The following is a 72089-nucleotide window of genomic DNA, read 5'->3' as shown; positions in this document are numbered from 1 at the left end:
AAATGTAAAGTACAAGTCTTCAAGAAACATATCTGAACTATTGGAATAACCAGAAATCTAGAAGGGTTGAATAAATTATTTTCGAAACTTTTACCTAATCATTATTTAGATTCAATTAAGACATACTCCTTCATGTAATCAAGGTTTTTTCAAAAACTTTATTGAGAGAGATTATCAAACAATGAATACAAGAACATATGAAAAACAGAGTTTTATGGACCTTTCACATCAACTCTAATACCAAGATAGATTCACAAAACTAAGGTTTAGAGAAAGTGAGAATCACGCACATAATTTATACTGGTTCGGTGCTCAAGAGAACCTATGTTCAGTTGTTCTAAGACCCCTTAGAACTTCCACTAATAGATAACCAAGTACAAATACTATGCACATGTAATTCCTTAAAATTCTACTCTTCCCTTGAACCCTGCAAGAGAAGGATCAGAAGTTGAAACCCTATCAACTCACATAAACCCTTGGTAACCTTAACCAAGATCAAAATCTAGAAATTAAGAAATCAAAATTAGATTGAATACACCTTAATGTATAGATCACAACATCTTCAAGCTCTTCCTTTGATGATCAACTCATGATGAAGAATGAATGAATCTTGATCAACTTGAATCTCTTGAAGAAATGTAGAGTAATTCCCTTAGACGACTCTTAGAATATGTTATATAAAAGATAAAATCGTATCAAGAGTCACTAATGAGAAAAACAAGTGAAGGTATTTATAATTTTAACAGTTAAAACACATTTAATTGATTATCAAATATGGTAATCAGTTAATTTTTTCAAATCCTTCTTTGTTCTACATTTCCATAAATGTGGTAATCGATTACAAAATGCAGTAATTGATTATCTCATTTCATAGAAACCTTCCATGGTTTTGCAATAATCAATTATCAAATGTGATAATCAATTATTTCGACACACAGAGAGCTCCTCGAGTATCCACATGCAATCTAATCAATTACTTAATGTGGTAAGCGATTATCTCAACCCACAAAGTCTTCCTTTTGCTGAAACTGGCTTATGTAATCGATTATTGAAAATGGTAATCGTTTAATTGGATGATTCTTGTCAAATTTCAAGTAAAAGTGAGTTATGTTACTTGTTCTAACACTTGCAATTGATTGCTAAACTTGGTAATCAATTACATTATGTTGAACTCATTGCTTCTAAGAAACTTTGAGACCAATTCATTAATCTACCATGAATGATTTCTACTAAGCATGGATAACAAACTAAGACTAATTCACCTATCATGCCTAGTCTAAAAACATCCCACACAAATGTCACATCTTTAAAAACTTGTTTGACTCAACATGAATAAAAAAAAACCTAAGAATAATTTTCAAGTCTTCAATCTTTGATTCAACATGAATAAAAAAAAAAAAAACTTCAACCACCATTGAATCCACCGTGAACATGGTTGGAGCCATTTATCTTCCAACCACTGCAATGTGGTTGAACCACTGTGAAATCCACAACGCAAATCTATCATTCTGAACCATGGCAATTCATCTTCTAATTCCATGGGCACCTTCAACTAGGAGTGTTAAAAAAAACCTGGTTCAGATTAAACCAGATTGTAACTGAACCTAAACCGAATTGGTTTTTTTTTTTTTGGAATTAGTTCAAGAAAAAATGAGTGCACTATTTTATAAAACCAATTCGGTTAATCAAATTGTTTCTACAAAATTAGTTTAGTTGGTTTTTATTTAAATATTTTTTTTATTTGAAAAAAATAGTTAAAAACTAGTTCGAAAATCAGTTTAAAATTGGTTCAACTCTTAGAACTAGTTTAAAATTGATTAAAAACTAGTTCAGTTCACAACAAATTTTTTAAAACCAATTGATTTTGAACCATTTTCTAAATCAGTTTGACTATTTGAATATAAAATCGAACTAGTTAAAACAGTTCAAAATCAATTGAGTTCGATTTTTTTTATTGAAGGTTAAATTACTCATTTGGTTCCTATAATTTCATGGTTCTTACATTTTTAGTCCTTATAGTTTGAAAGTGATCTTTTTAGTCCCTATAGTTTACATTTTAATTCACTTTTAGTCCATCTAGTTCAAAAGTGTTCTTTTTAATCCCTAGTTTACATTTTAATTCTCGTTTAGTCCCTGTAATTTGAAAAGTATAAGAACTAAAAAAGTAAGAATCATGAAACTATAGGGATTAAAAAGATTATTTTCAAAACTAGATGGACTAAAAGATAATTAAAATGTAAATTATAAGGACTAAAAAAATCAGTTTCAAACTATAGAAACTAAAAAAGTAAGAATTATGAAACTATAGGAATCAAATGAGTAATTTAACCTTTATTGAACTATTTTTTGCACACTCCTACCTTCAACAACGTTGACGAAGCCGTCATGACAATGATGTTGGCACAACTCGAGCACCTCCTCAACTACCTTCACGAGCTGTCAACATTCGTCATCTGCAACGCGTTTCTCTTCAAGGTCGTCACCGTTGGAAAACTGAGGGGTATTCCGGTGGCTGTGTTCTAGATTTAGACAACAATCACATCAGAACTTGAAAGAGGTTAGGTGAGAGAGAAGATGAGGGTGGGGTTGGGGTTGGAAAGAGTTTGAGCAGTGAGAGAGAAGATGAGGGTGGGGTTGAGCAGTGAGAGAGAAAAGAGAACCAATGACAAATTGCTGGGTAAATTGAAAAATAAATACATAAAAAGAAAAATAAAATAAAATAAAATAAATCTCAACCATTAATATAAAATTATAGAAATCTAACCGTTCAAGAATACTTTGGCACGGTGCCTAATTGTTTCACTTATACACTCTAGTCTTCCAAGAATAATTTGCAAATTTCAGTTTTACATTCTTCTTTACTCTCTCTGTTAGGGCTGGTTTTACCTTGATTGTTCCTGACAACCCAACACCATGCAAAATGTTACTTGCCCATCACGTGCTTGATCAAAATGCATATGTTATTGAAACAAAAATGCGAATCACAACACCAATAAATTCAGACGCCCAATTTTAGAAAAAACAACACAATCAATAGATTTACTATTTAGTTATTTGAAGTAGGAATTATTATTTTTCTTAAAATATGTTTTTATTAAAAGTAAAATTTCATATTAAGCTATGTTGAGAATTTTATATTAAGTTTCACTGTAAACTTTTGAAATAACAGTTTCGAAACATTTCATTTCTAAGTTAATTTTAATTAAGGAAAATGCTTATCTATACAAATTTTTACTTGCACGCTGTCTAATCAAAATCAACTTTGTAAAATTAAAATAATTCAAAATCAAATTTGAAAACTCTAATCCAAACATATTAAGGGTGTGTTTGGTTTGGTTGTTTTCTTGTTTTCTGTTTTCATTTTCACTGAAAATAGAAAATGGTGATGAAAATGAGTTTACTTTGATTTCTGAAAATATTTTCAGTAAAAATAAAAACAGAAACAACCAGAAAAATGAAAATAATAAATTCTCATTTTTAGTGTTTTCAGTTGAACAGAAACCTCATTTCGGATAAAATGAAATTGTGGTGACAATGAATATAATTTTAAGCAAATATAAAAATATAAAAAGATAAGAAGTTAATATATCATAAATTTTCAGTATTTTTATTTCATGAAGACAGAAAACAAAAAACTCAAACCAAACATATTTTCAGAATTCTAATCTTTTGAAAATGAAAACAGTTTTCAGAAAATAAAAGCAGGAAATGAAAATGCAAACCAAACACACCCTAATTTTTTACGTATTTCCTTAGGGTATAATTAGGGACATGACAGAACTAAACAAATACCAATTCAATGATAATATAATTAAGCTTTTAATTTGTAGCCAATGTGGTCACAAACAAAAAGAACACTGATACCACTAGGCTAATTAGAACGATGAAAATACTTTTCTCGACCTTTTAATTTGTCAGAGAAAAAAATAGTGAACATATTTCTTAAACCACATAGTAATTTACTTATATAGATTAAGGAGAACAAATTTTACAATAGAAGGAACAGATTTTCTTCAAGAATCCTTATAGGTTTACAGATAACATAATCCACTTTCTGAGGAAGATTAATTAAACCTAAAGGCAATAGCCCAAATATAGCCTAAGATTCTAGTCAAACCATAATACACTGCTATTGCGATGGCCAAGTCACACACATATATATAGTCTCGGCCAAAACAAAGAAAAGATCCACGAAATACTAAATGATATTTGGTGTAGATGGATTAGCCAATTCGTGGAGCGCTGGTGACTTTGTTAGATTCATCCACATACAATCGAACTCTTTGGGGCTTGAAATCTGCAGTAACAAAATAGCCAGGAGGCACCACTTGAATTTCAGCCCGACTCATCTCCTCCTTTATCTTCTTCTCTGAACCAGCTCTGGCCAACTTGTTTTAGTAGGATTGTTTGTACCCAAAAGCTGGTTCTAGTCCCCTGCAACACCAAACATATTTTGATACCACTTAGTGAATCAATTCGAATTTTTTAGTTAGTCCCATTTAAATAAGTTTCTTTATAATTATTGATAAGAGAAAAAAATAATAATAAATAAATAAAATAAGCCTTTTTAATAAATTAAAATTAACTTTATGTGTAAGTTAAAAATTAGCTTTTTGAAAAAATTTAAATTATGAAAAAAAAGACAATGCGCTGACAATTTACACTATCATCGAATCATAAATCAACATATATGATAAGTTTGTTGACTTTTATAAAATTATCTTAAAATTCATATTAATAATGATTAGAAATTAAATAACAATATAAACTATTTTATATGGATAATTTTTACTTTTTTTATAAATTCTTTTAAAATTCTTTTATAAATTACATAAATCTTTAAAATTGTGTTTGGATAGAGAATTTTAACTGAGAAAAATAATTTATCAGAGAATTTAAATTTCTTTAATCTAAAATTTATTGTTTTGATTTTTTTTATGAAAAATTTAAATTTTTGAAATTTTAAAACAGAATTTTAAACAATTAAAAATGTGTAATTTTAATTTCCTTTTATAAAATGTGAGAAATTGAAATTCTCTTCTTGATAGAAGAACCTTCCAAAACATTCGCGTATTTCTTTTATAACTTTTATCCTCTCTTTCACCCCAAAGTTTCTGAAAATCCTATTCTTGAACTCGCGACTCTTCACTCACGCGCCCATAATCCTTTTCTTTTTACATTTATTTTTTTTCACCCTCACAATTTTAATTTTTTTTATCCAAACACAAAATTTTGAAAATAAAAAAAATTTCAAGTATTTAAAATTCTTAAAATTTAAAATTTTTTAAAATTTAAAATTTTCTCGTTCAAACACACGCTTATTTTTATTATTTTTATTAAAGGCAAACCTTGTTCCACAAAACAAAATCCTCTAACTATTCAATACAACTAAGTATATATCCAACTCGAATAACAAACCACGTGTTAAGTTTACACGAACAAAACCTGAATATATTTGGAACGAGCAATTTTGAGAATAACACTCACTTGGCAAGGGCTCATTGGGTTGCTCTTGAGGAGGATTAGTCCCTTGTCCTTCTTTTTCCTCAGCCATAAATACCAAACGATCGAGTACTCTACGAAGGATCCTTTGATGAAAGTTTTCCGGAGCATGAACCTTTAAGTAGGGGCTATGGAAACTCTGACTCGGTCGAGTATGGTTCTAGGTTGCCACCTGTTTCGGCCATTTGCATAATGACATGATTAAGCTGATTTTTCCAATGCCATATGCCTCGATTTCATTGTGTCACGTAAGCCAACTGGGACTGTATATGTGGCGCATATGATGACGGTACATGCCAATATTTAATGGAAAAAGAATACAAAAATATTATTTTCGAAGAATATTGCGATCCATTTCAAACCGATTCAACATAAAAATCGAAAACTATAAAAAAATAAAAATCAAATCAAATTGATAATTTTTTTTATTTAATTGAGTTGATTTATTGTTGAACCGCACGCTTGGATTTGGTTTATGGTTTGTGATTTTGAAACTATTTGATTTGATTTACAGTTTATCATGTTTAAAACTGAACCAAACAACAATCATTACAGTATTTATAGTTACATATAATAATATATAATATTTATATTATACTTTTAATATTTTTATTTCTTCATTTTGATAATAGAACTAGATGACAATATTAATTTGAAATATATCTATCAATACATTATATGTTAATTAATATAATAAATCATACTACCATTCTTCACTTTAAATGTCGATACTATTAATTCAATGTTTGTTAAAAAAAAGGTTATATCACAGTGACAAATGTCTATTTTTTTCTGTTTTATTACATTTTTATTGTGATGTTTTTATAATTATTAGAAAAAAAAAAATTCACGCAAAATAAATAAATATTAATAAGTTAACTCTAATTAACAATGCGTAATATTGATAAACTTTTGATTTTATTGTTATAATATTTATTAATTACATATAATATATGATATAATGTATAGATCTAATTTTGGCTATTAGGTACTTAAATGGATATAATTTTATTATAGAATGTTCAACATATTTATAAGTTTTATAGATTGTTATTAATTAATTTCTTAACATAATTTGATTTAAAAGAAGAAAAGAAAGTAAGAAATTTTAATAGAATAATTATTTAAGTAGAAATCACAAAAATCGATTTGAATCAAACTACAAAAGATTAGTGTAATTTAGTTTAAATTTAAATCTTTTAATTCATTAACTCATTTTTTCATACTTTAGGAGACAACTAGAATGATACTTGTGTCTTCGGATGGGTGACGGGATTGTTTTGACATGTTTTATAAGCAAGTAATATATATTTAATTTATTAAGATTATGTTGTATGTTAAAGGAATCAATATTTAAAGAAATCCATGTTTATGTGATAAATATATTATTTACAAAAGTTTAAATTATATTTTTTTTTGTCCGTGAGAACATAACAATAAGATAAAGATAGTTTGGCATGAGAGCAAATCTAAAAGAAAGAGAGAGAAAATCTAAAAAAAAGGTTTTGGAGTGTCGCAACGTGCTTCATGACGGGACGGTGAAATAAAATAATCAAATAAATAAATTATTTTCCAAAAAAATGAAAATCACGGGGAGTCGCCACCAACATTTATTTAAGGAAAACGTCGAAAAAACCAAAAAGGATAAGAAATGGTCTACGGTTTGAGAAAAAGGATTTGGGAGTTATTTACACACGAGGAAGGTATTAGCACTCCCGTGTGTTTATCGAAAACGACAGCTTGTAATCGAGTGTGCTAAAAATAAAATGACTTTTAATTATTTATCTTCCCTTAAAAACATGAATTATATTTTGTTATATTATCTTTTATTTAGAAATGAAATCATTTTTTTTAGAAACAAAAGGGATTTTATTTTATTTTTAGTTTTTTTTGTCGACAAGGGATTTGCCCTCGCTCCTACGTATCCCTAGGTGCAATGAGAAAATCAGACTTACGTAGTTCTTTGTAGAAAAAAAAAGTGTTTGTGTGTTGAGCTGATTTTATTTTATTTTGAAAGATTTTGGGTTTTGTGGTAAACTTTGTGAAGTCAAGCAAGTCGGAGATACAACATGAGGTTCACAAAATTTACTCACTTTATTGAAACACTGTTAAGCAAGTCGGAGACCAAGCATAGAGTGCATGTAACATGAAAAAAAGAGACTTGAGTGATCATTTATTTGAGAATATTACCTTTTTGGAAAAGACTTTTTTTTGTGGTAAACTTTGTGAACTCAAGCAAGTCGCAGACCTAGCATATCATTCACAAAATTTACTCACACGTTATTGAAACACCATCAAGCAATTCGGAGACCCAACATGAAATTCACATAGTGTAAGCATGTACTAAAGAATGCTAATGAGGATTTGCAAAAATAAATAAATAATTGATATAGTGCTACGAAATCAGATCAATAGAATGGGAATAGAAAGAGATAGAATAGAAGTAGGGAGTACACTTAGTAATTAAGGATGCGAGATTAAAACATAGGACAAATAAAATGAATAACGAGATATTTACAATGCATTATTAATTAAAGTAACTAGCTAGACAATGATTTTAAAAAATCACATTGAAGAATAAAATAAACGATAGAGATCATAAAGAAATACAATAAAATAAAGGGCTATTCACTAATATGTATAGGACTTTGAGCTCTATGAAACATAAAGCAAAGGACGTTGAGTCCTATGAAAACATAAAGACAGAGGACGTTGAATCCTATGAAAACATAAACACCTAGCACGTTGAGTCCTATGAAAACATAAAGACAACGGACGTTGAGTCCTAGGAAACATAAAGACAAAGGTTGTTGAGTCCTAGGAAACATAAAGACAGAGGACGTTGAGTCTTATGAAAACATAAAGACATAGGGCGTTGAGTCCTATGAAAACATAAAGATAGAGGACGTTGAGTCCTATGAAACTTAAAGTCGATGGCGTTGAGTCCTATGAAAACATAAATATTGAGGACATTAAGTCCTATGAAAACATAAAGAAAAAGGACGTTGAGTCCTATGAAAACATAAAGATAGAGGATGTTGAATCCTATGAAACTTAAAGTCGATGACGTTGAGTCCTATGAAAACATAAGGACTGAGGACATTAAGTCCTATGAAAACATAAAGACAGAGGACGTTGAGTCCTATGAAACATAAAGACAGAGGATGTTGAGTCCTATGAAAACACAAAGACAGAGGACGTGAGTCCTATGAAACATAAAAACAAAGGACGTTGAGTCCTATGAAAACATAAAGAAAGAGGACGTTGAATCCTATGAAACTTAAAGACGAGGACGTTGAGTCCTATGAAACATAAAGACAGAGGACATTGAGTCCTATGAAAACATTAACACAAAGGACATTGAGTCCTATGGAACATAAAAACAAAGAATGTTGAGTCCTATGAAACATAAAGACAGAGGACGTTGAATCCTATGAAACTAAAAAGCAAAGGACGTTAAGTCTTGTGAAACATAAAGATAGAGAACATTGAGTCCTATGAAACATAAAGACAGAGGATGTTGAGTCCTATGAAAACATAAAGACAGAGGACATTGAGTCCTATGAAAACATAAAGACAAAGGACATTGAGTCCTATGAAACTAACAGCAAATGATATTGAGTCCAATGAAACATAAAGACAAAGGAAATTGGGTCCTATGAAACATGTCAATAGGTACTAGTACCCAAGGGTTCAACCTTATAAGAAAACAAGAAGTTGACTCTTTAAAAGGGTCACTCAAAAGATAGGACATTAGATTTGGGAAATTGGCATATAAAGAGAAATCTATGCACTTATAGCCTGACATGCAACATATGAGTTTTGGAATACAAAGGGATGCAAACTTCGTCCTGAAATGCAGTAAATGTAGACTTTGTATCTAGAATGTAATGAAAAAGGTTTTGAGTCCTGAAAATTGTGCAATACTCATGGCATTCTTTTCCTCTTTTTTTGATTTTTTTTGGGTGAAAAACACAAATTGACTATCTCTTTCTGAAAGACATGATAATTCATGCAACCTCATCCTATCTTTTGCATATCCCTTCGAAGACTCCCTCAGAGTGTATGTTTTGTTTGATTCAATCACTTGACAATTTTGGATGACAGCAGTGGAGCCATTTGACATTTAATCAATCAACTGAAATATTGATCCTACGGTTCGTCTCTTTCTTTTTGTTTAAAAACTTCTATTATTCTGCACAACAAGGAAATATAAGGCTTTAGGATTGACCGCATGCACCATTGAAGGATGGCAATGGATTGTTACACTTTGGTATATGACCAAGTGAAACTTTCTTGATTTAAGATCATAGAGCGATGCCATGAGTCAATTGATCCCCCTGAAAGTTGATGACTTAGGCTGATCCCGAAAGAATTTATATAACAAAGGCTACCCTTGGATTCGAAAGGAACCCTAAGGAGTCTGCGTGAGCTACTAACGTCAGAGGTACCCTACTATCATAATTGTCTTTGGGCGTCTTCCACGAGCTACTAGTCGAATGAGTTTTCTTCTCAAATGTGCAAGTGCCCCAGTGTAGGGTTCAGAGGTATTTGCTGCTATCGTTTGCCACGTTCTTATACCAAGAAGAAATGAAAGAAAAGAAGAAATGAAAGAAACTGTGCAGGATCTTGAAAGAGAATTTTCAAGGATAAGAAATATTTAAACGATTTTCAATTGATAGATTAAGCCAAATAACTCTTGCTCTTCACAAATTTTTTTAAGAAAGACAACTTTTAAGAAAGATAAAGATGAGGTCGCATGAATATTTGTACTTATTATTTATTGATTTGAAACACTGTCAATCAAATGTTTATTCAATTTTACTTGTCGCTTACGATACCGCCACCAAATGTGTAGAACACACCATTTCTGATTGGGAAGACTTGGAAATTAACTCTGGAGTGCAGGTCACTTGAGCAAACAAGCTAGCAACATACATTCATATTCCAGTGAAGGTTAACTAAATATGCAAAGATGTAATTGTGAGAGAATGAGAGACAATGGCATCAAATTCATCCATATTATTAGCATTGTGACTATTTTTATAGTAATAGCATAAACCTAAGAATCCTAATGAGTCCTTGGAGACATCCAACAACAACCTTCAAAATGCCCCAAGCATCATGCATAGTATCGCTTGACGACGTCAGAATTCACAAGCGATTGTCCTCCTCAAATCTCAGTCAGCCTGCATCAATTAGACTTTGCACCTTATGTTTCAGGGTCATACAATGCTCAATGGAATGTCCTGAAACTCCCCCATGATAATCACATGTCACATTCGAGTTGTATCCTCGGGGAAATGGAGGTTGAGGGATCTTTGTTGGGCTTATGGCTACCATTGCATTATTGAGCAGATACAGGAGTAAGTTAGCATATGACATCGGGATTCGGGTGAATTCTGTAGGCTTCTTTTCTGGGAAATTCCTTTCTTTGTTATTTTGGTTGGTATTAGGGGTGGTGTTTGGTCTTGGATGTGCAGCGGGTGGATTTTGTGGCCGATTTAGGAGTGGCCTTTGTGGTTGATTGGGTGTTCTTGGTTGGTAGGGTGACGGGTAATGGACAGGACTGATATTACTTGAGTAGTGATACTGCTGGGGAGGATATTGGTACATGGGATTATAAGGGGCTAGTGGAAAGTTTGGCCACACGGGAAGTGCAGGCATAAATGAGGTTCTCCCTCCTTCTTCCTCTCGCCACTCCTCCCGGGACCCCATTACCAGGATTCGCAGAAGCAACATAATTAAATTTCCTTTTCCTCAGACCTACTTCAATTTTCTCGCCAGCAAACACTAGATCTGCAAAACCTGAAGGCATGTAACCTACCATTATCTCATAGTAGAACACCGACAGTGTGTCCATTATCATTGTTATCATCTCTCTCTCCATCATCAAGGGCACTACTTGAGCTGTCAGATCTCTCCATCATTGAGCGTATTCTTTGAAAGATACATTGTCTCTCTTGCACATTTCTATAGTTGCATTCTATCTGGAGTCATATCAGAGTTATACTGATACTGCCTAATGAAAGCATCCATTAGGTCCTTCCATGAGCGGATTCGAGAAAGTTCCAGGTTAGTATACCAGGTAATAGCTACCCCAGCGAGACGCTCTTGGAAGAAATGCATCAACAACTTTTTATCTTTCGCATACGCCCCTATCTTCCTAAAATACATTTTGAAGTGATTCTTTGGGCAAGTGGTTCCTTTGTACTTATCAAATTCTAGCTCCTTGAACTTTAGAGGAATAACCACGTTGGGCACCAAGCATAATTCTGACATGTCAGCAAAGCCATAATCTCCTCCTTCTTCAATGGCCCTCAGCCTCTCCTCTATAGGATCAATTTTTTTCTTTTCAACTATAATCCATCATAAAATGTAAGAGTTATGATGGATGTCGATACTGAGGGCCCCCCACAGCATTTGGCACGAGGACACTAGAAAACGCAGGCCCTTTAGTGGTATATCTAGACATGGCAAAAAAACTCATACCCGTGGATACTCATCCGAATTTGTCTCGACTTTGACCGGTAATACCCGAGTTGACCGGGTATGGGTTCGGGTTCAGGTTTTCCCCGATAACCAAAAGTCGGGTATGAGTACTGTAGACAAAGGATCAAGCTGAATGTTTTGATGATGCCAAAGGATTACATGAATCACATGCTTCTCAAAGATTTATTCAAGACAAAGATATTCAAGATGAATGATCAAGACAGTCTTCAGAGTCTTAGGAAGGGTATATTAAATAGGAAGGGAATTCCAATTGAAGTCGCAAAAGGTTTGGCCAAGAAATTAAGTTAAAAAGTCTTTTACAAGAAATTTACTCTCTGGTAATCGATTACCAGAGGATGTAATCGATTACCAGTGGCCAAAACTGATTTACAACAGCTATTAAAATTTGAATTCAAAATTTGCCCTGTGTAATCGATTACCAGCAGTTTCTGAATGTTTTAATTCAAATTTTAAAGCTTGTAATCGATTACACATATACTGTAATCGATTACCAGAGCAGATTTTCAGAAAATATTTTCAACAGTCACATCTTTTTATGTGGTTCTTGAATGGCTATCAAAGGCCTATATATATGTGACTTGAGACACGAATTTGCTAAGAGTTTTTCAGAACAAAAAGGTCTTATCCTCTTAAAAAGCAAATCATTTTATCCTCTTACAAATTCCTTGGCCAAATTACTTGTGATTCAATAAGGAATTATTTGAGTGCTCAAATTGTTCAATCAATCTCTTTAAAGAGAGATTTCTTCTTTTCTTCTTCTTCATTCTGGAAAGGGATTAAGAGACCGAGGGTCTCTTGTTGTGAAAGAATTCTAAACACAAAGGAAGGGTTGTCCTTGTGTGTTTAGAACTTGTAAAAGGAATTTACAAGATAGTGGAACTCTCAAGCGGGTTGCTTGGGGACTGGACGTAGGCACAAGGGTGTGGCCGAACCAGTATAAATTTGAGTTTGCATTTTCTCTTCCCTTAAACTCCTTTATTTATTATTGTTTTATATTCATATTCAAATTGTTCTATTTGAATCAATATTTAAGAAATTCATTATTAAGGAAATTTATAACTTGAATAGAAAGTGAAATAGAATTTTAATTGGGGAAATAAGTTGTAATATCTTAATTCAACCCCCCCCCCTTCTTAAGATATCTGAGGCCACTTGTCCAACAAGTGGTATCAGAGCTTCATTCTTGTATAAAGTTTAGAAGCTTCAAGAATTATGGCCTCATCAAACTACTTGCTTCCCGAGGAAAATTCTATAAATAGACCTCCCATCTTTAATGGAGTGGGTTACCACTACTGGAAAACCCGCATGCAAATCTTTAGAGGCAATAGATTTAAATATTTGGGAAGCCATAGAACAAGGACCTTATGTTCCCTCTATAATAGCCGGAAGTGCAACAATAGAAAAACCTAGAGCAGATTGGACTGAGGAAGAAAGAAGATTAATACAATATAATTTAAAGGCCAAAAATATTATTACATCTGCCTTAGGAATAGATGAATACTTTAGGGTTTCAAATTGTAAAAGTGCTAAGGATATGTGGGATACACTACAAGTAACACATGAAGGCACAACAGATGTTAAAAGATCTAGGATAAACACTTTAACTCGTGAGTATGAACTTTTAGGATGAATGTAAATGAAAGTATACAAGACATGCAAAAGAGGTTCACACACATAGTTAATCATCTTGCATCTCTAGGAAAAACTTTTCAAAATGAAGATCTAGTAAATAAAGTCTTAAGATGTCTTAATAGAGAATGGCAACCAAAAGTAACAGCCATCACAGAATCTCAAGATTTATCTAGTATGTCTCTTGCTACATTATTTGGAAAATTGCAGGAGCATGAAATGGAATTACTAAGATTAAATCAGCATGAAGAAACTGATAAGAAGAAGAAAGGAATCGCTCTTAAAGCCTCATCTGCAATCCAAGAAGATCGCATGTTTTTACTGTGGAAGAAAAGGGCATGGCACATCTACATGCTATTTTAGAAGAAATTGTAACAATATTAAAATGATTTGGGTCCCAAAAGGATCCTTTATTCATACTAACACACAAGGACCCAATAAAGTTTGGGTACCTAAGTTACAACCTTGATTTTGTAGGAACCCTTGAGGAAAAAGTGGTACATAGATAGCGGATGCTCAAAACATATGACGGGAGACAAATCAAAATTCATACATATCTCTCCCAAGAAAAGCGGACATGTAACTTATGGTGACAACAACAAAGGTAGAATTCTTGGAGTTGGAAAAATAGGTACAAATGCTTCAACCTCCATTGAAAATGTTCTACTTGTTGAAGGTCTTAAACATAGTCTGCTTAGTGTGAGTCAATTATGTGACAAAGGCTATCTGGTATCATTTGATTCTCAAAAGTGTGTCATTGAACATAAACATGATATGAATATAAAGCATATAGGGTTTAGAGTCAATAATGTTTACATGATAGACTTAAGTCAAAAACTAGATAATAATCAATGTTTTCTTAGTAAAGATGATGATCCATGGTTGTGGCATAAACGGATTGCACATATAAACATGGAACATTTAAATAGATTAATATCAAAAGATTTAGTTGTTGGTTTGCCAAAACTAAGATTTGAAAAAGATAGGCTATGTGATGCATGTCAAAAGGGAAAACAAACTAGAATTTCTTTCAAATCTAAAAACATTGTTTCAACTACTCAACCCTTACAATTACTACATATGGATTTGTTTGGTCCTTCCAGAATCATGAGTTTTGGAGGAAGTTACTATGCTCTTGTTATAGTTGATGATTATTCTAGATACACATGGACTCTTTTTATCACTCATAAGAATGATGCATTTCAAGCATTTAGAAAACTTGCAAAAATCATTCAAAATAAGAAAAATCTAAAGATTATATCTATTAGGAGTGATCATGGGGGTGAGTTTGAAAATAAAGAATTTGAATTATTTTGTGATAAGCATGGGATTGAGCATAACTTTTCTGCACCAAGAACCCCTCAACAAAATGGTGTTGTTGAAAGGAAAAATAGATCTTTGGAAGAGATTGCTAGAACTTTATTAAATGATACTCCTCTTCCAAAATACTTTTGGACTGAAGCCGTTAACACTGCATGCTACATTTTAAATAGGGCTTTAATAAGACCCATTTTAAAGAAAACTCCATATGAATTGTTCAATGGCAGAAAACCAAACATCTCACATCTTCATATCTTTGGTTGTAAATGTTTTGTATTGAATAATGGAAAAGATAACTTAGGAAAATTTGATGCTAAGTCAGATGAAGGTATTTTCCTTGGATATTCTCTGCATAGTAAAGCTTATAGAATATATAATAAAAGAACAATGACAATTGAAGAGTCTATACATGTTTCCTTTGATGAGTCTAATGCCATTCTTCCAAGGAAGGATTTTTTAGATGATATTTTAGATTCCTTAGAAGATACACATATTCATGGAAATGACTCTAAAGAAAAAGATGAAGGAATCAATGAGGATTTTCAAGATAATGGGGCTAGAGGAAATAATGAACTTCCAAGAGAATGGAAAGCCTCAAGAGATCATCCCCTCGACAACATTATTGGTGATATATCAAAAGGGGTAACAACTAGACATTCTCTTAAAGATTTATGCAATAATATGGCTTTTGTATCTATGATTGAACCTTTAAATATAAAAGAAGCCATAGTAGATGATAACTGGATAATTGCCATGCAAGAAGAACTGAATCAATTTGAAAGAAATAATGTGTGGAAACTAGTAGAAAAACCTGAAAATTATCCTGTCATAGGAACAAAATGGGTTTTTAGAAATAAATTAGATGAACATGGCATAATTATTAGAAATAAGGCTAGGTTAGTAGCAAAAGGGTATAATCAAGAAGAGGGAATAGACTATGAAGAAACATATGCTCCAGTTGCAAGATTAGAAGCCATTAGAATGCTCTTAGCATATGCATCCATAATGAATTTTAAACTCTATCAAATGGATGTTAAAAGTGTTTTCCTAAATGGTTTAATTCAAGAAGAAGTATATGTTGAACAACCCCCAGGCTTTGAAATCCCGGATAAACCAAATCATGTTTATAAATTGCAAAAGGCTCTTTATGGTTTGAAACAAGCCCCTAGGGCGTGGTATGAACGCTTAAGCAATTTTCTTCTAGAAAAAGAATTCTCTAGAGGTAAAGTGGATACCACATTGTTCATAAAGAGAAAGCATAATGATATTTTGTTGGTTCAAATATATGTTGATGATATAATTTTTGGATTCACTAATGATTCATTGTGCAAGGAGTTTTCCTTTGATGTGAAAAGTGAATTTGAAATGTCAATGATGGGAGAACTAAAGTACTTCCTGGGATTACAAATCAAGCAAACTCAAGAAGGTATATTCATCAATCAAGCCAAGTACTGCAAGGAATTGATCAAAAGATTTGGGATGGAAAGTGCAAAACACATGGCTACACCGATGAGCACTAGTTGTTACTTAGATAAAGATGAATCTGGTCAATCTATAGACATGAAACAATATCGAGGTATGATCGGATCTCTTCTCTATTTATCTGCTAGTAGACCTGATATTATGTTTAGTGTATGCATGTGTGCTAGGTTTCAATCCAACCCCAAACAATCGCATTTGAGTGCAGTTAAGAGAATCATGAGATATCTATTAGGTACAATAAATTTAGGATTATGGTATCCTAAGAACTCAACATGTAACTTAATAGGATATTCTGATTCTGACTTTGCCGGATCTAAAAATGATAGAAAAAGCACAAGTGGAACTTGTCAATTCATTGGATCCGCTCTTGTCTCATGGCATAGTAAGAAACAAAACAGTGTTGCTTTATCCACTGCTGAAGCAGAATATATTTCTGCCGGCAGTTGTTGTGCACAAATTTTATGGATGAAGCAACAATTATCTGACTATGGCATCCTTCTTAATCGTATACCAATTAGGTGTGATAATACTAGTGCCATAAATCTATCCAAAAACCCTGTTCAACACTCTAGAACCAAACATATAGAAATTAGGCACCATTTTCTTAGAGATCATGTCCTAAAGGGAGATTGTATATTAGAGTTTGTTGATACAAAGAATCAGCTTGCTAATATCTTTACAAAACCTCTCCCCAAAAGAAATATTCTTTTCAATAAGAAGAGAATTAGGCCTTTTAGACCTTAGTGATTTGGATAGGTAATTTTTACTTATGAATGATTGATTGTGTTTTTGATTGAGTATGACGCTTGTGTTGTTTAATTTAATTTACTTTTTGTTAGTATAATTAATTATTATGATAGTATAAGTTTTTAGACTTAGAAATAAGTTTTTCTTTTAGGAAAAGGCTATTTTTTTGTTCTGGTAATCGATTACATGAATATTGTAATCGATTACACTAGAACAGATGGCCTGTAATCGATTACAGTATTCATGTAATCGATTACCAGTAGGCTGCCTCCTCCTGTAATCGATTACCATTACTTGTAATCGATTACCACGCGTCCTACTCTATAAATATCACATTTTCCAGACATCCCTACGCAGCCCCTTTTCTCTTGCGACGTTCCTCCATTCCCAAACCTCCAAACCTTCGTATCTCACTCATTTCTTCATCAAATCAACTCCCGTAAATTGCAATCTTCTTCTTTTTCATTTTTCTTTTGATTTCACCGATTGAAATCTGCAAAAACTCCTTCAAATGGCAGAATCGTCAAAGAAACGAAAGGGTTCTTCCGCCTCCGCTTCGGCTTCAAGAGCTCATCGTTCCGGAGCCACTAGCGCATCCACAACACCAATTCCACCCTCATTGTCCTCTTCCCCATTGTTTTCTTCCGAAGAACAACAGAAACGGTACTCAAATCTTTTCTCATCTCGTTCCATTATCGACCCTAAGTTTATTGATATGGAATTCTTTTCTGATGAAACCTTTGATTGCATTCAAGCCTTTCAGAACTTAGGTCTTATACCTTTTATGTCATTACAATTGCCTATTTATCCTGAATTGGTTAAAGTTTTTTATTGTAATCTTGAAATTCAGGACATCACTCTGATTTCTGAGGTTTTTGGGATAAAAATGGTCATTGACTAGTCCCTTTTCCATGACTTAACCAAATTAACCAGTGACGGTGTACCATTTGAAGGTACACTGAATGACGATTGGAAATTTGATTTCTCTGCACATGATGCTCGCCAGTTGGTTTGCACCAACAATGCGGATATGACCGAATGTCTTCTTGCCGGGTCATTGGCTTTTGAAAGCTGTATCCTTCACTATTTAATTGTGCGTATTCTGCTTCCACGGTCTTCCAACCTTGCCCAGGTTTCTGAGGAAGATCTAATTATCATGTGGGCCTTTCATACAGGGCATCAACTTGACTGGGCACACTTAGTCAGATATCGCATGCATAAGGCATTGCAATTAAATGCTCCACTACCATATCCACAGCTTGTTACTCTCTTTCTTCGTCATTTTGGAATTCCTCTTGATTCTGAATCTTATACTCCAATCAAGAGATCCTTTTTAATTGTGCTGCTGTGATTGCTTCTTTTGGTTACCACAAAGACCATGATGGCTCTTGGGTCAAAAAGGGCGCTCAACCCGCTGATGAAGAAGGCAACCTACCAGTTGAAGATAATTCCACTCTTCTTCGAAGGATTATGGACAAGTTTGATGGACTTCAGACTTTTGTTGGTGACAAGTTTGATGCCATGGAATTGCAAGTCGACATGCGGTTCGATGCCATGGAATCAAGGATCACCAAAGTTGAAGAAGATGTCTCCTTCATTCGCACTTGCTTTGATCCACCACCACCGCCTCCATCGTCGTCTTAGCTTAAGTATTATGACTAAGTATTATTAGTAATTACATATTATTAGTACTTTGGTTTATCGTCGTGTATTTGGCTTTTTGTTCTAGTTATCGTAGTCTTGCACTATTATTATAATTCTCGCTTTTGTTTTGGTTAATTATGACGCTGTATGGATTTATTTTGATTTAATGGTTGGCTTTGTTTGGATATTTATTATGTTAATGTTTGGATATTGATTGTTTTGCTCTAGTTCTTTTTTATGTTGCCAAAGGGGGAGAGAATTTGGGAGAGCACATATGGGTTAGAAATCAATTAGAAATTTATCAATAACAAAAGTTAGGCATACATGCCAAAAGATAGGGGGAGTAAGGGTTGTGTGAACGTGCTACCATCTTGTGTATAGCTTGTCTTGATTTCAGGTATTGTCATCATCAAAAAGGGGGAGATTGTAGACAAAGGATCAAGCTGAATGTTTTGATGATGCCAAAGGATTACATGAATCACATGCTTCTCAAAGATTTATTCAAGACAAAGATATTCAAGATGAATGATCAAGACAGTCTTTAGAGTCTTAGGAAGGGTATATTAAATAGGAAGGGAATTCCAATTGAAGTCGCAAAAGGTTTGGCCAAGAAATTAAGTTAAAAAGTCTTTTACAAGAAATTTACTCTATGGTAATCGATTACCAGAGGATGTGATCGATTACCAGTGGCCAAAACTGATTTACAACATCTATTAAAATTTGAATTCAAAATTTGCCCTGTGTAATCGATTACACATATATGGTAATCGATTACCAACAGTTTCTGAATGTTTTAATTCAAATTTTAAAGCTTGTAATCGATTACACATATACTGTAATCGATTACCAGAGCAGATTTTCAGAAAATATTTTCAACAGTCACATCTTTTTATGTGGTTCTTGAATGGCTATCAAAGGCCTATATATATGTGACTTGAGACATGAATTTGCTAAGAGTTTTTCAGAAAAAAAAGGTCTTATCCTCTTAAAAAGCAAATCATTTTATCCTCTTACAAATTCCTTGGCCAAATTACTTGTGATTCAATAAGGAATTATTTGAGTGCTCAAATTGTTCAATCAATCTCTTTAAAGAGAGATTTCTTCTTTTCTTCTTCTTCATTCTGAAAAGGGATTAAGAGACCGAGGGTCTCTTGTTGTGAAAGAATTCTAAACACAAAGGAAGGGTTGTCCTTGTGTGTTTAGAAATTGTAAAAGGAATTTACAAGATAGTGGAACTCTCAAGCGGGTTGCTTGGGGACTGGACGTATGCACAAGGGTGTGGCCGAACCAGTATAAATTTGAGTTTGCATTTTCTCTTCCCTTAAACTCCTTTATTTATTATTGTTTTATATTCATATTCAAATTGTTCTATTTGAATCAATATTTAAGAAATTCATTATTAAGGGAATTTATAACTTGAATAGAAAGTGAAATAGAATTTTAATTGGGGAAATAAGTTGTAATATCTTAATTCAACCCCCCCTTCTTAAGATATTTGAGGCCACTTGTCCAACAGGTACGGGTATGAGATTACTACATCTGCCCCGACCCGAACTCGGACCCGCCCTACCACTTAAAATTTTTAGAATTTTTGCATAATTTAGTCAAAAGGCCTAGAATTTTTATTACTTGTTAATTTTATTTTAGAATTTTTACATAATTTAATATGCTTTTCTTAACGATTTTTGTATACACATGCGCTATAATAAATTTATTGACATATAAGTAGTTAAAAATAAATGTTTAACAATCAATTTATTTTTTCTAAAATCAAATTTTTAATATTTTCCTTACAAAAAAAATATTTTTCTAATTTGAATCGGGTACAGGACGGGGTCAGGGATACCCGATACCCGACGATTACAGGGATGGGATAATAAATTTTAACCCGTCGGGTATCGGGTACAGGTATGGAGACATGTTGGGGAGTCAGGATTGGGGAGATAATACCCGTCCCCGCCCCATTGCCATGTCTAGATATATCCTATATAGACCCTGAAACTAGTCAGAGTGTGGTCCTGGGGAGCTTCATGTGTTTCCCCCATAGGTTGAGAGACATAGGCATGAGTATGATCGGGTTGGGGTTGTTGATTCTCAATGAATAAGGGTGTAGAATTATCGATATTCTCATCAGGAGCATGTACAACAGTAGGCGATGTATAATTAGGATGGAAACCGTATGACGGAAAAGAAGACTTACTCTAGACTTGGACATAATGAGGCCCATATGCATTTGTTGCCGCCTCGCCTCCTTGACCTACTACATCTGAGACTAGACAACTCTCTTGATTGAACCCAGACGGGTGAATCGAGTCCCTCTTAGTAGCAGTACTAGCAGCAATAGTTGTAACAATGTTGACCTTCATCATCTTCCTCATGCTCATTATTGCTTCCATCATCATTTTCATCTGCTCTTTCATGGCCTCCATATTGACCTTCATTTGCTCCTGTACTTGCTCTATGCCACTCATTATCCTTGCCTTAGCACATGTCTGATAAGGGTTCCATAATGCGTAGTCTTTCTTTCTTAGCACAATGATTACATTTTTTTTCTGATTTCAAGGAAAGAATGTAATGAGCAATGTAGACCATTGTGGAAAAACAAATAAGCAGGAATGCATGTAAATGATAAGTTGTTGAAGTATTGCGAATTTTACATAGAACACTCAATAGAACATAGGGTCAAATCAACTCTAATATTCATTAAAACAACATTATTCATTACATCTTGTCAGAGTCAAAGTCCAACTGGAAATGAAACATATGCACATCAACGGTTCCTAATTATGTAAATTATTAGCTCAATCATGTGTTGGCAGTATTCAAAGAGGCTATGTAAACCCGATCCATCTTCTGCCCCAACTTTTACAAGCTAGATACTTTCATACTTTGACCTTGACTTGATAAAACCCTTTCTTGAAAGGTTGTGTTTGGTTTGACCCCATGATCCAAGGAATAGAAATTTTGATCGTCAATACTTTGGCAACCTATCATAGAGATGAATGATCAGGGCATACTTATGCTATGCATGAAAAATGTATTTATGAGATCGACACAAGATGCTCGAAAGACCACCCTTTCTTGTTAACAATGCATTAGGTACCATATTCATGTGATTTTCAATCATTTTCAGGAGAAAGGGTTGTATAACCCCAACATGGTTTGTTTATAGCTATCACCATGGTACCCAACACATGTAACTAAGAATGCGATGTAAACTTTCACGCTTCATTGTGATTTTTGGTGATGAAGAGGAAAATGCAAGGCATGATCAATTATATGGTAGGATTATGCATGAGTGAACATAACATGTGAATGATGTCAACAAAATGAATGTAGTTGTCTGAACAAAAAAACATGCTAAATGAATATGTAGGGAAATGCAATGACTTATGCAAATGCGGTGCATAAATATGATAAATGATGAATGCAGGAATGATATGTCCATTATGATGCCATAAAGAAATGCATGGTGTGATCAAGGAAACAAGACAGGGTGAGTTTGCTTCGTGCCCCTAATTCAGGAACCTAACGGAAAGGGTCTGAAAGTTCACTATCTAGTGACAACTTCCAAGGGTAGTTTCATGTAACCTCACCAACCTTTAGAGATATAATCCTCTTAGGTAACAACACTGCGGCGATAGGGACTACCAGCAACAATGCCTCACCAAAAGAGGAAAACTCTAGATGAGGCTTCACTGTCATCAAGCAAGTTAGAGACCCAACATGACCACAGATCGACCTCCACACCCTATGGCTCACACAAACCCGGGTACATGGCCCAATATCTCAAAGTGTGTGCAAAAAGTGTGGGTGTCGTGCATAAACAGAGCAACCTAAGAATTACCCAACCCCACCTGCAAAACAACCAGAAAATTCCCAGACAGATACAACAAGTACATCACATGTCATCTACCCTAGGATTCAATGACACAATTTATTTCTAACTATGAAGGTAATAGATACAAGGATACAAACCAAGAAGTAATAACGTAGCAAAGGTTATATACAAGCATGAGTGAAATAAAGAATAAAGGAAATGAGATCGAAGCAAAATCGATAAAAGAACGATAATGGAATGAAACTTTAACAAATAGGAGCACAACGTAGGGATAAAAGAGAAAGCGAAAATAAATAAAGAAAAAGTCATGATAAAATTGCACACTCGATCAAATGGCTTAACTCTCTAATGAGTCCCCAGTTGAGTCGTCACGCGGGCCACGACAGGATGGTGAAATAAAATATTCAAATAAATAAATTGTTTTCCAAAAAAATAACTCGGGGAGTCACCACCGACATTTATTTAAGGAAAACATTGGAAAAACCAAAAAGGATAAGAAATGGTCTATGGTTTGAGAAAAAGGATTCAGGAGTTGTTTACACACAGGGAAGTTTTAGCACCCTACATGTCTGTCATGAAAATGACAGCCTATAATCGAGTGCACTAAAAATAAAGTGACTTTTAATTATTTATCTTCCCTTGAAAACATGAATTATATTTTTTTATATTTTCTTTTATTTAGAAAAGGAAATCAAATTTTTATTTTTAGAAACAAAAGGGATTTTATTTTATTTTTAGTTTTTTTTTGGGTCGACAAGGGATTTGCCCTCGCTCCTACGTATCCCTAGGTGCAAGAGCAAATCAGACTTACGTAGTTCTTTATAAAAAAAAAGTGTTTGTGTGTTGAGTTGATTTTATTTTATTTTGAAAGATTTTGGGTTTTGTGGTAAACTTTGTAAAGTCAAGCAAGTCGGAGACCTAACATGGGATTCACAAAATTTACTCACACTTTATTGAAACACTGGCAAGCAAGTCGAAGACCAAGCATGAAGTGTGTGTAACATGAAAAAGGAGGATTGAGTGATCATTTATTTGAGAATGTTACCTTTTTAGATAAGACTTAGTTTTATGGTAAACTTTGTGAACTCAACCAAGTCGAAGACCCAATATGTCATTCACAAAATTTACTCACACATTATTGAAACACCACCAAGCAAGTCTGAGACCCAGCATGGAGTGCACATAGTGTAAGTGTGTACTAAAAAATGCTAATGCGGATTTGAAAAAATAAATAAATAATTGACATAATGCTACAAAATCCGATAAATAGAATGAGAATAGAAAGGGATAAAATAGAAGTGAGGAGTACAGTTAGTGATTAAGGATGCGGGATTAAAACATGGGAAAAAATAAAATGAATAACGAGATATTTACAATGCATTATTAATTAAACTAACTAGCTAGACAATGATTAAAAAAATCGCATTGAAGAATAAAAAAAATGATAGAGACCATAAAGAAATACAATAAAATAAAGGGTTATTCACTAATATGTATAATTTATTTTAAAAAAAAAATTCAAAGTCAAAGGTTTAGCTTGGACTTAGTCAATACTGACGGAGTGCTAACATGGCGGGCCTAGTCACAATCCTAAGTGGCAGGGGTGCACATATAAAGAAGGGGGTGTAACCATCAGCTTTATTTTGTTTCAAACTTCACAAAAAATGGATTGGGCCCAAAATGAAAAAGATGCATGTGTTAAGAAAAGAGGTGTAAATAGTTGTGTTCATTTTATTTCAGACTTCGCAAAAATGGGCTAGGCCCAAAAAAAGGTGCATGTATGAAAAAAGTTATGTGAATAATGTTTCCATCTTATTACAGACTTTGAAAAAATAGGCTAAGCCCAAAACAAGAAAAGGGTGCATGTATTAAAAAGGCAGTGTAAACAACATTTGTTGTTTTTTTTTACATTTTTGTTTTTTTAGGGTTGGGTTGGAACCGGGTCAGGGTGACCTGGCCCAACCCATATTTAGGCATGAGGGTTGAAACAATCCTAGATGACCTAACTCCCAAAATGACGCCGCAATAGGAGAAGCCCGCACAGAGGATGGCGCGCCTCCCCAGTGCCACTGGTGCATGGCATCGCAACACGAGGCTGCCATGGGGACATCAATGGTGGTGGCGTAGAAGTGGCCCATGGTGGTGGCGCGCTAGCTTCATCAGAAAATGAAAGAAGGAAGAAGAAAAAAAAAGAAAAGAAGAGAAGGATGACAGAATGCAAAAACATCAAGAAAAGAACGATATCATCATGTATGGATCTCGTAGGCGACCATGGAGCTCAGCAGCGAGACGAATGGCAAGGTTTTGTAGGAGAAGAAGAAAAATGGAGAAGAGGAAGAAGAAGAAGAGAGAAAGAGGGAGAAGAAACGTGAGAGAGTGAGGGAATGAGGGGTTACCTGGTGACCCCTCTCTTTTCTCTAACGTCGTGGCCAAATGGCGTGATGTAATTGGTATGTTTTCCTTCCTTGGGATCTGCACTACTCTGTCCTTCCTCAGACCTTCCTTTTACGCTTTTTATACAGTGTCCTCTCTCTTGACCTAATGGGTTCTCTTTGAGAGCCCAATAGGTCACACAATATATTTTTTTTGAGTGGTTACCTGGTGACCCCTCTCTCTTCTTTGACGTTGTGGCCAAATGGCACGATGTAATTAGTTTGTTTGTCTTCCTTGGGACCTACACAACTCTGTCCTTCCTTAGACCTTCCTTTTACGCTTTTTATGCAGTGTCCTCTCTCTTAACCTAATGGGTTCTCTTTGAGAGCCCACCAGGTCACACAATATATATTTTTTTCTTTTTGTTTTCTTTCTTTTCTTTTTTCCTTCTTTCTCTTTTACGTTTTTTTCTTTTTTTTTGTTCTTCTTCTCTTTTACGTTTTCTTTCTTTTTTTTTGTTCTTCTTCTGTTTTTTTTTCTTTATTGTTTTTTGCGTATTTTCTTTCTTTTCTCTTTTCTTTTTTTCTTTTCTTTTCTTTATTTTTTTTTTGTTTTCTCTATTTTTTTTCTTTTTTTAGACCCAGACAGAATTAGAGTCTAACATGGAGAAAAAATATTTGTCAAAATATTGTTTTAAATTTAAAATATTTTTATGACGTGTTCTTTTAAAATTAATTTACTTGTTTATTATAAATTAAAATAAAAGTAAAAACATTTCCTCTTTTCTTATTTAGGTTCTCTCAATTAAGTATTTTCTATTATTTCTTCCTCTCCTCTAGAAGTGTATTTTATACACTACTCCAACAATTAGCTAAAAAAGTTTCTCACACATATATATTCTCAAAATTGCTAAAAAAAATGGTAATAGAATTATTATAATTATAATAATTTTTATAAATATGTATAAGCATATCTTTTAAAAATTTTATGGATTTAAGTTGTACATAGATAAAGATTTTTAAATAAGTTTCAAGCAAGTAAATATATATTTATTTAATTAATTGTAATGAAAACAAATCATAAAAATGAAGTGAGTAAAATTTTGTTTGATAAGTTCATGTGCATTAACCAAATTGTAGTAGGTTCCAAACATTAGATAAGTTCATATATGTTTCAAACTTTTTGGTGTTCCTTTTGCTAACAATGACACTCATTTTTGTTAAGAGGCAAATGAAATATTTTACTAAAAGAGAAATGGATTTGCCACAATTTATGGACAATCCATAGAAACATAGAGTACACAATCACAATGATAAATTCTGCAAAACATTAAAACCTCTTCTCACTACTTTATGTATCCAAAACTGACCACGTGTACTCATAGCCAAAACATCTTATTCGCAATACTAACACCATTATTTATACTGAGTTCCTGATTGCAATAAAATGATTATGCAGAACCATACAATAACACCCCACATCTGATCAGACCTTCGGTAGCACATGATGGAAGCTTGCTTGAGAAGCTTTTATGGAGGCTAGATCTTTGAGCTTCAATAAGGTCCTTCAATGGTGATTTTTAGCCATGGAGTTGCAGCGGAAGATAAAGGAGAAGAAGTGAGAGGAGACGTCATCCACTAGAGAATAAGCCATGGAAAGAAAAGCTTCAGCACCAATAGAGTGCCTTGGATAAGAAGTTTAGAGAGGAAGCTTCAATGGAGGAAGAGAATGAGAGAGAGAGGGGGGCATGGGAATTGAAGGAGATTAGGGAAAGAAGTTGAAATTTGAAGTGTGTCTCACAAGTTTCTTATTTTTCAAAGTTATGACAAGTGTTACACATGTTTCTATTTATAGCCTAGCACATGGGAAGCTTCCTTGGGAAGCAAGAGCAAGTAAGCTTCCTTGAGAAGTGATCGAGGCCGTACCCGAATCAAATAAACATTAAAAATGCAGTATCTAGGAAGTGATCCTAGGTCGTCTCCCTACGAGCAATGATCAACCAAACGTTCATAATAGATAGTAAGAAAATAGTAACGAATTGGGGGGGGGGGGTTGTTTGTTTTTGTAAATTAAACAGCAAGCAAATTTGAATTAGAAAATAACAGAATTAAAACATGTTGTTTCCCCTTGATTCACAAGCAAGTCTCTTATCCTAGGTACGAGAATTTATCCTTAATCAATTCAACCACTTAATCCAACCCTAAATTAAATTACTAAGCGAAAATTAACATAAGGCTATCATTATGTGATTAAGCAACACATACACCAATTAATCATGAACGAAACTGATCATTAAGCATGAACGTAAATTAAGCGCAGAGACAATTAATCAAGCACTAAGCATGCATGGATTAATAGCAACAAATATAGAGTAATTGGTGAAGAGGAAAAACTGATCAAAATTCAATAGTAATAACAAAACCTCAAAGAGAGCTTTGCTTGATCCTCAAGAGAAAACAACGCTGGAGACTTAGCCTTCCATTAATCAGTAGAAAACGAAATTGTAGATTGAAGCAAAAACAAAATTGCAGAAAATGAATTTTATTCTACGTGAACAGTGCGCATGAACAGTAAAAACTGGAATTCTAAAATCCTAGAATTATTTTCCTCTCCAAAAACTCCCCCGAAACTAAAACCTTGGTGCTCTTATATAGGTTCTCAGCCCCAAAGCTTACAAATCTGTTTTAAGTCCAAGCCCATAAACAAAATCAAATAAAATCTAGACAGGATAAGATAAGATTGGATGAAATAAAATCTGGATGAAATAAAATCTAGATGAAATAAAATCTGGATAAGATAAGATTTGATAAAATAAAACTGTCTGCTCTCTTCAAATCCAAGCCCAATTCCGGATTCAAGCCCAATTTCTTATAATTCTCCTAAAATTAAATTAAAAACACAAAATTAGTCAAGTAGGCCCAAATGATAAAACTGCATAATTAATTTGACAATTAAGGCTAATAAGTAATTAAAATAGTGACAAAAAGGGTTCAAAAATAGGAGAAAATAATGACACATCAAAAAGCTAAAGGGGAGACTACTCACACCCCTCTAATAGTTAAGCTCACCCCATGCTAAAATACATGAAAATACAAAAAAAAAGTTCCTACTACAAAGACTACTCAAAATGCCCTGAAATACAAGGCTAAAACCCTATACTACTAGGGTACCCTTAACTTGTAAGGTAGGGTGCCCTTAATTCGTAGGCCAAAATACAAGTCCAAAAAGAAGGAAAACTTATTCTAATATTTACAAAGAAAAGTGAATTCATACTTAGTCCATGGGCCCAAAATCTATCATAAGGCTCATGAGATCCATAGGGTCTTCTCCTGCATTTTTGGCCCAATCTTATTTGAGTCTTTTATCCAATGTCCTCGGGCGATAGGATTGCATCATCCCTTCCCCCTTAAAAAGGATTTGACCTCAAATCCAAAGGTTCTTGAAACTCTGAGCTTCTTTTTTCGACACCTGTAAAAAGAATAAAAACATATATATTAGTGGTGTTGGGTATGTTAAAGTAAGGTAAGGTCTGAAAACCCTTTTCCTAGGCATCTTCCCATGAGGGAACATGATCCCTCACCAACTCAATTAGTAGTGCTACAAGTATAGAAAAATATAGGAAAAACCTTTTATAAAAGTTTAAGTCATGGAAGCCCTAAATTTCCCTTATATTTGGTGAAGTGGGCCACTCAGGATTGACCTTTCTTCTCTTAGGGTTCGTGGAAACCCCTTGATCACTATTTAAAAAAAGAAAGTAATGCAATAAAACATACATTTTTCTATATTTTCATGTTAATTACTCCTACCAAAAAGTATGACAAACCTAAGCTGTCCCATTTGAGCACCTAGGTTTGTATTGAAACCAAAAATAAGAACAAACCTACCTAATGAGTCCCTATGTATGTGAATCAAGAAGATGTTAGATGCATGAGTGATTTTACAAAAGAGGATTGCACCTTTCAACACATTCATCATAATGTAGCTCCATGTGGCCTTGGATCTTCATCAATGGAGTCCTTTGCTTTTTGAAGATCAATGGCAGCGAAATGGAAAAGGAAGAAAAACGATTAGAGACGCCACTTCAAGGAGAAGATGAGTCAAGAACGAGCTCACCATCATAGGAAGGCCATGAATAAGAGCTTGAAGGTAGGAGAAAATGAGTGGAGAGAGAAAAAGAGAAGGAGCACGAAATTTTATGTCTCAAATGAGATTTGAACTTTGAAGTGTAATTCTCAAATGATCACAGTTGAAAAAATGCACACACAAGGCCTCTATTTATATCGCCTAAATGTCACACAAGATTGGAGGAAATTTTGAATTTGAATTTGTGGAGCCAAATTTGGAGCCAAAATTTCACTAATTATGATTAGTGAATTTTAGCTATGGTTCAGCTCACTAATCCAATATCAAGTCCAAGATTCTCCACTAAGTGTGCTTAGGTATCATAAGGCATGTAAAGCATGAAGGACACGCACAAAGTGTGACTATATGATGTGACAATGAGGTCTGACTATATGATGGTCTAAAATTTAATTGGATTGGACTTCTCCCAATTCAATTAAATTTATCTCCCAACACACACATCAAATAGTGCACTTAATGCATATGAAATTACAAAATTACCCCTAATACAAAAACTAGTCTAGGTGCGCTAAAATACGAGAGCTGAAAAATCTTACATTACTAGCATACCCTCCCTACACTATGAAACCTTAAATACAAGCCCTAAAAATAATGAAACCTTAATCTAATATATACAAAGATAAGTAGGCTCATACTTAGTCCATGGGCCTGAAATCTATCATAAGGCTTATGAGAATCCTAGGGCTTGCATCTCTGACCCAATCTTCTTCGAGTCTTTTATCCGATGCCATTGGGGGTAAGATTGCATCATTCATCATACCACCTATCATAAAGATTTGGTGCCTCATAATACATATTTTGGGCACCAAAAAACACAAGGATTTAAGCTCTTACGAATTAAACCCTCATCCAACAACTCCTTTACTTGAGAAATAACCTCAAGCTCAAGAGGCATGGCGGTGCTAACAAGTGTTCCTTTACAATGGAGAAGATGTGGAGGTTGTCTAAGAAGGGAAGTATCTTTAATGTTTGTCTTTATTGCAAAATGACTTTTCTTCTTAGCTAACCTCTTGGAGGAGACACTTACCTCCTTACATTGCTCCTTATCCATTAAAGATTGTTTTTTTTTTCTATTCTTCCACTTATCATCTTTGGGCTTAGAAGGTGCAGCCCCTAAGATGTCTTGACCTTGGTATTTCTTTGGATAAGAGTGAGAGCTATAAGATTTTGAAGTAGGCTTCCTTTTGAGTTGTTGCTCTACCCTTATGCAAAGTTGGACTATGTCATCTAGGTTCCTATATGGAAGGAGTTCAACCTTGTCCCTCACTTCCATATTAAGTCCACTAAGGAACCTAGCAATACTTATTCTTTCCTCCTCCCTAAGCCTAGCTCTCAAAAGGAGTAGTTCCATTTATTGTCTATACTCTTCAACACTCATACTCCCTTGTCTAAGCCTTCAGAGCTTGTCCATAAGCTCCCTTTCATAGTAGGAGGGGATGTGCCTCTTCCAAAGAGCCCTTTTCAAGTTATTTCAATACTTTACTGGAGGATCCCCATGAATCCTTCTTTCCCTAACAAAGGAAGTCCACCAATAAAGGGCATACCCTTGGAAGCTAAGGGTAGCCAAAGAAACCTTCCTTTCCTCACTTGTATGATGACAAGCAAAGAGTTGCTCAACCTTCATTTCCCAATCTAAATAAGCCTCTGCATTGTCCTTCCCATGGAAGTATGGGAGGTTAGTGTTAACCTCTTGAGGCTTTCTTTCCTTTTCTCTCCTATGGGAGTGAGGTCTAGGATGTGACCTATGCCTTCCTCCATAATAGTCACTAATTTCTTCACAATAGCTAAGCTCACCCTATGCCAAAACTCAAAAGAACCTAAACTCAACACAATTCATGGTTCAAGAACAAGAATAAGAAATTTGAACCATAGAAAATCAAATCTAGCATTTATAGCAAGTTTAATCGGTAGAAATTCTAAAACATCATGTTAACAACATTCAACACAAGACATGTGAGGAGATGCATGGAGAAAAATGAAGAATCAACAATGAAGGAGAAGGTAAAGCTGAAAATTAATGGAGGTTTAAGGAGTACTTACTTGAAGCTCTTGTGCTCTAATACTTCTTGATGAAAGCTTGCTTGAGAATCTTCTATGGAAACTGGATCTTTGAGCTTCAATAAGGTCCTTTAATGGTGATTTTCAGCCATAAAGTTGCAACAATAGATAAAGGAAAAAAGGTGAGAGGAAACGTCATCCACTGGAGAATATGCCATGGAAAAAGAAGTTTCACCACCAAGAGAGTACCTTGAATAAGAAGCTTAGAGAGGAAGCTTCAATGGAGGAAAAAAATGAGAGAGAAGGGGCGTAAGAATTGAAGGAGATTAGGAAAAAAAGTTAAACTTTGAATTGTATCTCATAAGTTTTTCATTCTTTAAAATTATAACAAGTGTTATACATGTTTCTATTTATAGCCTAGCACATGAGAAGCTTCCTTGAGAAGCAAAGAAGGTAACTTCCTTGGGAAGATAGAGGAAGTAAGCATCCTTGAGAAGCTAGAGGGGGGCTACTCGCACCCTCCAATAGCTAAGCTCACTCACTTCATGCCAAAATACATGAAAGTATAATGGGATACTTCTTTGGGAAACAAGGAAGAAAGCTTCTTGAGAAGCTAGAGGGGAACTACTCACACCCCTTCAATAACTAAGCTCATCCCATGCCAAAATACATGAAAATGCAAAGAAAAAGTCCTTACTACAAAGACTACTCAAAATGCCCTGAAATACAAGACTAAAATCTTATACTACTAGGATACCCTTAACTTGTAGGGTAAGGTGTCCTTAATTTGTAGGCCAAAATACAAGGCCCAAAAGAAGAAAAACCTATTTTAATATTTTTAAAAAAGTGAACACATACTTAACCCATGAGTCCAAAATCTATTCTAAGACTCGTGAGAACCTTAGAATCTTCTCCTACATCTCTAACTCAAACTTATTGGAGTCTTCTATTCAATATACCCTTGGGGATCCCCATCAGCACGCCTCAGAATCAACTAAACAATAGAACCTCCAAAATGACATCCAAAATGATAGATAATAAAAAACCATGTATAAATTAATCTATCACTCCTACAATAGAGTCTTACAACATATACTCCTACACAAAAAGAATTGTCAAGTTTGCTATACATTAAAAAAAACAGTAAAAGGCGAATTTTTATTTTTTTGTCAAAACTGAAGTTAAAAGTTCTATGCGTGCATGACGGGGACTTTTTTGTCTTACCCTGTGACTATGCATCAGAATCAGTGAGCTACTTGAATTCAGTTCTTTTTTGTTGCTCATAAAAACTGAATTTCGAGATTAAAAAATGTTAAGCAAACAATTATAATCATTTTAAACTCTCTTTCACACCTCACATTTGGTACGTTCAGCAATTCTTTTTCCACATGTTCAATTTTCCATTTACTCCAATTAAAACGCTCACATATTGTATAAAACCATAGTTGTCACTCCTTTGTACCAGTCCCACCACCCCTTCAAAATGAAACCAAAAAGTTTAAACTCAATTTTTTTTTCACTCACTATAAAATCCTAAATTTAAACTCAAGAAAAATAGAAAATTAAAAAAAAAGTTTCTACCAAGTGAACCAACCACATAAAATTTCATCAGTACTCATTTTTTATTTTTTTATTTAAGTTGTTAAGTTGTTAAAATTTTCTAAGTGATTACATGATCCCATCTTGCTTTGTTGATTTAGAGTTGTAGCACCAACATGACTCCTCCAATCAATTCTTATTAAATCAAAAACATTTTGAGCTCAATGAGTCAAAACTAAACATGCAACAGCCACATTAAGACCATTAAATTGAGAGTTATTCCATATCTAATGCTATGATGATATTTCTAGAACTAAAATGAGCATTAGAAGAAATGTTAAGTGGCAAAAACACTATGGCATCACTTATTATAATTTCAGAAAATCATGTGACATTTTTTATTTTGAAGCTAATGTCTTTAGGCTTTTAAGTGATAGCAGATAAACATAATGACAAAAGACTAAGGAACTAAAATGAAAGAGAGGTATTAGGTTAAATATTATAATTTAATCCAAATTTGGTGATGAAGAATACTTGAAATCGTCACTTATAGAGTTCAATATTATCTTCTTCCTTCATTATTACTGCCCTTTCTTCTGAACAAGGAACTTAACTATGGTCTCACTTTAAATGCTGCATGTTCATTTGTGTTGTAACAATAGTTTATGGCAAACCGAAAAAATTACTGGCTGAGTCACGGACAATGTCGCTTTCTTTAAGACGTTTCGTGGCACTGCCAAAAATTGTGCAAGTAGACTATCAACCACGACGTCCCCAGGATAAAACAGCTCAGATCACTGTATAAGATTCCCACTACACTGAGGGAACCTTTTATAGAATTACACCCTCTTGTATGACTTGAAAAGTCACTCTAAAAGGCAACCGAGAAATGTGACTTTAAAAGTCACTCTTAAAACCAATCGAAAAATATGACTTACAAAGTCACTCTTAAAGGCAACCGAAAAATATGACTTACAAAGTCACTCTTAAAGGCAACCAATAATTTTAGAGCGACAGAAAGAAAGAGGGAGAAGTTTGTCGAAAATGCATCGGCTAAAATATGGGAGGGAGAAAGAAAAGTTGAGAAAATGCTTCTCAACTGGGGCAAGGAAAAAAGAAGAAATGAACTCTCTATATATAGGGAGTGAAACACTATTCAAGTGTTTATCCTGAGCGATGTGGGACTTGAAGCTTTTTTTTCTTTTTTTTCAAACTTTCATTTGTTCTAACACATTTGTGCCAAAAGAAAACTACACATTGAGAAACCCATGTGTCCCTCAAAAGAGGAAAGAAAACTTGCTTTAACAAACCCAAGCAATAAAGATAATTATACTGCATAGAAATTTGAGCAATCCAACGAGTAAACCATCAATAATTTTTTTTTACCAAAGACAATCATAAATTAAATTATACAAATACAAAATTCAAAGAATGGGAAAACTGTAAATAACTATGATACAATAAAAGAAATATGAACTTGATGGTACATTGCAGTAAAACACAACCCAAAAATGATTGCTTACATTGAAATTTTTCTAGACAAATGTCTTCCATTCTTGACAAAGCAAGAAAAAATTATGAATGCTTTTAGTGAAATTTTTCTAGATTGACCATGTCAGAATATTAATAACAGCTAAGCAAACATGTCTACAAAATTGTTATTTTCAATTACCAAAGCCATAGTTCAGAAAACAAAATTGACCATGTCATATTATTTCTAATAGCAAGAAAGCTTGTAAACACAATTGAACAAACATTTCTCTACACAATCATTAGTTGTAATCACCAAAAGTCAAAATTATTCATCTTGAGACTATTTCTAACATCAAGAAAGCTAGAAAACACACATGACTAAACATTTGTCCACACAATCCTTAGCTCTTATCACCAAAGCCATAAAAAAAACAAAATTAACCATGTCAGACTATTAATATTTTTAACATCAAGAAATGTAACAAATATACCTGACCAAACATTTGTGTCAACCTTTTATCTGCACAATCCATACTTGTTACAGTAAGAAAGTTAGCAATCACACCTCCAAACATTTGTATACACAATCAGTATGACAAACCAAACTCACAAGGCATATCAGTCGAATAACAGAACATAACAATTTCATATTTTACTAAAATAAAAAAATGCTATAAATATTGATGTTAGCTCTCTAGAACACATACACAAGGTTTATCTTCTCATAGTGAACCAAAATATAATAAATAATGATAAAAAGAACTACACCCAAATTTTGAATACTGCCAAAGACTTACAAAGAATGTATTATATTGATAAAAAGAACTATTCCAAGAACCTTATAGCATCAAATATAGTGAATTTGGACAATACCTATAGCATCAAATATCCAGCAGTCTTGATAAAATGTTTCGTCCAGGAAAATCATTTACATGTAAGAAGGAAATATAAGAAATCAAACAACCCAAGCTACGGAATTCAGCTATCTTATTAGATACAATAAGAAAATAAAAGTTGTTTGTTTCTCCAATTCAATACAACTTCTTTATCACACCCATTGCCTGTAGAATTAACAACTTTAATCACAATCTGTAGAAAATTATACTATGTTAATAGGAAAAAAATGACAATAGGATCACCATTTTACTTTCAAAATATAATCCAAAACTTTACGACCAGGTTCTCATGACATATCTTTGTATTAAGGCTCAAATATATATAAACTTTCTAGAAAACAACTAAAATTAAGCATACTTACACATCCTGCTTCTACAAATCAAACAGGGCAGTTAGCTCTAAAATTTAACAATTGGGCATTAAACACCAAAAAACTGTCAAGGAAGATTATGAATGGTAGTGGCTAGCTATGATGGAAGCCATACATATCAAATATCATTGGGTGGAACATCAGGACAAAAAATAGTGGTAAATGACCAAGTGATTTCAAACCATTGGATCTGATGTGCAAAGTAATTTTTTTTTCATTAATGTTTTTACTTCTTAAACTTTTGTTTGACTGGTCAATGTTGCTCAACTTTTTTTCATTTAAATTTTTAGTCTCTAAACTTTTTCCATTAAGATTTTTAGTCCTTAAATTTATGAAAAATTCAGTTTGATTCTTGAAATCTCATTAAATAAATAAAAATAATGGGTTTAAACTTTTATTCAGGAAACCAAGTGATTGGGTGCAAGTGATTAATATGCTTAAGCTAAGATTGAATCGTTCGGGTACTACACAAGTTCAATCCATGGCAAAAATAATTCTTGACTAGGCTTTACTTACCTCTCCACCGAACTCAGAATTAGTCAAAACCCCTTTCTCCTGATGAACTAGAGGATTAAGAACAAAAAAACTTTTATTCAGGGAATAAAAACTAAAATTTCTAAAAGTTTAAGGACTAAAAATCTTAATGAAAAAAAATTAAGAAACCTTGATCCATCAAACAAAAGTTTAAGGATTAAAAACCAAATTTCAAAAACGTTTTGGAACTAAAAATTTAGGTAACCGTAATGGTTACACTGCTATAAAATGAACACAATGAACTTTTATCAAATAAGCTAAATTTGAATGGCACAAAGAATTAATGATTAAAATTACACACCACCAACATGCAAAACCTCTGCAGTTAAAATAGTAACAGAAATAGCTCAATTTTAGAAGAGGCAAACTCAATAACAATTGATGCAAAGACAAACGTAGTATTCTAGTTGTCAAACATAGTAATGTAGCTGATTTTTTGTCAAATTATTCCAAAGCATTACACACAAAAATAGAAGATCGTACCATGAACGGGTAAAAAGAAAAAAGAAAATAAGACAGGAAAGGAGAAAAGGAAGACGAATCATCATGAAATTTACAATAAACAGGTCCAATAATAAATAAAACAACAGTGTTTTCATAAAAATTATAATAAATAAAATAAAATGAAAAATATCATAGGAACAACCATGAGCCTTGATTCTCTTTCTCTCTTTTTCGTGTGCAGCCGTCTTTGGCAGTAGAAGCTGAAAAGAAAAATAAAAAATGAGAAACTTCAGAAGAAGCAAAAAGAGGGAACAAAAAATAAACAAAGGAAAAATAGGAAACAGAAGAGGTACCAAAAAGAACAACTCCGGCGCCGACAGACCTCCAACAAAACCCAAAGCAATGAAAAAAATAACCCGAATGGTAAAAAATGCCATGAACCCATAAGCTAGGGTTCAGTTAAAGCTAGGGGAAGACGAGAAGCATTTTAATCTGATCTTTTTTTACAAAACTCACGTCCGTGCTTCATAAAAAACGCAGGAAAAAAAGAGAATAAAAAGGGGTCAGAGATTTGTTTGCTACCGAAAATAATTGTAAAGATAAGAGAATGATGACAGAAAGAAGAGATTCAAACTCAAATTTGAAAGAAAGAGAAAGAAGGAAGAGATTGAAATTCAAATTTGAAACGTGAAAGAAGGGTGAGAGGGAGACTTCACGTTCTGTTCTCTCATTTTACAATTTTCTATTTATCCTTAAATATGTAATTTCCTGACAGTTGATAAATTAGTTTGTCCGGATAAATTAAGGTAGTGATACTGGTTATATGGGATGAAAATGTTATTAAAATATATTATATTTAAGGAAGATGTCTGTCATTTTATTTTTTTGGACGATATGTTAATAATTTTTTTATTAGAGAAAAATGTTAATAATTTTTTAGATTTAAATATTATTACGTTCCATCGAATCAAAATATCAATAAGTTATTATTATTAGATAAAAATGTCAATAATTTTTATTAGACCTAAATATTAGTATGTTTTTATTGGATTAATTTATTAGATCCAAAATTTCATTTCATCTAAAGATAAAATATAATTTTAGTGTAAATTTTTGTCATTTTTATCATTACAAACATAATATTACAATAATCACTTAAAAAAATATATTAACAAACATAATTTAAAACAAATATAATAATAACGATAATATTTATTATCAACCACAATTTATTTTTCACAATAGAAATTATCCAAAATAAACATTGTATCAATTTATTAAAATAAACATTGTAACAATCTATCAATCATTACAAATTTTTTCAAATTATAATAGTTAGTCACAATCTACTATAAATAAAATATAAATATATTTCATATTTTACTTCTTCGAATCTTGACTATTTTATTAACGGTGACGGATAGAAGTTAATGTGCGAATATATTTGTCGCAATTTTTACACTTTGAGAGACTAAATTTTGTATTTTCATCTAACAAAAACGCATTTGTCAGTGAATTACACATTCTAGGATAAAAGTGATTATTTACTCATTCCTATTCCGAGAGAGTGAAAAGAAGACGAAAAGTAAAAAAAAATATTATATGATAAATATGTCTTATGTTGACAATTAGAGATGACCACATCGACCATTATTTCAATGACAAATTCATCCCTTGGTGTCACGTAGGTTATTTGATTAACATGACGGATGTTAACGGCTGAATATATTTGTCGCACTTTTTATCTTTTCAGTGACTAAATTTTATATTTTCATCTTTTAGGAGACGCATTTATCAACAAATTACACATTCAAAAACAAAAGTGATTATTTACCCTTTTAAAAAATATTAAAAGGGAGAAGTTTTTTAGCATCATTATAAAAATAAATGAAAAAGGTGTATTTTGTTTTCAAGGCGGGTTAGCTTTTGACATCTACGAGTTCTTCTAGGTGAAGGTATGAATTCTTTGGAAATTAAACACCCTTGTCATTTATATACATATTACTTTCTAATTGAATGCATTCTTAAATAGCCATTCTTTTTTCTTTTTTTTTTGAAATTTGTATCTTCATATTTTTTCTACTTTCTCTCATATTCCGTGTTCATCAAATTTATTTATGCTAAATGTATCAATCATTCTTCCCGTCGAAAGTATGAATTCTTCTCATATTGTTATTTGCATATCTATTTTTGCATTTTTTTTCTATTTGAACGCATTGTACACTAACTGAATTACAAATTTTTGTTCAATTACAAATTTAAAGGTTCAATTTTATTGATCTTTTTCAAGATATAGTTGATAAGATTGAGAAAATCAATTTATAAAATGATACATAATCATTTAACTGATAATAGAAACTTAACGCAATAAATTTTTTTATTAAAAATTTAGAATAAAATTTCAACATTTATAAAAAAATTTAAATATATTTAAGTCTTTTTATTATATGATATTTATTTATGGACTTCAGTATTTGTGTTTCATTTTTTATGGAGCTGTACTCGTTTATTTTTGTATTTGTTGCATATCTAAATACACATTTTGTAATTCTTAAGTATAAAAAAGCAAGTTTGATCTTTTTAATCTTTAATTCATGTTAACTATTTCTTTGGGACTAAATAGGCAATTTAGTCTCTGACTTTGTAACCCTTTTGCACATTAGTCCCTAACTTAACATTAAATTCAAAATAATCTCTATCTTTACATCCGTTATGCAAATAAGTCCCTACTGTTAAAATCCAATTTCCTCCGTTAGTCAAATGTTTATGTGGCAAGTCTTAGTCCATGAGGTGACAAATCTAAGTCCATGTCAGCATTTAGGGATGCTACGCTTGGTTGGAGCATTTTGTCAAACACCTTGATTGCGTTGTGGAAATGGCGAGGGTTGGCAGCGTAGGCGGCGGTGAGGGCGGAGGAAGCAGAAGGGTCGGAATGGAAATTGGTTTTGAGGAGATGGGCATGGAGGGTTTGGGTGTGGGAAGGGGAACGGAGGTTGGTGCATGCTTTGAAGAGAACAATGCTCTAAATAGTTGGGTCCACAATCTGGATGCACAGGTCTCTGCATTTGGATGCACAGGGCCAAGCTTTTCGCTTCCAGCAGTTCTTTCGAGTCCACTTGTATGCGGCGTTGCATTTGCCATTGTTGGTCAAAAGGGGATTCAGGAATTTGGAACACGAAGACTGTTCCTATAGGAAGAAGCTTTATGAGGCTGCCAAATGTTGAGAATGTTGTGTTTATCACTCCTTTTGGGAGCTACTTGGTAACGGTACTGATGAGGTCTTTAAGGATGAATTGTCTGCTGCAATCATTTTTTCACACACCTTTTGCCTGATGCTATTGCGTTGATCTTATAGAAGCACAAAAAGGGAGTTGGCAGATTCTTAGTAAAATGGCTTAAATTCTAATTGGCTTAGAATCATCTGGCCACACAACTAAGTAATATACACCTCTAGCTCTACCTGAAGTGATTTACCCATTCTCAATAACTACTCACGTAAGTCAAAAGGTGTAGTATAAAGCATTTCTTTAGCATTAATGTTCTTGACCAATATGATTGATGCGTATTGAATTTTGTTACCAAAAATTGGCCAAACTTATGTTACCAAATAACTTGAATTTACTTCTAACATTGTGCAGTATCAAAGTTGTGAAAGCACGAGGCACAACAATGATGAGAACGATTATGACCTGACATTGCAAGGATGGAGAAGAGAAAGAAAAAAGAATTTTTTGCACATTTCAAATGTCTGGTAATCGTACATATTGAATAACAATATATATATATATATCCTACAAACAGTTCCCCAATTCAATGGACCCGTAACAAAGCAATCTCATGAACTATTCCTGGAATTCACCATCATGATATCAAATCAAAGTGGGTGAAGGTAAAAATTGATACTAACAAAAAATAAGAAACTAAAAAATGAAGGGTAATTTGTTGTTGCTGCAATCTCATGAACTACTCCTAGAATTCACCATCATCATATCAATCTCATGAACTACTGCATAATTTGTTGTTGTTGCCAAGTCTGATATAGAGCCACCTCTGGCAAGAAACTAGAGATTCCACAATGCCATTGCATAGGATACAAGTCTGCAGTTGGCTGAGTAGACACCAAAAAGGTTGTAGTGGACTTTTGCCATCCAAGTTGACTATCAATCTCATGAAGATGAAGTTGAAGAAGATAAATGGTGCTCCGACACTAGAAATAAATTTAAAACAAATAGATTATAAAGTTGTTAAGTCCTGGCAAGAAAGGCAGAAGCATGTTATAAAGAAAAAAAAAAGGTATGCTGAAAAGAAGATAAATTGAGATGAGATCCCATAACAATTCCCTCCACTTGCTCGGTCACTTAACTTTTCAAAGAAACACAGGATACCATAACAATTTGAGATGAGATCCCAAACAATACAATATATGGCTGGAATTAGATCATCTAGCCAAACAATTTGAATACAAGAAAGGTTCATAACAAGACAACCAAAACAATGAAAATCCAAATTGTAGTGACTGCACAAATGATTCAAAATAGCTAAGAAAATAAAAGGAAGCATAATTGAAACCAAATATGCACAGCAACATTAGCTTCAACTTAGATTTTCCAATTATCAGCAGTTTCATTTTTCTCAAGGTGTTTTATTTTAAACGTATATTTATGTGTGTTATTTTTCTTATTTAACTTTCAACTTAGATTTTTCAGCAACTAAATATTGAGGTTGTAGAAGTTCAAAGTGGTATTGGGAAATTTCTGTCGCTTGAAAGGAGAAGCGGAGACCCTTCAGCTGTGGATGTGGCTTCTATTTTGTAATGAAAACATATACAATATGAAATGTTAAAAATAGTGAATCTCAAATCCACTGGAGGAGGGCAGAAGAGGTTTGGGTTTTTTGGGGGTTAGGGTTTTGGAGGGGAAGAGGGAAGAATCACTACTACAAATAAAGCTTTTTAAGTCGGTTCTGAATGCCATTTTACGACGGTTTTGAACCATCATAGCACGCAGTGTCGTAAAATGTGTCAACCTCTACAACGACGGTTTTTGAACCATCTTTGAAGACTGGTGTTTCTAAGACGGTTCTGAGAATAACCGTCCTAAAATGTATTGCTTATTCAAGGCGGTTATCAACTATTAACCGTTATAATAGGCCAACTTTCTACGACGATTTATGCTAAAATCGTCTTAGAAAGTTAGACTTACTAAGATGGTTTTTCCTGTAACCGTCTTATTATGTCTCACTTACTAAGATGGTTTACGATGTAACAGTCTTAATATGTCATTTGTTTTGAAGGCTTTCTAAGACGGTTTTGCCTGCAACCGTCTTAGTATGTCACAATTACTAAGACGGTTTACTTCGTAACAGTCTTAATATGCTTGTTGTTTTGAAGACTTTCTAAGATGGTTTTGCCTGCAACCGTCTTAGAAAGTGAGACATACTAAGACTGTTTAGGTTAGAACAATCTTAGTATGTTCTTTATTTGTAGCACTTTCTAAGGCGATTATTCATAAAACCGTCTTAGAAAGTGAGACATACTAAGACGGTTTTTGTTCCAACAACCGTCTTAGAATAGTTCTTTTTTTTTTAATTTTTTTGGTGCGACTTTAGTTTTTAGGTGGTGTTTTAATTATTCTATATATTGATTTGAAGTAAAAGAATTTACGTAATAAAAGAATTTACATAATTAAAGAAAGAATTTACATCATTTTGAAGAGTTATAAAATCGTTTAATCACATAATAAAAGAATTTACATAATTAATGATAATATATAGTTTTGCAAGAATTTAAAATTACTATGGAATATCTAACATTGCTAACTTCAGTTGTAAGTTGTCCACAAATTACAAGCAGTGCTGAAACCTCCCTCACCATGTAATGAGTCCATAATTAAGGGCAGATGCAATAAATCCCTGAACAAACAAGGACATTGATTAAAAGTTGCTATAAGGATCACCGAGTGTTTATCAGATAAAAAAAAATAAAGATCACTTAGATCTAAAATGCTAGAACAAACAATTTTATATTCTTCTCAACACCAGGAAGAAAAGATTAGTTACATAAAATGTTTAAAAATCAAAATACATTTTAAAAAATTGTGAGCATAACTACATGATACTTTGACAGATTTCACTAAATGGTAATAGAAATTCATCAATCAAACTATTTTCGTAAAAACATTCACCTCTCACACTTCATTTGCAAGCAGTTCATTACACAGGTATATGCAGTTCATTTGCATAAATACATGATACTTTGACTAGCAAATAAAATTAGATCTATACAGCTAGTGGCGGAAATAAAACCATTTCATTGACATAGGAGTGAACTTAGGAACAAATTAGCCAATGAGCTAGAAGCCTAGAACACCTGATGACATTGGAAATCATCCCTTTCATTTATTGTAGAAAAACTGCATGCTAGTCATACCTTTCACGTTTCCTTTCTATTCTCAAAACATTGAAGGCATTGTTAATCCTATACAGTGGTTTTTCTATTATAGCGATATTAAACTTCTTTTTACTATTTGCATGCAAGCTGTCCAAAGGTATTTAGCTAAATTGCAATATTTCAATGCCTTACCGAAGTATGGAATATTGCGACAAGAGAGTTGTTCTGCAGATTTGTCTTGATTCCTGGATACAACAGGGCATTGAGAAGAATTTTTCCTACCTGCAGTATAGTTAATAGAAACGGAAACAATAAGTGAAGTTCTCAATTAAATAACTAAGACTACAAATTACATTTAGATTGATCCCCTAAAAACATACTAGACATACAACAGGGCATTGAGAAGAATTTTTCCTACCTGCAGTATAGTTAACAGAAACAGCAACAATAAGTGAAGTTCTCAATTAAATAACTAAGACTACAGATTACATTTAGATTGATCCCCTAAAAACATACTAGACATACATCTTTATCTGCTGGATCACTTGACTACAGAAAACTATCATTGAGATGAACATTACAAAATCAAGCTGAATTGAAACAAGAGCAGAAAAATAAAAAAAAATGCTGCCTCATATCTATACTCTATAGTGACATATTCAGTATATAATTAACCTATTAAAAAATACCTTCACATAAAGCTTGCACTTTACTTCATGTACAACTGCTACACCTTTCTCTTCTGACTTCTTAACTGATGGGCTGCTAGGCTGCTCCAATTCATTTTCTGAGACCAAATCAAGAGTATTTTATTGTCGTGGTGGTAGGGCTTTTGGGTGAGATAGTGTAAAATGTACCAAAATTAAAATTTTGAGTTGTAAGATTAAATAAAAATCAGATAATAAAATTTACCAAAATAAATTGGATGGTAAAATGTATAAAAATTAAAAAAAAAAATTGGTGTAAAATTTGAAAAAAAAAGATGGTGAACTTTGTGAAATCATGATAGTTGAATGGTAAAATATATAGTTAAATTTTTAATTTTTTAGTTTTATTTTACACAATAGTTTTAAATTATATTAATATTTTTTTCTTAACTCTTCTATTTATCAGGAAAAGAGATCCTGTTTGATTGGAAAATAAGTAAAGTCTAATAAAAAATTATTTTTACCAAGGATTAAACTCAAATATTATTTAAAAATTCAAACTTAAGTTGAATTTATTAATCACTTATATCTCATCACTTGGTTAAAGTGAAATATAAATACAATAAGCATATGGTGTTATCAAATAATGAAATTGCTCTATTTAGTTTCCTTCTAGAATTTTGGATTGCCTAGAAAATGCAGAAGATAAAAAATAAGTGAACGAAAACAAAAGACAAATTTATAGAAATTGTGAGGAATCTAACTAAACTGGTGTTCCAACAAAGCAAGGTATAGCTCAATGGCATCATCATTTGTGGGTACTTTATTACCCAACCACTTCACACAAACCAAACACTCAGCTGTTCCTGCAAGTAGATCAGGTGCTCCAAGAAGGAGGAGAGTGCACTTAGCAACAACAAGAGCAGAGACCATGACTACTGTCATAGAAAAACTGGGCATTAAGATTGAGAGGAACCCTCCTGAGTCCAAGCTCACTCAACTGGGTGTTAGGCAATGGCCCAAGTAATATACTACTTCTTTTCTTTACTATATAATGATATTTCTCTTTTTAGTTTCCTTGTAATTTCTTTTCTCCATTTGATTTCAATTATTCTAGTGGTATTTAGTTTCTCCTTTTATTATGCCTATGAGGTTAGGATTTTTTTCTTTCATTTTTTATGAATTAATCACAGTATGTGCCTAGGTTTTTATGGGAAGTGGATCGTCTTCCATCCAAAATAATTGGAGAGTCTCCAATTAGAAAAGGACAGACCTTCCAATTAAGTGTGTGACTGAAATCAAATTGAAGAATTACCCCTCAACTCACCTTCACTTACACACTCTCAAACGTGACTGCTTCTCTTTTTTCTCTTCCCCTGAACCTGCGAACTCAACGCGCCGACTGTGATAGATGAGAAACAGATGATAATAAAAAATTAACAAAGTTTAAGATCTACCACAAGCAATAACAATCACCAAACCAAATCAGAGTCAACCTATGAATGCTTTGTACCATAACAAAATTAACAACCCTGAAATTGTCGCCACCACAGATAACTGGTTTGGTGATGTGAAAGTACATAGTTGTCGTAGTCGCCACCGCCACCGATACTGGCGTATTGATTTGGAAAGGGGGAAGCTGGACTCGCTGGAATGAATTGGGGAAATTAGGGTTGAGAGTGGCTGTGAGTGAAACGGTGAGTTTAGGGGTAACTTTCTAATTTAATCTCAACCACACATTTAATCCGACGGTCTGTCTTTCTCTAATTGACACTCCAATTATTTTGGATGGGAGAGGATCCAAATCCGTTTTTATGGCCTTTTCTCTGAGTTATACAAATGCCATGGGATTGAGATTGATTTTGTTGTGTTGTTTGTATCGTAGGAAAGGATGTTGTTAAGAAATTTAAGAGGTTCTTACTTCTTATCCATTTAACAAAATTAAGTGGACATGAAAGAATGTAGCTATCTTTCTAATTGACTCTACAGAAGTTGCAATATACAGGCTTTTTATCTGATGATTGCAACTTAAGCTTCGAAATGGATTCATTCCATTTGATGCAAGACCAACCCTTAGGTTTCTGGGATCTTCGGCAAACACTGGATACAGCTGATCAACTTTCTTCCACTTAGGAGAATCAGCAGGATGACGGAGCAATCCATCTTTAGTCCTGCCATTAGCATGCCATGTTAGGTTCTTCGCATCTTCTGCATTAGCAAACAATCGCTTAAACCTCGGTATTACTGGAAGATACCAACACACTTTTGCTGGCCGATCAATGTATGTGGATCCAACTTCACTGGATGCACCAGAACCCACTTTGTAGCGTGACACCCCACATGTAGGGCAGTTGCGCAATTCAACAAACTCATGTCTATACAAAATGCAATCATTATGACAAGCATGTATTTTTTGGTATTCCATTCCAACAGGACATAATATCTTCTTTGCCTCGTAATGAGTCTTTGGTAACGTGTTATCTCCTGGAAGCATATTCTTCAATAACAACAGTAATTCATTGAAGCTTTTGTCACTCCACCCAAATCTTGCTTTCAAATTGACCAAAGCTAACACCCCTGATAACCGTGTGTACTTAGTGCATCCAATAAACAATGGAATCTTTGAATCATTATCTAAGGTGTCATAATACGGTGCATTTGCTTGCCTAAAACCCTCTTGTCCAAGATCACGTAGCATGTCTTCTATTTGATCACCGACTTGTTCATCAGTTGGAGCAGTTGGAGGGGTTGATGACATTTCTGGTAACTCACCATGCCATATCCATTTTGTATAAGTAGGACAGATACCATCACAGATAAGGTGTGTTCTAATGTCATCCAAACATTGCCGTCGCCCATTCAAACATTTAACACAAGGACAAAAGTATAGTCCACCATTGTCGGATGCATTATCTTTAGCAAATTTTAAGAAACCTTCAACCCCATTTTCGTACTCTTCAGTTATGCGTGCTGTTTTCATCCAACGCCGATCCATCTTTGTTGTACTGTCAGACGACATACATTATTCGATATGCATGTGAACCTCTCTTTTATTAAACCAAAGGTGTCACCCTACCCCATTCAGGAAAACATTTTTTTACTTCATTTTCACTTAAAAGTTAACTATGTTGTGTTATTTTTAACTAAATTTCGACAGCATTTCGCTTTGGTCTCCAAGTACATGACATGAAAGTGGTGACAACGATTCACCCCGATCATGTATGCACCCGGAGAACAAAGCAAGATGCAGTGTCCGAAATCTAGTTAAAAATAACACAACATAGTTAAATTTTAAGTGAAAATGAAGTAAAAAAAGTTTGTCTTCCCAAACTGTCCAAACGGATAATTCAAGATTCAATACAACAATTAATCCAAACTATCCGTATTAATCATTGTATTGAACCTCAAACGGGGAACTATGGCTCGCTCAATGAAGTAGAATGTAGTACTACACAATAGTTTCATGTGAACCAACAATATAATAAATAACGACATAAATGTGAGAATGGCATACAAATAAAGTATTCATTGTTAAATGAAGGAAATTAACAAGAATCAAAATTGAAAAGCATAAGAGATACTATTGTTGTATTAAAACACTGTCGAAAAGGGAGTGAGTGACAAATATCACCTAATATCGCACTTGGGAAATTTGTATGTACTCATATAAGTTTGTGCTATATTCATATTTATTGATATAATATCATGCAATTCCACTCTTTCGAATTATTCTAAATGTGAACTGATTGAACCTGAGTTTCCATATAACAAAACAAACCCCCATACAACTTGGTAACCTCTAAAAGCCATTAAATAAATAAATATGAGTGGACTATGTAATGGAAATCAAATGCAAAACTCAAGAATGACTCCAGAATTTTGTTAGGCTGAAGAGGTCTTTAGTGATATGAACATGGTTGGAATTTAACCTAATGTTCATAGTGACTTAAGTTACATTAGTTCACAAAATGAACCCACGCGTATTCCCTGCTATCATATTTTATGAGCCAATGACCTAAGTAACAAAACACGAAATAGAGAAAAAGAGAACTCAGAACACATTGGCAAGTTGGATGTCAGGCTCAAGTGCCTTGAGGGAGTCTAGGAAAGAGGGTGCTGAATAAAGCATTTGGTAACACAACATTGCTGAAACTTGCAAGCAGAGGTGAAAAGAGAGAAATGAAGGTGGCAAAACACAGAAAATGGCATGGAAGTTTGTTGGGAGTCAAGTGAGTTGACCAAGATTATATTAAGAAGAGGCAGAGAAAAGGTCCTTTGAGCATTGGAAACGTCAGTGTGGCGCTTTGTTGACCTGCACTCACTGCCGTTGCGGACAGAACACGTTTATCATTGACTAATAGAGCACATATGAAGAGGGATTCAACATTTGAACATTGACGTTTCATTTGAAAATTGGCCTTCTGTTTGTTTAACTAGAAATTTTTTAATACACCTTTAAACCATTAAATTGGTCGTAACATGATTTAGCCTTCAATATACACTTTTAATCTTTAATGATTTTTATTAACTTTTTTTTAGCTTTTTAAAGTTTTATTTAGCTCATTTAAATTTAAAGTGAGTTATTTTTTTCATCAATTTATAATTAACATCATTAATAATTTTATGTATCAATGAACTTTTTTAGATGATTTTTAACCATCACAAAACAATTTTTTTTCGGAAATACTTATTTTTAACTCTCTTTGAGTTTGATGTTTACAATGTGTTGTGATGACTGGTTAGACTTGACAAAGTTTTCACCCTCTTAAAGCATTACAGAACTGATTAGAGTTGACAAAAATGGTCTTGTCTTCTCTTCTTCAAACACCTACTTGATGAACTTCTGGTAAGTCTGTTAATAATTACAAGCTGGAAGTCTCTTAATGTGAACTACATTGTTTTGTCTGTTAAAAAGTCGAGCAAAGAGCATACTATTTTGGTGCCTTGAATCGGACTTTGACTCTTTCAGACATTTCACTCTAAATTGAAGGACAAAGAATCCAAAACTGAATCCATTATTGAGAATTTGCAGGTACAACTCTGGAAAAGCGAGTTTGAACATGAAGCCTACTTGGCTGCAAAATCTAAAGCTACAGGAGCAGCAGAGGAAATGATCTTCACATTGAAACAGTTGTTTTGTTTACTAAAAATGCAAGGAAGGAATTAGAACATATGAAGAATGACTTTGCAGAATTGAAGATGGAAGTTGAAGTCACTAAAGTTGTGTTACAAGATGCAGAAACAAAGCTTAGAGTAGTGGTGGAAGAAGTGGAAGTAGCTAATGCAGCAGAGGCAAGTGCTGTTGATCAGATTAAGGTCATGTATGAGAACTAGTCCTTCTCATTCATCACCTTCTGAACATGGTGCAAGAATTACAATTTCAAGGGAGGAGTTTGAATCCTTAGTTTATAAGGTTAAGGAGTCTGATAAATTAGCAGATATCAAAGTGGCTGCTGCCACAACACAACCACTTTGAAGTTGCAAAGGCTGCCCAAAACAAAGTTGTAATGTACATGGTCTTTTTCTATTAAGGCTCCATGTTGAGGGGAAGTGTTCTTATGCACTACTCTGTTAACCTTGTTTCTATTATGAGGATCACTATACATTAAAGGGTGTCCGATTACAGTTTTGTAATATGTGTCTCTTTCTTTCTCTCTACTCACTCTCTCTTATATCTATGCGAAGCTTATCCATGAACTACACCAGTGCTAGTAAAAAACCACCGTGGCTAGTAAAATATACAATTTAAAAATAAAAATTGCTTAAAAAGTGGAGTTTTTGTCGACAAAGAGTCACCACAGGCAAAGCAATTGCACAGATTCAATAAATATGTACATTACCTTCTATTGGAGGTATATTCACCCTTTCCTTTAGCAATAAAAACTCCAACACAACGTCCCAAATATACTTTATAATTCAGTTGAACAACCTGTCATTACAGCAGAAAATTGATTTTCAGGTTAAGGGATTACAACTGAGTATAAATAAGACGTATCTAGAACTTATTAGTATGTTGTTGTATGACAAGGATGACATGATCTGATTTCTCATCACAATATAAACTAATAATTCTTGTGCATGTGTAGTGGCTGGAACTTAATGTTTTCTCATACGGCTACTACAAGTCACAATTTTCTTAAGAAAAATAACTTTAATAATTTGTTTATAACTTTAATAACTTGTAATTATTAATTACTTGCAAAGTCAACATATAACTAATCAATTTTATTAAGAAAAATAACATGGTGTGGTCTTGGCCTTTGTGACATGCCTGCTATTGTTAGAGCATGGTCGGAATCAAGATTGATGTCATATTTTATTTTGATTTTATTTCTAGTATTGGGTTTTTTGTTCAATATACCTGTTCACATCCAGATTTTTTACAAATATGTTAATATCATTTTACATTCTTAAAATATAAGTTTAGAGCTAACTCAATCTTAAAAATTAATTTAGGATGAGACTTGTGTTCTCTGACTTTATGTTTAGTGGAAGTGAAAGTGACTTTTTTTTTTCTGATACAGCTCCTCATGTCCCTGAATGACATGTTTCTGTGGCCCGAACCAGCAATGAGAGTTGCATAAATTCGAAGGCAACTTGAGTAGTGATGTTGTTTGTGGATAAGTAGGGAACTATTGTGTATATGTTAAGGAGGATTGTGTTAGATGGAATAAATTGAGCAATGGGGAGAGAGTTAGAAGACATATGTCTGATTCAGCTTCTTGGCCTCTTTGCTCTCAAGGGGATTGTAGGAAAGTGAATGGAATTTGGGATTTGTTGTAGGTTTTGTCAGTTTTAATGGCTTCAACACAACCTTCTGGGTCCAAATTCTAGGGACAGTGACTGGCCTCTCCTTTTTGCTACAGTCGTGGAAGCATCTGGTAAGCAACACGAAGATCATGAATAGAGAGAGGGCACTAAGAGGAAATCATGAATACTCCTAATGACATGTTATTACGCCACTTCCAAATCCACCAATCGGAGGCCATTGTCTTTCATCAGATGCCAACGGGTTGATAATGAAGCCAAGGCATAAACATTTTGTTTAAGTTTTAAGAAAGAAATAGTAATTGATTTTTTTAGGAATTATAGCATACTTTTTTTTACTGGAATATATGATATATTGAACTATATAAATACGTGAGATAAATAAATATTAAAGAGTTAATAAACATTTTTTTAGGAAGATATAATATATAACATTATTAGAGCTTAGTTTTGATATACTATTAGAATAAAAAGTATTATATTAGAAAAAACTTATAAATTATTATAAATATTTAATAAACTTATTAGCATATTTCTCAAAAAATAAATGTATTAATATCACAAAATCCAAATACAGAACGGGCTTTTTGGTATAATTGGTCTGGATATTGTAATAATTCATAGCTAGTAGGTAAGACAACCATAGCAAAATACATAAAAACTTAAAGGGCCCAAAATGACTTGCCCAACATGCTTAAGCCCAAGTTGCTTATAAAACTTGATTTTTTTTTGGAATTAATATTTTAAATATTGGGACCAGATACTTAATAACAGACAGGTGACAGATCATTAAACCAGTCATTAGTAATACTGATTTACAATTTTTAATTCTGTTAGTTTATTACTTTATGCTATAGTATTTTACAATTTTATCTTTTAAGACTCGTTTTAAGTTTTACATCTGTAGTTGGGTATTGTGGACCTGATCCAGAATTCAAATCACAGTTGAAGAACTAATTGATTACAAAGCAAAGAAGGTAATACAACGTATCTTCACCTAAACATACAATCATCACGCTCTAAAGACATCTTAAATTTTTTTTACAAATAAAAGATGAGTTTTTCTACTATTAACCTTAATTTTTTTTGGTCATGTACTGACCTTCCTGCCACTCTTGGTTTGTGTATCCTATGATTTATCAACTAACATAATAAGTTAAAATAACAATTCTATAGGTGGCTCGAGTGAAAACACATCATTACAAAAATATCTAAGGTGAAAGTTGGTGCCACATGGAAAATAATGTCACCACATACATAATTTCAAAAGGTTGTTTCTTTTTTAATAAAGAGAGGCAACTTACAAAATGAGCCACAACACTGATATTTTCAGACAATGACTGTAGCAATTGCTGCTTTGCACACCAATAAAAATTGCCGAAACACTACAAGAGATGAAGAATAGTCTATCAGCCATACGCACAAATGAATCAATTCAAGAAACAATATTCTACCACAATAAAAGATTGTTAAACTAAATGTATGATGAAAAACTAGATTTTTTTCTGTAGGTTGTGTTTTCAAGAATTAAAAAATGATTATCTTCCTCCTGGAGATAGAGTGAAAGCCAGAAATGGCCAAAATTGTTCCTTTCCAACTATTGCCACCGATAATAGAAATTAATTATGTTTTGTCATGCTTAGATGATTATACTATGATTAGAATTTATAAGTTAGAACAACATCATTGTTAAGTTGTTAAGTTGAATGATATTAGGGCAACGAGGCTGGTTATAAAATTTTATAAAGTAGTAGATCTTAATTATTTTCGGTTGTTAACTTTAAAACGCTTCAGCTTCAGTAAGTGGCAGTGTGGCAGTAAGATGTGCTGTTGCTATTGTTTGGTATCCTTTTTGTTCCTTTTAAGGAAAAGAAAGAATATAAGGAAAAAATTACAAAGAATAGATTTCCTTCTTTCACTTTACCAAAAAAAATTACAGAGCTGTCCAATCCCTTTTTATATTCATCTAAGAACCCCCCTGGAAGAATCCATGTGCTGAGCTCCAATAAGATGCCATCAGAACAATAATGTTCTACACCAAGTTGAAGGATATTATCCTTGAGTAACCAAGCATCTCTTCTCCATCCTAAGACCCAAATGACAGTGTACAAGACACTGCCGTAAAAGTTTACCCTCTGCACCTGCCAAATTTTAGAATTCATCTAAAGAAACTGCTCCTTGCTATGGGGGAAAATCCAAGGTCCGTCAAACACACCAAAAAGCCTTCTCTATATGCTATTGGCTGATGGACTGTCTAATAAACATATGCAGTTGACTCTGATTTTGAACAACATATACATCTGCTTCGTTTTTTTTTTGGATAAACAAAGTATTTTTAAAGAAAAAAAGACATGTCAAAACCTAGAGGATGATAAATAAATCATAATCTCTTTGTTAATCTACCAAAGATACCCCTCCTAAAAAGACATAAACATCACCCTTCTTATGTCTACAAAAATCTATGATAAATCATCAGCCAATCACTACTTTTCTAATTGTATGTATTCTAGCATTTTAATGCATGACAGGATCTGCCAGGATGTACCAGTACTTATCTTGGTCAGCATGCTTTCGTACTTATGTTTTCTAGAGCAACTACAGGTATTCTACTAAGGAAGAAAAACAGGAAATTATCAACAACTACAAGGCAAACTGCAAGTAAATTTTCTCTACTCAACTTCCCCTTCAATTTCCAGAAATTGATTTGTTTTTTGGTTACTGGCAACCTTTTGAGCTATGGTTAATTAATCAAAGATGCTTTGGAGGGTGGTTAGTTGGGAAAAAATTCCCTCCTTTCCTCATCTCTATATGCCCACTCCTACTCCCAATCCCCTTAACACCACACAACAATCAAACTCTCCCAAGCTACACAGAAATGTGTGCACGCACAGTATCCCGATATCTTTTGATGTTGATGTGTTCACTCTTCACATGTTCCTATTGATGAGCGCAGTTTATGCAGAGTATAGTTATGTGGGTGACAACAATTTGATTATTAATGAGAACAAGGCCAATTTGTGTTAATATTTGAAACTTGAACTTACCTATTTTTGCTTTTCTTTTTAGATTAATTGATTGCAAGCATTTTAACTTTGGAAATGGGAATTGTCCATTCGGGTCTAGTTGCTTCTACAAGGTATCCAAGTTACCATCTCTTGTCTCTTGCCTGCTTTAATATTTTTCTTGGTCAAAATTGATTACCATTGTTGTTAACTAATTTGAGTAGCATCATTTTTTGGAGCAATGAATTGCACTCTCCATGCTTCTCCTTTCACTTAAAGTATATTTATTAGGTTGCATGGCTCTTATGTCTTCCCTAAAGCCTTGAATCAGTTGTTGAATTTGATTTTATATAATCATATTTGTGGGCTCACTATCCATCTTGGTTAAAAAATCTACAACATTGTTTGTCTTATCTAGCACAAATATTGTTTTCATATTTATCTTATTTGAGAGCTTGAGAAAAATGAGATAGGAATTTCTGAATGCTAATGCTCAAGTGTTAGTAACCCAGCAAAGCATCTATTTATATACATGATGAGTACAATTTACTAGAAGAGAAATTAAAACTATAGCTTTAACTCCTAAGATACAATAAATTCTAATGATACATGAAAAGGGAAGCATTATTTATATTCTATTTCCAACACTCCTACTCAAGCTTGAGCGTTGAGATCAAAAGCATCTATCTTGTCACAGATATAAGAAATCATTGGTCCTTGAAGAACTTTAGTGAGCAGATAAACCAATTAATCATTTGAAGTTAGCAAAAGATGTGCTGATTTCTCTAGAGACTGTCTTCTTAGAAATAAAAAGGCAATCGATCTCTATATGTTTGGCATGCTCATGAAAAATTGGGTTAGATGTAATATGAGGAGCTGCATGATTAACACAAATTAGTCTCAGTTCCAACCTCACAATTTTAGCTCTTCAGCGATTAGTCTATTTGTTTTAGACATTAGTTCACAAGTTGTGAGAGTCATAGCTTGAATTTCTGCTTCAGCTTTGGACCTTGCAACCACATTTTGTTTCATGTTTTTTTTTCTTTCCATGAAATGAGATTCCCTCAAAATAGAACACAATATCCAAAGGTGGATCTCCTATTAGGAGACTCAACCTTGCCTGCATAAGTATAGACAATAATCTCCTTATGCCTTCTGTTCTCAAACAATACCGAAAGACACACAAATTCAACTAAAACTGTTCACAGGAATGCAAAATTAAGACATACACAAATGAGGACAATCAAACTTCCAATGGCCAAAACTGAATCAACAAACTCTAGGTTGATTAGACAAGAAAAAGTAGAGATGAGAAAGCTCAAGAGAGAAAGACAAACCAGTGAGAGAGAGTGCTCGAGGTTGAGAGAGCAGGACAGTGAGAGCGTGAGGACATTCAGAGATAGGAACAAGTGCAGGAAGAATTCTAAAATTCCACATTTTCAGATAGATTTTAGATTTCTTTATTTTAGTTGATTAAAATTTCCTATTAAATTTCTCAAATTTTAAATTCTTTTTAATAAAATATTTGGACAAAAGATTTTAGCCCAAGGAATTTTAAATTCCCCCTAAAAATTACTATCCCCTCTTAGAATACCTTATACAAACACACCATAAAAGAAAAAGACTAAAAGAGTCTTCCAAGAACAACCCAACACAATTTTTGCTAGATTGACCAAATTGACCAAATTTTGGGATCAATCTCAAAATATATTTGATATATTTCATTTTTTAAGTAATTATCACTAATCCAAAATGAGGAATGTTGTTTTATATTCAAACTAGAAAAGAGTGTTTAGCAACACATCATCGAATATACACAATATTCTGCAACATGTTAAACAAACAAAGCCAAAGCAATTAACTGTACCATTCAATAAACAGAAAACATCTATTTATTTTAATGATCCAGAAGACAACAAAATAAGCTCTCAAGAAATTGTTAAGAACTTGTAAAAAGAAAACTTATTACGACTTTCATTGACAGCCACATGCATGGTAAAATCCGATGTGAGATTTGAAGCAAACACCATGAAATTTGTGCGGCAGTAAGCAAACATTTATGAAACATAGGAAATAAGAATCACAGCTAAAACTAATCCTAAAATGGAACAAAGCAAACATGGTGAGATTTGATTCAATCAGTGCATATTCTTCTTTATATGTCAGTAATTCTTGTGGAACATATGCTGCCAAAGTAAAAGAAGCAATAAACTGTACCATTCAATAAACGAAAAACATCTATATATTTCAATTTCCAATGATCCAAAAGCCAACAAACTAAGCTGTCAAGAAGTTATTACAAACTTGTAAAACAAATTATTATGAACTTCATTCACAGCCAGATGCATGGTCAAATCTAATTTGTTTACTTCATAATGTACTGGGTAAGATTTCAAGCAAATATCATGAAATGAGATTCCCTCAAAATAGAACACAATATCCAAAGGTGGATCTCCTATTAGGAGACTCAACCTTGCCTGCATAAGTATAGACAATAATCTCCTTATGCCTTCTGTTCTCAAACAATAATCCATCCTTTTACTCATGATCCTTCAAGAAATATCAAATATCTGACAACTGCATTGTAATGGTCATCAACACTAGGAGAATTAAGGAATTCACTCACCACACAAACAACAAAAGAGATGTCTGGTCTTGTTACAATTGGATAAGTCAAGCTTTCTTCCAATCTCCAATATCTACTTGGGTCAGAAAATAATTCTCCTTGGTCAAGAAGAAGCTTAACATCTTGTTATATGGGGTTATCTACTAGTTTACAATTCACCATTCCAATTTCTTCAAGAATATCAAGAGCACAGTTTTTTGGGAAATATCAATTCCAGACTTTTTTTTTTATCAGCAAATATAATATGTATATTAGTTGAGTACCAAGGGTACTAAAAGGTACAAGACACTACTCAGTGTTGGTCCCGATACTAAATGCGAGTTCTCTGAACCACCAACTGAGAATGAGTAAAATTACTACAACTGGGTTTTTTTGGTTTTGGTCAGTTCCAGTGTTTGGTTTTTAGAATTTTTGGGTTTTGATATTAGGTATTATTGTATTAGGTACTAGCATATGAACTACTTTGTTGTGTTAGTGCACTACAATTTGTATTATGTATTATCTTTTATTATATTTATAATTAATAAAAATATAATTGAAGAGATAATGAACTATGATTTGGAGCCATACTGGATCTGGCTGTGGTTTGTTCCATTTGATTTAGGAAGTTCCCTTGTTTCTAAAATTTTAGTGGTGGTGGTTCAGTGGTGGTCTTGTTTCAAACTTGATGGGAGACATGGACTAAATGATATAATAGAGGGAGTTGTGATTATTTTTTGATTTTAGTGGTGGTGGTTCAATGGTTGACTTTTCCAAGAATTTTGGTTACTTTTCTTTTTGGAACAAAAAGAAAAGGGTTTCATTTCTAAATTTCTAATGGATGCAACACATCTTATATTATATGATTTGAACTATCCGCACAATTCAGCTACACCAGTAACTGAATAACAAGGAATCAATGATTGTTGAGTAATACACATTAACGTACTCTTCAATTACTATGATAAAAAGTAATGGCCTACCTAAACAAAATAGTCACACCTTGATATTTGAAAAACTACCCAAAGACAAGAAAATTGCGCTTTAACACTAGCAAACCAACCTAAATTGAACTCAAATGAAACTTTGGCTTGGTGCTGCTGCAACAAAAATGGCACCACCAAAAGCAGAGAAGCAAATTCTAGCATCTAAAGTTCAACTAGTTGAAGTCAGCAAAAGGTTGCCAAACCACATGATATATAATAGATATATTTTTTTTCTTATTTCTTTTTGATAAGACAAAAGTATATTGATGATAAATATAGTACCAAGGTACGTCTAGCTAACCCAATTACAAAAGGCACTGTTCTACATCAGTGAACAATCTAGTTATAGCTCAATTACACATCAATGAGAATACTTAATTGCAGCAATGCAGTATCTGCTAATTAAAATGCCCTTCCTTGATACCACTACCTTCAAATATCAGTGCATATTTTTGTGAGATAATGAATAGATCTTAAACAAAAATAAAACATCTACTTCTATTACACACTTAATATTAATTTATATTAATACAAAAGCATAAACATGTGGTTCAAAATAAGAACGTGCGGTACCTTTAAATCCCAGATGAGTAAGGATTTGGTTAACAAATATATATTGAAGCCGCAAGCATCCTGGCCTTCGTCCGTGGCTTCAAAATCGATAAAGGCAAAAATAAAATGATGGTGAGAACCCAAATACACTCAAAATGACAATGGCATTCGTTATAGAGTCAAAACAAAACCCAAAAACCCTACCTACGATCGAAGCAAATATAGAAGAAGAACGACATATACATACTTAACAATTCGTACGATACGAAAGCGCCGCCACACACCTTGAACAGGGCCTGAGTAGGATAGAGTTCTCTTTGATAGAGCTTAGTGATGGGTCACAGAGTTATGGGTGAAGACCAAAGCTGGGTTGTATTCGAAGATTGGGTGAAGACCAAAGCTAGGTTGTATTCGAAGATTGGGTGAAGACCAAAGCTGGGTTGTATTTGAAGGTGTGATTCTGTGTGAAGACAGAAAGGGCTAACTGTAGGTAGTATCAAGCCCTAATGTAATATAATTTTCTGGAAATAAATCAAAGGCGATTCTTGTCAAAACCCGTCGTTGAATTTTTTTCCATAATTACAAAAATGCCACCCTAAAACATTCTAAGACGGTTGTTCATAACCGCCTTAAAATTTGCGTTGTAAAAATCAATTCTCAGCTTTGATAATTACAAGTTTGCCACCGCGTCACTTTATAAGGTGGTTCCGAATAACCGACTTAGAAATCGCGTCGTAAAAAAACACATTTTTAGTAGTGAATGGGGCGGAGGAGGAATGGGAGCTTCATAAACCCTAATTTTTTTGGGGAAGAAGAAGAAGCCAACTTGAGTGAGAGAAGATTTAAAGAAGCAGACTTTAGTGCCACGTTGGACTGTCTACGTGGCACTGAGTTGCCACCAATGCATCTCACTAACGGCATCACTTGGGAATTTAACGACAAAGACTATTTTGCAAAACTTATGTAAAGATAGGGACTATTTTGAATTTAACATTAAGTTAGAGACTAATATGCAATAGGGGCACAAAGTCGGGGACTAAATTGCCTATTTAGTCATTTCTTTGGCCAAGAACAATTTTTTTCTCATGATCGAACATATTAAAAACCAAATAAATGGATGTTACAGTACAATTTGACCGTTACAATTATATTGTGATGTGGCATAATTTACTCCTATTTTCCCCCATCTTTGTTTAACATTTTATTTAATTATTTTTGTAACCGTCTTGAATTGGAAATTGATAAAATTAATCAATGTGGACAAGGTTAGAAATTGATAAAAATGATTCAAACAAAGATTAAAAAAGATAATTAGATGACTCAAGGAACACTTCATGAAAAGAAAGACACACATAATTTGATAATTGTTGGCACCTAAGAAGTTATCGTTGAAAACGAGGTAGACGATTGGGCTCAGTTAAGGCACACAAGCCGACCAAAGGCGTGGCTAATATGGGATAATTTGGTAAAATTAATGAGGAAAGATATTAATGAGATTTTTATATTTTTGTTTTGTGATTATCATGAAATAAATAACATAAAATAAATTATAATAAAAATTAAATGACAATAAAATAATTTAGTAAAAATAGAAATACTAAACTTGGATGGTGATGTTGATCTTGATTAATGAATGTCTAGGTTTAGGCTTGGAATTCATTTGATCCACTATGACTTCACAAATCTCTACTAATCTCTCTTGTTAATCTTCAATTCACTAGTGTATTTTACGTTAACTCCCGCATTGTCGCAAATTCTAAATTAATTTTTCGATACTCAATCCCTTGGACATATTGACACAAGCAATCAACATTAATGGTCGAGAATCAGCGAGTCTTAACCAAGATTATTCTATCCCTAGAGATAATCTCAATTAAGTACTTGATTTATGTTCAAGTTTCAACAAGGCTCGCCAAAGCGCAAGTCAATTTCTAAATTCATCTATAAGATAGTCAATCAAATAAAATCCTTAAGTACGAAAACAAACAAAGAACTTAAGATGAAGTATTGAATTGATAGAATTAAAGAGAAACAAGGTTCATCCTTTTCTCTCCTAGGTGGAAGGAATTGCATTCATAAAAATAATACAATGAAACCTAGAATATCTAATGGAATAATAGAGGTGTCTAGTAGGTGGAAGTCTAAAATATAATTCTAAGAACTGTTCGAGACTTCTACACCATTACAATGAATGTCTAGCCTCCTATTTATAAAATTGTAGTTGGGTTTAACTAAGGAGATAATCACAAGAAATTACAAACAAATAATACTCTAATTAATTCAAGTATTTATCTTCTTCTTCGATTGATTTATCCTTAAAAAATATCTTGCTCTTGAATTTCCTAGCCTTTATCTGTAATTTCTGGAATTTCTCTTTCCAAAATGACCTGTTTTTACTGTCAAAAATTCATTAAAAATAACTAAAAATAAAATTCTACCTAAGACAAAGTAAAAATTGAATTTAAAGCTAATTTGATTCAAAACAAGACCTAAATTTAACTAAAATGCCAAATAGACGTCACAAAATTCATATGAAAATCTAACAAATTTGACATTTACCAACACTTCAAACTTAGAGTCTTGCTTGTCCTCAAGCAAGACTAACTAAAACTACTACAACGGTAAAAACTACTTAAAAAAAGTAAGGACTAAAAAAATTGAGACTCAAAAACAAAAGTCAAATTAAAACTAAAGACTAAGGATACATAATGACAAGTTAAACACACACACTCTTCTTGCATTCCCCTTTATTCAACAATTTTATTATTCATGTGCTTCAATCAACTAAGTATGGTGCCCACATTCAACTTTTTAGCTCAACCAAATCAAATGCAAGGTCAGAAATATGTAATAAGAATGACAATCAAATTTAATGGCATAGCAACTTGTCCTCACAATAAGTTTTTCACTCTTAAGCTTTTGAATTAACTTTAGGTAAGTTTTTCACTCAATTCACAAATTAAGACAATACAACTCAACTTTGACTTTCATCTCAAGTCAATCAACACATTAAATGCATGCAAAGGTCACTAATGACATTCTTAGCTTGTAATGACACTTGGCTAACAAGGAAAATTGATGTTTCTAGATATTCAAAAGTAACTAAAAGGAAGGAAAGCATTTACTTTATTCATTGGATTTTCATTCACTTCTTACAAATCCTTGGTACCCCTAATTTTTCAATTAGATTCATACTTTACTTGTCCTCAACTTTTGATTATTTTTCTTTACTTTGCTTCTCTCTTAATTTTTTTTTCTTTATTTTTCTATTTTTTTCACATTTTTCTTTCTCAACTTTTCGAGAGAGAATGATGACTTTTCTTTGTTCACATGATAGCTCATAGGTATCCTTACTTTTTTTCCCTTGAGTAGTAATTTGTGCCACTCCAAACTCAAGGACTTTCCCAATTCTTAGACCTTTGCTCTCCTACCTCTAAGTTAAGGGTAGTAGCAGATATAACATATATTTTCAAGGTTAAGGGATTAGAAAAGAATAAATCAATATAGGCTCAAAAGTATGGTGCAAGGGATTAACAATATATGGTTGGCTTTCTGGCTTTAGGCTAAACATGCAAGCGTGACCTTGATCACTTCAATGCATACAATTGCAGTCAATATACAAGAGATTCAATCAAAGTCTATTGTGAGTGAAATAAGAGTGCTCTCAATATGTGTATCAATATAAAATTCACTCACTCACTAGGCTAGGTCTACAAGTTGCTTTATTTGTTTTCAGTTTTTCATGCCAAACTAATTACACATCTCAATCAAGCAAAATCAATGGTTTTCACTTTTAGCATTTGAGTTCAACCACACAAAGACAAGAAAATGGTGATGCTTCTTAATCAGTTGTGTTTACTTATTCCTAATAATAAACATATTCCTAAACTACCATACATATACTAAACAACCAAACTAATAAGGCGAAATTAATAAAAAGTAAAAGAGAGGGTGTAAAGAAGGCTTCACTTAGGGCTAAAGAGCCCTTAACATCTCCTTTTATCCATTGTAGCCTCACTACCTCCTGTTGGACAAGTGGCCTCAGAAATTTTAAGAAGGGGGGGGGGGGTTGAATTAAGATTTCGTTGACTATTCCTAATTGAAAATTTCCCTTTCTTTATTATTCCCAAGATTCAACTATTTCTTTGTTAACAAGTTACTGAAATAATAAATGAAGGAAAGTAACTTCAAGAAATATAAACAAAACAGAAATTAAAAGATTTAAGGGAAGTGAGAATGAAAAACCGGATTTATATTGGTTCGACCATAACTCGTGCCTACGTCCAGTCCCCAAGCAACCCGCTTGAGATTTCCACTATGCTTGTAAAATCCTTTACAAGCAATGAACCACAAAGGAATCCCCTCCTTTGTGTTCAGTGATTACAACCAAGAAGTTATGCCCACCCCAAGGAATGTTGGTCCCTTGTGTCTAGTGATAACAACCAAGAAGTTATACCCACTTCTTGCAGTGAACCCAAAAGCGGTTAGTCTTTTGAGTCCAATGTTTAACCAAGAAGCAAATCCTGCTTCTTGTAATGAACCCAAAAGCAGTTAGTCTTTTGAGTCCAGTGTTTAACCAAGAAGTAAATCCTACTTCTTGCAATGAACCCAAAAGCGGTTAGTCTTTTGAGTCCAATGTTTAACCAAGAAGACCTTCTCTTGAAAATAGTCACCAAGAGTCGGTCTCTTGAAAAGCTTTTTGTAAGAATGGAGGATAGGAAGAACATAGAATAGCACAAGTTTTTTCCCAATGAACTTTTCTTGACAAAGCAAGTATTGAACAAAAACTCTTAGAAAGATGTTGAGAATGAATGAATGAAAATCAGTTATAAAATTTATTCCATGGTCACATATTTATAGCCATTTGATGGCTCTTGAAGAAACCATGTTAAAAGTTGTGACTCTTGGCAATTTCTTCAAAACTAGTCACTTTAAAAGTTGTGACTGTCTTCAAAACTAGTCACTTTAAAAGTTGTGACTCTTGGTAAATTCTTCAAAAACCAGTCACTTTAAAAATTGTGACTCTTGACAGTTTATTTTTCAAAACCAGTCACTGGTAATCGATTACCATTATAGTGTAATCGATTACACATCAACAGTTGTGACTCTTCATGTTTAGATTTGAAAACCAACATTTAGAAAACACTGGTAATCGATTACAAATGTTGTGTAATCAATTACACAAGTTTGAAAATGTTTTATCACAAGTTGTGACTCTTGAAATTTTAAATTCAACGTTAAAAAACATTTGTAATCAATTACATGCCCATGGTAATCGATTACTACTTTGTAAAACAGTTATAAAACTGTTTTGGGCTTCTCGTAATCGATTACTGCCTTATGGTAATCGATTACCAGAGAGTAAAAACTCTGGTAAAATATTTTTCTTTGAAAAATTCTTTTGGACAAATTGTGTTATTCAATCTTTTCTTTGAAAAATCCTTTTTATACTTATCTTGATGCTTTACTTGAGGTTCTTGCATATCTTGAGTCTTCTCTTGAATCTTCTTGATTTCTTTAATCTTGTTTGAGTGTATCTTTGATTCTTGAAACTTGCTTAAATCTTGATTCTTGACTTGAGTCTTTGGCATCATCAAAATAAGCTTGGAAGCTTTGCTTCCACACCTCCCTGGACAACGAGTATGTGGTCCTCTAAACGAGCTGGCCATTAATAAGGCTGCATATGATGAACAAAACTAAAAAAATGCAAGTTAGTGTTATGCTACTGAGTGATAATTTTTTTGAACTCCAAACTTAAGACTAAAAACTATCCTAAATGAATGTAATGTAAAAATTAAGACTTAGAAAGTTGGGTTGCTTCCCAGTAAGTGCTTCTTTAACGTTAATAGCTTGACATATGATATGTGGATTGTTAAGGAGATGTATGATGGTGTTATCGGTGAGTTGATTCATTGGGAAAATCTTCAATGTTGTGAATGTAGAAGAACATTTGTTTCTTGCCCTCTCTTAGTGTGTAGACTCCATTACTAAAATTGATGGTTACATGAGCGGTTCTCATGAAGGATCTTCCTAGAAGGTTTGGAACTTGCTGGGCCTCCTCTATATCCATGACAAAAAAATTAGTTATAAATGTTAAATGATTTACCTTTATTGTTACGTTTACCACTTTCCATAATGCTTTTTTTTTAGAACCATCGGTAAATTGTAGAGTCATGTTGGTGGGCTTTAGGTTAAGGCAACCAATCTTCTCTAAGAATGAATGAGGCATGAGGTTGAACCTCGCGCCTAAGTCAAGTAGTGCATGGTCAATAAGAGATTTCCCAATGTGATGGAGATGGTAAAACATCCCTTCTCCTCCAAATGTCTCTGGGTCTAACTTGATGTAGCACATCCTATGTGAGTTTTTCAATAGGTTGTTCCTCCTTATTCCCTTGTAGCATCCTCCATGTACATCTATGTTTATGTCTTAAGGGCCACTAAGGCTCAGTATGTATGATTATGTATTTCTTTTAATTTATTATCATTTAATTTTATGCAAGTTAATTTTTTATAAGTTGTACTTTATTATAACATTGTGTAAGGGTGAAAGAAATATGGCAACAACTATCAAAATGACATTTAAATAGAAAACACATTTTGAAAATACCCTTTATTCATGAGTATTTTAATTATATGAACATGCCTTAAAGAAGTGCAAATATATATGTATATGTGTTCGTTCTTTTCCCAAAAGAAAAAATATACATTGAGATATTTTATCAACTTAGAAATAGAAACTAATTTTAATGATGCATATTCTACAATATTTATTATTTATTAAGTTTTTTTAAAATAATATTTTTTGGAAAATAATTTAAGTTGTTACATTCTTCCAACGTCGTTTTTTGTTGTTTTCAACATCTCCATGAGTTCAATCAATTGTACACTTGTGAACATCATGTTTTATCCCATTCTTGGCAAAACCATGGCTTCTGTCACAAGCACTACTACAAAAAAGGTATTTAACATTGGTTGAAAAATTTATTTAACATCGGTTTTAAATCGATGTTGTATCAAATGATGTTGAAAGTCAGGAACTTTCAACATCGATTTTAAAACCGATGTGAAAAACACATTTCTACACCGGTTGTTCCTTAAACCAATGTAGTAAGTGTGTAAAAATTTGTAAATTTGTCAATTATCACATTGGCTGTGATCGTAGTCAATGTAGAAAGTTCCAATACAACATTGGTTTCCTCAAGAAATTGATGTTGTATTGGTACTTTCTACATCGGTTAAAATCACAACCAATGTAGAAAGTTATTTTTAAAAAAAAATATATGGCTTGTTCTACCTACACCAATTGCATGCATCCTACCTACAGTGAGCATGCATAGTGTGTAGTGATAGTAAATAAATAAAATAAATCTATAATTTGGAGACCAAATTTAAAGAAAGGTCAGTTACCTCAACAATATTGGAATCAAATTCAAATGCATCTCAAGTGCAACTTCATCAATAACATGCCCTCTATTGTAGTTTATAAGAATTGTTTCCTTTAATAGGGACAACATCATTTACAGAAAAAAATTTGCATCACTTGATTTTTGTAAATAATTTAGAGCAAAAACGTGTTCCAATAAACTCTTACCTTCATCTTAGCTAGCTACTTTTTCCTTGTTGACTAGATGATATGTGGTTTTGTCCAAAATAGGATGAACTATAGAAGCACCCATGATAAACCATGTTACTTGAAATAATCAAATGTAGTATGTTACAATTAAATTTTTGAAATCAAATTCGTACTATATCTGCCTCCTACTACCCTTCGACTAGAACACACAAAACCTAGTTCAGTTTTAGAAATACTAGGATTCATGGCCTTGTCCTGACACTTCTTCAATTACATGTATAAGAATAGTATATTCAATTTTGTGTCAAACTATCATTTCAAAATCAATTAGTCCAATCAAGCAGAAGTAAGAAATCATTTAATAGTCTATGAAGGCCGATCATCTTTAAACTACAAAGATAGTGTACCATGACTATGCGAAATTCTTTTACATCATTAACACCAGTAATTGAATAACAATTGCCACCACTGGAAAAACCGCTTTGTACGTCGGTTAATTTATACATACGATGACAGTTATTAACTATCGTCGTATGCAACATCGTAGAAAGTGTTTCTACAATGGTTTCATAAAAAACCGTCTTAGAAAAATGCACATTTCTAAGACTTTTAAGACGGTTCTTAGTTAAAAACCGTCTCAGAAGGATAGACTTTTCTAAGACGGTTTTTCAGAGAACTGTCTTAGAATGCTTTTTTTTTAAAACAAAAAAAAGTTAAAAAATTCAAAGATTCTAAGATGGTTTTTCCAAAAACTGTCTTAGAAAGTATACATTCTAAGACGATTTTTCAGAGAACTGTTTTAGAATGTCTTTCTTCTAAAAAAAATAAAAAAAAAATTATTTTCTTTATTTAAAAATAAGGTGATATCTGTGATAATTTTGGACCATTTATTAATTTCTCATTCATCATCCTCGTTATATCTTGTCTCTTGATTAATGTTGCATGATAACAACTTGAACACATAATAAAACTTCTCCCAGTAGTTATTTACCTAGAGGCTAAGGTAGTGATTCATGATAAGCACTGAACATAGGAATAGAACTCACCGTGAGAAGAAAATTGTTGATCCAAGTTTAACTCCTCTTGCAGTAGAAACTTCAAACCAATAGTAGGTTAGCAAGATTGGTGGAATTGGAGTCCCTAGTTCCATCAGGACACAAAACTCAATACAAACAAGTAATTAATTAATAAATTGAATATGACTTGCCCACAAATAATGGCTACAAGTTTGCATCTTCAAAAAAAAAAATTTAATTCATGTATAAGCAATTTTTAACTTATATGGAAAAAATTTACTTAATTTTTACAATTTATTGGTGGAGGAGAACAAGCCATTGTAAGAAAGGGAAATAGACTTAAAATTATCAATATCTGCGAGGCTTTTAGCTTGCAAGTTCAATTAGAATGTTCCGACTAGTGCTTAGAGTTTATTTCAAAAATGCTTTTGGATGCAACACCTATAAAAGATCATTTGCCAAAAAAATTTATGATGCGAAGAGGTTAGTATCGAAGTTGGGATTGGAGGCTAAGAGGATTGCCTGCTATATGAATGGTTGCATGTTATATTATAACAATGATGGAGCGTTAACTGAATGCAAATTTTGTAACAAGCCCATGTATCATGCAAAGACTATTGGAACAAGCAATAGAAAACCAATTCCAGTAAAGGAAATGTTTTATTTGCCTATAATACCAAGGTTGTAGAGAATGTTTGCATCAATGAAAACTGCAAGTCAAGTGACATGGCACTATGAGAATAGAAGATCTTTGGGCATGTTACGCCATCCTTCTGATGGTGAAGCCTGGAAGCACTTTGATCGGGTACTTGCAGAGTTTGTTATTGATCCGTGAAATGTGCGACTTGGTTTATGCACACAAATGGATTTAACCCATATATTCAAGCATCATTTTTCACCTTATTCCTACTAGCCAATCATTGTTACCCCATATAATCTTCCTCTAGAAATGTGTATGACTAAACATTATATGTTTTTGAGTTGTGTCATACCAGATCCATTTAATCCAACGATTGGTATTGATGTTTATTTACAACTTATGACTGATGATCTGAAGAAAATGTGGAGTGGTGCTCTGACTTACAATGTTTCAAGAAAGAAAAATTTCATGATGGGGGCAGCTTTGATGTGCACTATTAATGATTTTCCTACTTATGGCATGTTGTTTGGTTGGGGGACAAATGGTAGACTAACATGTCCGTATTGAATTGAATGGAGGATAGAAAGGCCTTCCAGTTAGAAAATGGGGGAAAAGCTTGTTGGTTTGACTGTAATTGTATATTCTTACCTAGTGATCATGCATTTAGGAGGAACAAAAATGCCTTCAAAAAAGGGGAAGTAGAAAGGGATGAGCCACTGCGTATGTTGATACCTACACAAGTTTGGCTTAGGGTTGGAGATTTGCCAAAAGTCACACAAACTGGTCTACCAACACGAACAATACATGGATATGGGGAGTGACATCATTGGACAAAAAGAAGTATCTTTTGGGATCTTCAGTATTGGAAATGTAATTTGTCGTGACATAATCTTGATGTTATGCACATAGAGAAAAATTTATTTGACAACATATTCAACACTGTGAGGAATGTCAGTGCTAAGACAAAAGAAAATGACAAGGCTAGGATGAACTTAGCTTTGTATTGTAGACACGTAGACTTGGAGTTGAAGTCAGAGGCTAATGGGAAGTTGTTAATGCCAAAAGCAAATTACACTCTAACTATAGACCAAACAAAGTTAGTCTGTTAATGGATAAAAGAACTAAGAATGACAGATGGTTATTCTTCCAACTTGGCGAGATATGCCAATGTTGATAAGAGAACCATGCATGGGATGAACAATCATAATTGTCATGTGTTCATGGAGTGTTTACTTCCTATTACTTTTAGTTCATTATTGCCACATGTCTTAAATGCACTTATTGAAATAAGTTATTTCTTCAAAGATTTGTGTTCTACAACTTTGATGGAGGATGACTTGAGTAGAATGAAACAAAATATTACATTCATTTTGTGCAAGTTGGAGAGAATATTTCCCCCTGGTTTTTTTTATTCAACAGAACATCTGCCTATTCATCTGGCATATGAAGCCAGACTTGATGGACCAGTCCAATATAGATGGATGTATCCATTTGAAAGGTACTACAATGATCATTGTATTTTATTTAAAATTCATTTGTTTAATGCTCATCAATGATGACTTGGTTTTGATTAAAATTTGTAGATTCATGGGTGATTCTAAATGAGCAGTGAAAAATAAGGCCAGTGTTGAAGGATCCATTTGCGCATCTTATATACATCACTAGACAACTCATTTTTGTTCTCATTATTTAAACAACTTTATGTTGTCGCAACGCAAGGAATCAAATTGCAATTGAAACTGAAAGGCGTCCACCAATGTTATCAGTGTTTGACCAACAAGGTCGTCTTTCTGGGAAGGAGTTCATTCACTAGTTAACTGATGATGAGAAAGACTCAGCCTATGTTCATGTGTTGATTAACTATGTCGAATCTAAGTCGTACCTTGAGTAAGTTTCACAATGTATGCCCTTTGGGTTTCGATAATTATTGTTGTCAATTACATTATACTCCAAATATTGACTTGTGATACATTATATTTGGACAGTTCATTCTTGCAATCCCAGTCAAATGCCTCTACTCGTAATCTACATGTAGATTCTCCTACTTGGTTCCAGGAACAAGCATGTATGTTATAGTATATTTTATTTTTCTATTTTATGGTAAATTAAATATAACTGTTCATACTCTTTTATTTGTAGGTTACAAAAGAGCCTACAAATGTGAGAAACCAACACTTAAAGGATTTATTGTATGGTCTGATGAGTTACGTTGAAGAAAGACACACATACTTTGTCAATGCTTGCAAATTTCATACTCAAGCATGGACTAAAGGGAAGAAAACGATAAATAATGGGGTTCACGTAAAGGGCCTCACACAAGGAGCCGCAGATGATTTTTATGGGGTCATTCAACATATATATATGTAAGCAAGTAGTATTATTTTATTGTCATTGGTTTGATCCAACAAGTAGAGGAACAAAAGTTGATCCTAAATATGGCACTGTGGAAATTGGAATGGATAAAAGCTATAATCTGTTTGACCCATTCATCGGTGCACATAATGTAAGACAAGTGTATTATGTGCCTTATCTAACAACCAAAAAGGACAAGCATGATTGGTGTGTTGCAATTAAAATGAAGATAAGAGGTTACATAGAATTTGATCATGTACAAGATGATGTGCCTTACCAAGTAGAGAAAATGTCACATGTCAACGAAGTCATTGAAGTTGAAAGTATTTCTGGATTGCATGATTTAAGAGGTGGTGTTGAAGAAGTAGACCCTGCTAATTTGTTGACAAACGAAGAAGAATCAAATAATTTGAATGGAGAATAAAACAATATTGAACAAGACAATGAAGGGGAATTAGAAGATGACTTTAAAGTTTACAATTTTGAACAAGATTAGACATTGATGTTTGTTAGTCAGTTATAATGTTTGTTATTAGTGACATGTTTGTGTTGTTGTAATACTTGAGCACTTTGTTAGTTTATTTTATTTTTGTTGTGAAATGGCTTTATCCCAATATTCTATTTGATTAATTATTTGTAATATTTTTTTTTTATATATAGATATGTCACCAGGTGGTGTCGAGCGTCCCCGACCCCCTGGAAAAAGATGATGGAACTCAATAAACCAAGAGGGGGAGGGGTGAATTGTTTTTCGAACAAAAAAAGTACTTTTATGAATCAGAGTTGCGGAAAAACTTTTCTTAGCGGATGGTATCACAAAACAAATATGAATACTTAATCAATCCTTCCTTACACATGATCCTTCATTAACTTCCTTTCTTTCAAAATCATAAAACTTGAATCTTTTCAAACATTGAATAAAACTTGAATGAGTTGATTAGACCTTGAATGAGTGAAAGATATGAACAAGAGAAAAAGACACAATCTTTTATACTGGTTCACTCTCTATTTCAAGAGAAGCTAATCTAGTTATCTAATGCACAACCTGAATTAGATTTCCACTATGTATTAAGAAATCTTACAAGCAATCACAATCAATCTATAATTCTCACATCGAAAAAAAAGACTAAGGCATCCAACACTAGGACCCTATGTGAATATAAGCCTAAGAAAACTCTACTCTTAGTCCAAACTAGAAAATCCTATTGTAGCATGTTGTAAGCAATTCACGTATAAACGCAAGATCGTGTAAAAACCCTACACATGAAGGAAACCAAGTAGGAGAGATACAACCTGACCAATCTTTCCACAAAAACCTTGTTGGATTGAAAAGTTGATTTTCTTCTACTCAAAACAAACAACTCATTTACAAGAAAAGATCTTCCAAATCAAAAGATTAAGAAGTTATGAGTTACTATAAAGCTCTTCTTTTCTCTTTTCTCATTCACCAATGAAAGCACAAAATCTTGCTCATTCTAAGGCTAGGAAGTAATTTTTGAGATGTATTGAGTATTTTCTAATGATCTCATGTTATGTAGATGTGAACACAAGCTGGTTATTTATAGAGAAAATAGTTATAACTACCTATAATCGATTAAATCTATAAGGTAATTGATTATTTCAACGAAGTAATCGATTATATTATCCAACTATTTGATTAAAGTGTTAATTCAACATATGGAAAATACCTCAAGAACAATACAATCGATTAGATGACCTAAGTAATCGATTAAACTGTTCTTGTTCACCTTTGAACAACTTAAACAAGAGAGAAGTAATCGATTAATCCATCTGGTAATCGATTAAAGCAAAGACTCCTAAAAAATCAGTCATTGTCTCAAACAACAATGTAATCGATCAAAGTTCTACCATAATCGATTAAACCAATACAAGACTTAGAAAATGTTTTTGGCTTTGAAGAAAATTTTCTAACTTAGAAAACTTTCTTCACATGATGATGCATGATGCAAAACAAATATCAAATGTATAAATATGCAACAATCAAGTTAACAACCAATACAAATGCCAGTGAAAGAAGTTGGGCATGTAAAAGCCAAAACTTTTCTAAAACTTCTTCAAGCTTTTCCTTGAGCTTCAAGCTTTAGCCAAGACTACAACCATCTCAAGATAGTCTACCATCATCTACCTTATCCCCATGTTTTGTATTTATGCCAATCCGACCTCCTGATGTTGCACTTACACCATCTCCACCTCCGACTGAAGTTAGACCATCTTCATCTCATGTTGATGCACGTGGACCATCCTTGATACCTACATCCACATCATCCCCATCCCCGATTGATGCACGTGGGCCATCCCCAGTACCTACATCCACACCTTCCCTATCCCCGGCTGTAGCCAACATGCCTATAGATGAAGATGCTTTGGCCATGGAAGATGTGACACCCTCTACCCCGACATATATATATAAATAAATAAAATATATAAAAATCTCGGTAACCAAATTCACATGGGTAAAAGGTTCACATTCACTTCACTATTATCAATTAAAACTTATTAAAACATATTCGGCTCAAAATAAGGCCGTCAAAATTTACAAAAATATTTTGTTAAATCAGTGAGATAAAATAAAATAGACTAACATCATGCAATTAATATAAAAACTTATGTCCCACTGTCACATCCTATCAGAGCATTATGTTCCGATGTCCTTCAGCACAAGGTTCCTTAAAGCACTTCACCTAGCCATCTGCTCCCCCGAACACAAAGTTCAAGATCATCACATGATTCAAACACAAACAACACATAGGGAGTGAGTTATCACATTCCTAGCTAATAGAGAAACAAGACAACTAAATATACATATCATATAAATGAGATACCACTTGCTTAAACATAGCTCACATAATTTCACCACTTTGTCATTTCAAATTCACTTTTCAATCATCAATCACATTACACATGAATCACACAATCCGATCAAGACATAATAAAACATGAATTTCATAATGAACAATTAGCAGGTGTTATGCAACAGTTATACTAAGACTCAAGCCTATATGCAATGTGGTACCATGTCAGTGAAAAGCCACCCTGGGGCGCTTAGGAGTACATAACAAGACACACCACATAATGGGTTTGTTAGGTCAC

The 72089-nt window shown here is 33.3% G+C and overlaps 2 long non-coding RNA genes and 1 pseudogene across 2 annotated transcripts; 2 read left to right on the top strand and 1 right to left on the bottom strand.

Moving 5' to 3' along the window:
* Nucleotides 1–36356: 36356 nt before the first annotated feature.
* On the bottom strand, nucleotides 36357–37200 carry LOC114409525. The gene is made up of 2 exons (XR_003666107.1): nucleotides 36803–37200; nucleotides 36357–36709 (listed from the first exon to the last, which is right to left on the bottom strand). It is a non-coding gene; the product is annotated as an uncharacterized LOC114409525 (long non-coding RNA).
* Nucleotides 37201–44240: 7040 nt separating this feature from the next.
* Nucleotides 44241–49015, top strand: LOC114410675 (annotated as a pseudogene).
* A 3137-nt stretch (nucleotides 49016–52152) lies between these two features.
* Nucleotides 52153–69578, top strand: LOC114409524. The gene is made up of 7 exons (XR_003666106.1): nucleotides 52153–52452; nucleotides 52763–52910; nucleotides 53319–53388; nucleotides 68046–68124; nucleotides 68210–68513; nucleotides 68612–68691; nucleotides 68766–69578. It is a non-coding gene; the product is annotated as an uncharacterized LOC114409524 (long non-coding RNA).
* The last annotated feature ends 2511 nt before the right edge of the window (nucleotides 69579–72089 follow it).

Source organism: Glycine soja, chromosome 4 (genome assembly GCF_004193775.1).
Source record: "Glycine soja cultivar W05 chromosome 4, ASM419377v2, whole genome shotgun sequence".
NCBI lineage: Eukaryota > Viridiplantae > Streptophyta > Magnoliopsida > Fabales > Fabaceae > Glycine > Glycine soja.
The sequence above is the reverse complement of the archived record's forward strand: the minus strand, read 5'-3'. Positions and strand labels throughout refer to the sequence as shown.